This window comes from Manacus candei, unplaced genomic scaffold, assembly GCF_025592945.1.
Source record: "Manacus candei isolate 608988 ecotype Guabito, Panama unplaced genomic scaffold, ASM2559294v1 h1tg000124l, whole genome shotgun sequence".
NCBI classification, from domain to species: domain Eukaryota; kingdom Metazoa; phylum Chordata; class Aves; order Passeriformes; family Pipridae; genus Manacus; species Manacus candei.
The window spans coordinates 1217539-1289401 of NW_026138172.1; the positions used below are offsets into that span (position 1 = coordinate 1217539).

At 45.2% G+C, this 71863-nt stretch overlaps 1 protein-coding gene across 1 annotated transcript; it reads left to right on the forward strand.

Annotated features, from left to right (window-relative positions):
• Window positions 1-24901: 24901 nt before the first annotated feature.
• Window positions 24902-44551, forward strand: CD9 (CD9 molecule). The gene is made up of 8 exons (XM_051770752.1): window positions 24902-25110; window positions 35451-35553; window positions 38548-38645; window positions 39830-39904; window positions 40825-40917; window positions 41488-41577; window positions 43400-43483; window positions 44210-44551. The coding sequence occupies exons 1-8, from the start codon at window positions 25045-25047 to the stop codon at window positions 44273-44275; spliced, it is 675 nt and encodes a 224-aa protein (XP_051626712.1). The 5' UTR covers window positions 24902-25044; the 3' UTR covers window positions 44276-44551.
• The last annotated feature ends 27312 nt before the right edge of the window (window positions 44552-71863 follow it).

Below are 71863 nucleotides of genomic sequence, written 5' to 3' on the forward strand. Positions count from 1 at the left end.
AACCACGAAGATTTCAGCCTGATCCCTGCCCTGCTGTAAGTATGTTGAGTTGAGGTATTGTACTTAATTTCTGCAGGCAATGGCATTGATTGGTTTTTATGAGGTCTGAAAAAGTGTTCTTGGCATCTTGAGTAAAGTGAACTCCCCGATGCACCCAAAAATCAAATGAAGGATGGAAATGTAGGAAAGGACAGAAAAACAAAAGATAAAATCATGATTAGAGGTAGGAAGCAACTTCCCTGAAAGGGGAAGAAATTCCTAATCTTAGAAAAATCATTGAAAGAACAGACGAGGAGCACCTATCACATAAAAACAGCATAGAGAGGTTAAGTAGGAAATAAGTGCTCATCATTTCTCCCAGTGTAAAGGCTGTGAGCAAGCAACAAAATTTCCAGGGAGTTGCCTTTAAAGCACAGAACTAGAAGGTCTCAGCACAGGTTACTATGTCAAAAAAAAGAGTCAAATTAATGAAGGGCTACTCCATCACAGGGGTGGACCAAACCTCGGGGATCAAATGATGAATCAGAGAGAGCTTGTGGCTTAGAAAGTCTTTACCTTACTGAGTATTAGATACAGAAACATTCTTTCTTATAACCTTTCCCTAAGCAATGCTGCTAGCCACCAAAATCCCACCTTTTGGTAAAAAGAAAAAATAAATACCAAAAACCACAACACCAAAAAACAACCAAAAAAACAACAAACAAACAAAAACCCCACAACCAAGACAGATTTCTTTATCCTGTCCCAGGCTACAAGGTCTGTGTCAGTGGTTTTTCACAACTGAGATTCACATTGACTTTCCCATTAGTGACCCACCAGTGAAACTCAGCATAAGCAGCAAGGAATAAGCCAAAAGCAAGAATAATTGCAAACAGTTCTGAAAATAAGAGCATCTCATAATAGTTCCTGAAAGTTTAGAAAAGTTTCTTCTGCATTCCCTCTTACCTTTCCCGTGCCCAAGGAGGAAGGAAAGAGAAGGGGGGAAAGAGAGGGGAGAGACGGGGAGAGAAGGAGAAAAAACAGGGCGGGGAGAATAAATCAAAAATATCCACACAGGAGGATATCAGCTGGCAAAGTCCACATAACCACGTATTTGAACTTTTTTCTTTAGAATATTTAGGCTACTGTACTTGCTGGGGAAAAAGCCAAGGCAGATGCACAAAGCACACTAGTACCAAAATGGAGTATTGATCTTCCCCATGCAGAAAAATTCTTGGATGAGATTTATAACTCCATCATTTTTCATTGACACATTTTAAGGGCATAAGTAAGGGTAGGGGAAATAAATCAGATATTCAAGAGTAGGAAGACAGCCCTAGTGGCTGAAACAGCAAACTTAATATGTCCCAGCAGTGCAGATGGTACCAGGAGTAGGGGATGATCATGTGGGCTATGTCCCTGAGTAGTGCTGGAGCAATGGAAAGATGGATAATAGCCAAGCTGTGTAGCAATAAGAAAGCTGGAGCCACCATCCGTCCCTCTGTCAGCTGCACACGACAGTGTAAAATAAATTTCAGCATCAAGCAGCAAAATAAATGTCTTTGAAGGGCATTTCAAAGGGGTTCCAACCCCCCCGTTGGAACTACACCATCTTTAAGATCCCTCCCAACCCAGGTCGTTCTACGACACAGAAATGCCCAGAAATTCTATTTGAAAAACTGAACAGTGCCACTGGCTCTAGTTCCTTTTCCTGGTACAATAAATGATGGATAGTTTAAAGGTTGATACCCCTTCAGAGAGGATAGGAGGCACCAATCACCCATATTTTGCATTTGAAAACCCTCAGCCTCCGGACATCCTTCCACACCCTGGGAAGTTCACAAGGCAAACCAAACACTTGATCTGTCCTGACTGGGCAGCCCAGCAGGGAAGGGCATTATTCAAGATAATCCTTCTTACTATGGGTTTAACTACTTCCCTTGTGGCAAACAGCTGGGATTTCCAATTTTACAGCCTTTCCCAGGGTTGTATTTTGAGTCATCGGAGCCAAAAGGACCTCAGGCCCTTTGGTACTACTCTTCAGCACAGCTACCAAATCACCAGGCTACAGACCTGGCAGGTAGCAGTACAATGATTCTACAACACCTCCAGGGAGTAAGAATTATCCCATTGAGAGATCTTCAGCTGGTGCCAACTGGTGCTGCTCTGCTGAAGTCAGTGGCACTACTTTACTCTGTGCTTGCTAAAGAGCCATAAATTTGCATTACATTAGAAAGAGTTACCAGAAACTGAACAGAAGGGCAGGGGAGAGATTATTTTTCTCCTGGTTATGGATAATTTATCCCCTATGTAAGTTAGGCATTGCCTTGATATGCCTAACTGTACCTTCTAGACACCAACCAGTCTCAGCATTCCCAGGAAGGGTGTGCTCCCATGGCAGAACAGCACAGCCTGGGAGGGGATTGCCCATTTTCAGTCTCCTCCTCTAAGGGTTTGGAAGCAGTTGCTCACTGCTCTCTCCTTCCCTTGTTAATGTCTTAAATCTCCACCCCTGGGTTGAAAATTTTCTGCACAAAAAGAGTCAAACAAGGCAAATTCAACAATTTCCTCCTCAAGTGTGGTTTTTCTATTTTTCTGCCTCGACCTCCCAGCTAGTCAAAACTCTAGTCTTACTGGTTTACACGGTGTATTTACAGGTTTTTCCAAGCAGGGTACACAATACATACCTGATATTCACTTTACCAAGTCCACAATTAACTCTGTGGGATGTTTTCTATCCATGAAGCCCGTTCCAGACAGAGCAAACATTTCAGCATCCTTGTCATAACTTAACATCAGCACTGACATCAGACACTAATCAGCCAACCACCACAATATCACCATCAGGCTGCTGAATTAAAAAAATATATACAGTGTGAGGGAATTTTCCCAATAATATAATAGGAGAAAATGAGAGCCTGAATTGTGCAGCATGATGTCATGCCAATTTTCAACCCCCATGCTTTAAAAGCAGTTAATCCCTCTCTCCAGGATTAAATTTGTCCAAACGCATGGCTGCTAAAAGGTCTTTAGCTGAAACCATGAAAATAATTACCAACTAACACTTCTAGGCTGCAGATCTGTAAAACAGGTGCAGTAACAATTCACCTTGTGACACTATATATACAGTACAATAATTAATTACTACATTAGGCAAGCACTCTCAGATACACACCAATATCTCCAAATCTTATTTATATGAAAGATGTCCTCAGTTGGTCTTTTAACTGGAATATCTGAGGTTTGATCAAGCACCAGGAATGGTTGCATGTGCAAATATACACCAGTTTATACACACACTCACATAAATCCACCAATTACATTGGTGTTGACAGGAAAGTATTAATATACTGTGAAAGAAGGAGAAGTAAACAGGAACAGCCAAAAGACAGGAAATATCCTCTTAATGTGGGTAGATAGATGAAAAAAAATAGAGGAGAAAAGACTTCTTTCTCATATGTGTGTGTGTTCTTACAAATAATGTCTGGATTTGTAGGTTCTCATAGCTAAATGTCTTGATTTTGTACCACCTATCTTGTAAGTATCTGTGATTTTGCTCCTAAAACTCAACTGCCCTTCAGTATAAATCCACTTATTATTTCAGCAGTTATGGCAACTGAAACAAGAGCTACAGTTTTCCAGATGAGAACTAAACAGACTGAGTGGCTACTTTTGCAGAGTGGGGCCTTGCCATTACAGAAAAGAGCAAACACAGACTCAGTGCTGCTGCTTTGAGTAGCAATTTCATCCCTCTCCCCTTCTGTAATAAGACAGAAACAATACTTTGTGTATTTGCATCACAAGTGTGTCAGCAAGGATAAATTAATTAACATCTTCTTGCTCCACGCACAGGGCTGGTCTAAGGTCCCAGGAGAGTTACTAATTATGTAAAGTTTACTAATGATAGACTTCCTGAGATGCTGCTGCATGAGCACAGGTTTCCATCCAGGGTCACAACAAACATCTCTCCACTGCCCAACTCAGACAGCATCCAGAGCCAGCTGGAGCTTCTGTGTTCAAGGCTGACCCCTGTAGGTTTGTCCCAAATTAATTATTTTTCAAACTAGAGCAGCACAAGGGTTCATTCAACATCTCAACACAAATGTCAGCAGACTGTTATGACAATGCCAAACCACGTTAAAAATGCACACTGTAACTCGAGTTTCTGCTGGCTCAGTACATTAGTGACAACTTCAGAAACACCTCTTACCACGCTTCCTCCACATACCTGCCCCCACAGCGAGTTCAAGGCAATTCTCCACCATACACTTATTAAGTCAAATCAACTGAGCTCCCAGGTTGCACTCCCTGAAGTGCATTTTCCCCCATTTTTAATGGTTTTCATGACTCATCTCTAACTCTCTTCAGAAACCAGAACTAGAGCCAGGTTTAAATATCTTACAGTGCTGCTGTTCCTGGAATGCAACATTGCCCATATCCCTCCCTCCCTCACCAGCACCTTCTACCAGCTCACCACTGGTAGAAGCTCACTTTAAATAGCATAAGGCAGAGATAAATGTCATCATACTCTACCAGAAACAAACCACCTCAGAAGGATAATTATCATTCAGCAATATATAATTAATGTGATGAGTGCTCGGTTGTTGTTGAGTTTTCTCGTCACCCAAATGAGGTGCCTAAATATGTTGTATTAATACAATTTTCCAAAGTTGTGATCTCACTAAATATTTGTAAAAATAAAATATTTGTAAAACACAATGTGTTTTTCCTAAAGCCACCAAAATTCATAGAAAGTTCAAGTAGCATAATGTCTACCCAGATCCTTTCACATTAAGTATAAATTATTTGGCCTTGTCGGTTTAAAATATCCAACATGAATTTACAATGATGTTTAGCAAGACTGTAGATGTTTGCTGCCCTCATAAGTAATGAAAAAAATCGTCACATCACTTCCTGATGCAAAGTTATTTTTACATAAAAACAGGTTACATTAGTGCTGTCAAAGTACAGCTGGATAGAAATACCAGTGAGAAAAGGGGAATCTTATCCATTAAAATATTTCTTCCATTAATTCCAACTTTGCTGGGACTTCAACTGTCATATATCTACGTGAGTTTCAATCACTATCTCACATTGGCCTTCACTTAATTAAATACTTATACATGCCTTCAGCCTCGTTGATTTAAATATTTTTTTAATATGGGCTAAAAAAGGAAATTTCTCTGACTAAATATTACTATACCCTTTCTAGTGTCAGGAAACTTCTGCACAAAAAACAGTTGTAAAAGACTGAGTTTAGTGTTATGAATTAAACTGAATTGCAGAAAGATACCAGTTCCCATTGAAGAATAGGGGGGTTCTGAAAATCTTCACTAGGAAGAGTGACCTTGGTCCCCAGGATTGAAATTTTGTCCTAGGGAAGATATTACAATGCATCAAGTGGAGCCAAGATTTTACCTTAAATACTTATTCCATTTTCTTAATCACTTTTGAAAAAGAAAGGGTGTGATTTTAACTCACTTCTATAATGGTGAGCAAGAAACAACTCTAATAATAAGCAGATCATTAAGACAAAAATCCCGTGTTCCTCTTTCTGAAATGCTGATTTACCCCAGTACAAGACAGAGCATGTTACTCATTGTGGAGGACAATTAAGTCGCAGAAACATTCACTGCTCCTCGTGAACAATTGGCACCATTATGTGACCAACAACTCTGTGTCCCATGCACATTCCCCACCACCATCCCTCTTTTTCCTGCAGTCATCTAATATAAACACAAAGGATGAAAAAAAAAAAAAGGGCAAAACCCTCAGATTTTCCTCTAGTTCCTGGTTTCCTTCCTCACATACTGGGATAGAGTACATATCCTAAAATCACAAGACATCAATAACAATACAAGAACTATGAAATATTAATGGGTTCTCTCTCATATGCCTTTTGATTTTTTCTAACATTCAAGATTAGCATTTATAAGATTTTCTTCAGACACAAGAAGGGTATGTTTCTGAAACATACTTCAAGATAAAAAACAAAGCTAAGATATTCACAAGAACTCCCAATCCCCACATTTAGCATTCAAGTAAAAGATAAAACTGTCCAAAATACTATAAATTTCCAAAATATCATCAAGCAAGTTGACAATGCAGATAAAGGGATTAGAATCACAGAATCATAGAATATCCTGAGTTGGACAGGACCCACAAGGATGACCGAGTCCAACTCCTAGCCCTGCACAGGACAACCCCAAGAATCCACCACGTGCCTGAGAGCGTTGTCCAAATGCTCCTTGAGCTCTGGCAGCCTTGGTGCTGTGCCCACTGCCCTGGGGAGCCTGGTCAGCCTTCCCCACCCTCTGGGGAAGGACCTTTTCATAATATCCAACATAACCCTCCTTGACACAGCTCCAGCCATTCCCTCGGATCCTGTTATTGGTGACCAGAGAGATCAGTGCCTGCCCCTCCTCAGGAAGCTGCAGATGCTGTGAGGTCTCCCCTCGGTCTCTTCTCTCCAGCTGAACACACCAAGTGCCCTCAGCTGCTCCTCACACAGCTTCAAATCAAGGCCCTTCACCATCTTCACAGCTTCCTTTGGACACTCTCTAATGGTTTCATATCTTTCTGATATTGTGGTGCCCAAAACTGCCCCAATGTTGCAGGTGAGGCCGCCCCAGGTCAGAGCAGAGCAGGACAATCCCCTCCCTGGCCCGGGTGAAGATGCTGTCCCTGATGCCCCCAGGACAGGGTTGGCCCTCCTGGCTGCCAGGGCACTGTTGACTCATGTCCAACTGGCCACTAAGCAGGACCCCCAGGGCTCTTTCCCAGCACTGTTTTCTCATTCCCCAATCTGTCCATACATCAGGGTTGCCCCATCCCTGATGGGGCAGAATCTGGCACTTCCTCTTGTTGAACTTCACAAGGTTGGTGATTATCCAGCCCTCTGATTTGTTGAGGGCTCTCTGCAGGGCCTCCCTGCCTTCGAGGGAATCAACAGCTCCTCCTAATTTAGTGTCATCAGCAACCTTAGTTATTCCTTCAAGTCCTCTGTCTAAGTCGTTTATGAAGATGTTGAAGAGAACTGGTCCTAAGGTGGAGCCCTGTGGAACCCACTAGTGACCAGTCACCAGCCTGATGGAACCTCAGTCACTGTAACTCTTTGTGCTTGACCCATGAGCCAGTTGCTCACCCATCACATCACACTGGAGGTGATGGACAGAGAGAGTGTGTGTGTGTGTCTCTCCCACTGCACTGTTCCTAAAACTATGGAATTTTATAAAAATGGCATTAAAAATTAAAAATACCCTCTACGTTTGACTTGATCCAAATAAAACATGGATCGAGTAGTCCAATCTTTTTCTATTTGGAGTTGGGCAAGAACCATACAAAATTGCATCCTAATAAAAGTTTAGTTTTTCAAGAGCCTCCAAGCTGACAGTTACCTTGGGCTCAATATTTTATGAGCCCATTTCCAAAGGCTTTATCTTCAGAACAACAATAAAAAGACAGTATCTTCTGTGCTCGCTTAACAAAATCCTGGTCATAAACTGTTCAAAGCACAAAACAGGTAAAAATTAAGCTTACTTTCTGCATCAAACAAAAGTAATCAGAACCTATTCTTTTCTCCTTCTCTTGCTTAGTAGAAAAATGAATGGTATTTAGAAGGAAAGTACCTGAAGATATTTGCAAGCATGAATGAATAAAAGGTGTACATTAAAAGGTATAAAACACAATGCCTTAAAGCATATGCTTAACATAACATCCACAGAGCTCTAATATTCATTTGAAGGTGGTAAAAGTGGTGTCTTCAGGAGTTCCACAGATTTCATTTACTGTCACTTGTTCAAACTTCCACATTTCATAGCTGTCAGGATTTCAGTTCTCCACAGGAGACTAAACCCACCTTTCAGACCTGGTGTTCAGGTGCTTTATCATGGTAGTTGCAATGTCTTTCTTGCTCTTTCCCATTTCACCTTCCAACAGAGGGCATGAAATCATCTTCAATCACATTTCAACTGGAAAAGGAATGGCAAAGGTTTCCAAAAGCTAGCTCACATTTTGCTTTAATACAGACCTTTTAATTAACATGCCGTGACATACACTTCTTTTACACACATTTATCTTTCCATGTATTACTCTGTTTTTCTCTCCTTGTACCCCTGATTTAGGAAACACATTCCAGGTCACATCATCACTTTCAGACCCTCAGGGGACAGGAGGTAGAGATGCACAGGAGGTACTGCCACAGCAGGTGCCACACTAATTGCACAAAGACAATTCTACAGCAATTACAGTGATGGCAGAAGTGACAAAACTGATTCCAGGGAGATATTTTTCCCCCCTCACAAGTCACAAACATCCACTATTTTAATGAAAACTGCAAGCCATAAACTAAACCACAAGAAGTTCCACCTCAACATGAGGAAGAATTTCTTCACACTGAGAGTGGCAGAGCACTGGAACAGCTGCCCAGGGAGGTCGGTCATGGAGTCTCCCTCTCAGAAGACATCCCAAACCCACCTGGACACATTGCTGTGTCACCTGCTCCAGTTTTATATCTATTATAAAACATATTATAGCATAGGTATTCCTTTGGGAAAACAAAAAGAAAGAAAAATACCTTTCAATTATTTAAAACACTGCATTCTAAATCAGGAACAGAGTCACATCTCGTTCATTAAAAGACAACATGAAACATAATTCTCATAAACACATACTGCTTTTCTTCCAGACTCAAAAGCATCAAGCCAATTACATATATCTAAAACTGAAAATGCATCCCACAAGACGTGTTTTATTTATAAAGAGGAAAGAAAAATACTTCCATTTTAGACCCCTAGGAGTACCTACAAGACTAGTCACAGACCAGTGTCCCACTATAGTAAGTGCTGTCCAAACACAGAACAAAATACTCTGGCCAAACCAAAGCATCAGCAGGAAGACCACAGAAAGAACACTTGAGTGAGGAAGTTATGCTGAAAAAATTTTACATATCACTGAGTTGACCTTAGCATGGTTTGGGAATTTACTAGTTTTAGAAGTAAAGTAAGTTTTAAATATTTTAACACTACTTTCAGTTATTTGTAGCTTCAGTCTAAAACTTGTAACTCGAGTTAGAGCAAAAAGGTCTGTTTAGAGAAGACAAACCAAAGAAAGCATTCCCCAAAGAAAAGCTGTAAAGTACTGAAGCCTGAATTTCCAGTTACTAGAACTACAGTGTTACAAACATGGGCTAAACCACAGATTTAATCCTGCCAGAGACTGAAAAACATCCAGCTGCCATATTTAAGCACCAGAAACCAACTTGTATGACATGTTATTATGTCCAAATCTGTGTTCCATGAAACTGTGGAAGGGCTCTGTCCTGAACTGGTGGTTCTGGGGCACTGAACTCAAGTTTATGATGAGCTCCTGCCCGTGGGACCAGGCTCTTCCAAATTTCTGGCCTCCTGATTGATGGCTGGGGATTAACAGCACTGGAAAGTAAAATTCAAAATTTCCTGAGGAGATGTATTTTAAGCTTATTTTTCATCTTAGTTTAAACCTTACTTATATACATATTTTAATATATATTTAATTCTTAGGCCCCTTTTGACCAAATCATGTTTTTATGTGATTCATGAAGATAAGCAACCTTGGTGGAATGGGAAATACTGTCCTCAGCAAAAGAAAAACTGAAGCACCCACTCAAGCAATTACCAGCATTGCCTCAGCTACAAACCAGTCAATGGTTTTTCCCTGACGGTAGTTTGTAAAGAAAGGAGGGGTATTTAACTCCACTATCATTCCCAACATTATTTATATATGTACAGACATATTTTTTTAATGTGCCATCTGGAAAATCTGGCATGGGATTTGCAAAGTTCCTGTCCTGCCTCCTGGTGAAAAGGCAGAAGCTCAAAGTATGGGAATTCCCATTAGACCTGTAAAACTCCACAATCTGGTGGTAACTGAGCTAACTGGGAAAAACCATTTTTGCCATTTAGAAAATTTTTCATTTCCAAAAAGTTTTCATCCCAATTTGGGAGGCTTCCTACATATCCTACCTCCCCCACTACCTAGGAGTCTAATGAAGATGTGGGCTGAAAAAAAGGAAATTGGGCAAGGGAGCAGATTGATATCTGAACCAAAAGTACCACAGGCACATCACCTCTCCTGATGATCTAGAATCTTCCATCAATAATGTTAGAAAGCCTCTGACCAGCTGTATTGAAAACTCAGGAGCCACAGCTCCTGTCAAACAGTACCACAGTGCCCCTTCTCATCAATTAATTTGCTCAACAAGTAATGCACCAAGAGAACAAGGAGGCTGTTTGAAGGACTTTTGGTGGGGACAAAGGAAGGCTTACGAATTTACCCAGAAATGCCACTCAACCAGGCAGGAAGAGAAATCCTACACGGATGCTCTGGATAGAATAATGCTCAGAGCAGTTCTCAGTCTGGTTTTATCCAGTTGCTGCTGAACAGAACAGGAGTTGAGCAGTTCAGGGACATAAAAGAATGCAAATACTATTCACATCATTTATCCTGACAGAGATTAAAAAGTGTGATGGCAGATCTGCTCAGACCACCACCCTATGAGGGTGCCCATAAAGAGCAAAACAGGACCTTGATGGTGGCTTTGACTACAGAACTGCCAAGGACACGGCCAATATTGGTTCACTAATTATTATTCACTAATTATTGTGCCTCTCCTGTCTACAAGTAACTTTTGTCTCATCTTTTACATACACTGCAAACTATTTGGAGCTGGCACCTTCCTGCTATTCTCAGTTTGTGCAGCACATATAGTGAGGACTGGGTGCACAACTCTTGTTACAAATAGCATCAGCACCACATCACCAGGGGGAAAAACAAACCAAACCAACCAAAAAAAAAGGTCAAAACTGAGCTCTACCACATGCACTGAACTTGTTGAGTGTAATCCCATGGAATGGAGGGAAGGTAAAACCTCGGAAAGTGATGAAAGACACATTCATACCTAGGCTAGAGTTTACAGCCATCAAGGAGCTAATCTCACAACTGACATAAATCCTAGTCTAGACAAAGCTTTATACACTGAAAGGAGTAAAAATACTCCTTTGATGCAATGGCATCAAATACAGCTTCACACCCTTCTGTAGTGAAGGTTGAGACCATTTAGCTCAGGCTAGAGAAGATTTTAAGCACCAGAGGTTCATGCTGGCTTCCACTGCCTTTTCAACACACCATGTAAGTTCAGAGCCCCTCAGATACGGGCCTATGAAGCCCACACCAGCTATTTGCAAAGGTTATTTTGCATATTTGTGTCCCAACTGATGCCACAGTTGGTTAGCTACTGCCCCACAGTGAGAACACAATGGTCCTCAACGCTGTTTTGCAGAACCTCATGCACCAGGTCAGTCAGTCCCCCTGATTCTTGCTCTCTCAGTCCATTTCAAGCATTTTACATATCTTAGGATGCCTCATGCAGGAAATAACAGAAAGGGTGTTGCACTAGCCAAGAAGAGGGAGTGCAGTGGATTAAGAGATGGTAAGGAACAAGCACGCAGCCAAGGCACTCCAATTCCCAGTCACTGCCAGGAAGCCAGACTCCAAAATATTCAGCCAGGGCTAAAGGAGCATCCTGAAAAATTACTTTTAAAAAACTGCACACATCTCTACAAAATAGTCATTGTTAAAAATCCTTGTTCACTGAAGGTAAGCATGTGCAGCAATAACTTGTTGTCAGTGCTACAGAAATCTCCAGAACCCAGAGACTAACAAGGTAAGGCACTATAAATGCAAACTGCTGAGAAGTGAGAAATGCAGAGTTAAAGGCTGCTTTGTGAGAAGGTGGATACTTTAAGTCCATCCTGCTCGATGTAAAGCAGGAATAAATCTAAACTTCTCTTGCTGTTGTTACAGAGGCTGCCCAGCAATTACTCCTGGCCTTCAGAATAAAACATTTCTACCACAGTAAGGGCAGAGGACAGAGCAGGAGGCAGCGTGGTCAGTGCTGTGGTGAGTCCAGCTGTGTTCACTGGCACAGGGAGGAAGAACAAGGCCGGAGGGGGATGTGTGTATCTTCCAAAATGCAAACATGCAGTGTTTCAGGAGAAGTTATGTTCTGAAAGCTTTCACCTGGCAGATGCCAGGACTTCCCTCCCTGCTGCCCCAGCTACCCTGCTCTTCAGCACATGTATCATTACTCTTCTGCAACTTCTGTTGCCATAGAACCAGTCTTGCTGTGGTTTGTATCTTGGCAGATCTTCAGATAGGAGGAAAACATCCTTTCTGGCAGGCACAAGCCCCTGCAACATCATGAGACCAAGTACAGCAAGGGCCAGATTAAATCTGAGGTTTATTAATACTGACTCTGGGCAAAGGCTTTACTCAATATACAATACTAACTTTTCCAGCTCAGGATGTGTTAGGGTGAGGCTGCTCTCAAGCATGACTATATTTACTATAATCCCAGATCACATGCTGGTGTATTAAGATAAAAATGTCTTTGAACTTTTAAATTTATTTCCCTGGATTTTTTTTTTTGGTACTTATTCAGCACTGGTACTAGTATCACTCTGATAAGAGAAAGCAGGTTACATTATTCCAACTGTGCAAATACAATTCAAACTGTTTCTGGGGAATATTTTCTATGCACTTCAAAGTATGGAGTTCTAAAATGATAAGAACACACCTGGATTTGCATCCAGCAGAAAAAATACCTACTGGGCTGCTGCTGGCTGTGCTGAGGAGCCCTTGAAATGAAAACAAACCAACCACAAATCACACTAATGGGAAGGCTGTCACTTCTGGATTCAGTCCTAGAAATGAAATATAATAGGAGAAAAGAAATATTGGCTTTAGTCCCAGATACAAAAAGTAAATCATCAGAGAGCAGAGAATGACATTCCTCTCCTCCCCTTCATCCCAAACCAGACATCAGATTTATCGACACCAGTAATCAGAAACTTTCCCACCTCCTGACAATCCAACTTAAAAAAAATTGAGAAAAGGAAAAACAAATCCCAAAACACAACAAACAGAACAGCTGTATATGGAGACTACACGTATCTATCACATCTATTAAATACATGATACAATTACCTACAAAATCAGGAATCTCAGTTCAGCTGTAAATTTCCACAGTTTCCTTGGAGTGGGGAATGTTACACACAGAAGGTATTTTGTGAAATTATTTACATCTATATATTTACGTATATGTATACATGTATAGGTAGATATAGATAAATGTCTGAGGACTGAAGTATTCTCAGTTTCCTGACCTGGTATCTCAAGCTTCCCCCTCTCAGGTGCATGGCCACGGACTTCAAAAGGACTAGAACATATTAAATGGCAAAAATCCTAGTAATAATATCCAACACAAATATCATATCATTGCTGTGGGGCTTTTAGCTTTATTTTTGTATTATCTAACCTCAGGTTTAAGCCCACATTCCATGAAGCCTCCGTAGGATCAAGCACTTGGACAACACATGTTTAGACGCTAAAACTAATGGCCTTGAATTACAAGTGGAGACTTTTTGAAATATGCATTTCTAATCCAGGTACTCAAAGAGCATGTGGGTTTCCTAAAAGTTTTGCTACCAAGTGGCAGCTGAGCAGTGGAAAACCCAGCTTTCACACGGTTGTTAGTTCTGTGGTCAGAGAAGAATAGCTGTGTACTCAGCTCCCAGAGCCTTCTGAAGAATATATTCCAGTCCTCCAGAGCTCTGGTATCTGGCAAATCTTCAATATCACATACTTGATGACTATCCTAGTGTGCTCCAGGATAATGCTGAATTATGAACCCAGCCCTTTGCACAAAGTGTTCCCGTGTTTTCTTTTCAAAAGACTTCCCTCCTCCACCCAGAAAGTTAAAGAAGCGATTCAAGCCCCGCTGTGGTAACACCAAGTCTGTGTTTTTAGCTAAGAGGAGGGCAAAGCAGGGAGAACAGAAGTTTACAGGGGAAAAGAGGGACAAAGCAGCAGCCCTGATGAGAAGTTAGAGCTCAGGCCACATGGAAAAATCTGTGCCTCTCATCCTTTCCATGTAAAGGATTGAGAGTAAAATGTTCAGGAAATGACAGTGCTCACGTCAGAGATGATTCGAGAGAAGCATGAGTCCTGAGGAAGTAAAAGGATTCAAGGTTTAAGAAAAATAGATTTAGAAAAATAAAACAATCAAATGGATCAACAATCAGATGGACCTTGGTCCGAGTGCTGCCTCTTAGAGGCTGAGTGACACTTGTTATGCCCTAAACTGCAACCTCAAGCCATATCCACAGGGGGTATTTTTTTAATTTCAAAAGATACCTTTCAAACACCTTTTTCTGATAATTTTTCATTACTTGCTTTGGAATAATAAAGATACTTGGCAAAATCTTCAAGCTTAGCAATTTAAGTTAAGCACTTCGTATAGAGACTTAAAAATAGAGATATCCACACACCTAACTCACTGCTGAGTATTTTTAAAAGACCCTTACTTTTTAATGATGGCAAAGCCCTCTCAGGAGCTTTGGGCTCCTGCTCTGTATATAACTGACAGGTTAGCAATTCCAGCCAAACATTTCCTCAATTTTCCACGATGAGTCATACCAAACACTGGACAGCTTCATGGCAACAAGTTTGTATGCAAGTAATGGAAGGTGCAAATGAAATAATTCAAAAATTGCTAAACTACAAGATTGGTATCTACACTTAATATTAACTAGACATGTCAGATTGTATAGTACATTAGAGACCATACCTGGACAGGCAGAACTGAGGCTCATTTCGTGTACACTTGTGTTCAGGTTCAGATATACAATAGGTTATTTGAAATTTTTAGGAATAAGCGGGCATGCTATAAATCAAACTCAATGTCATTGTAGCTAGCAAGGAACCATACAATGCCCACAGACAAGCAAGATCATAATATTCTGTTAGAAAAGTGACTTATTGCTTGGCATTTCTTGAAGTTTTAGAGCCATCAGTGGACTAGACTCACATGCCAGTTTTGAGACACACCTCTGAGTCTGCCTCTGCCTACTGGCATTTGAAGACTGGTTGTTAAAGTTAAAAATTCTACTCCTTTTTTTCCCCAAGACACTCCAAAAGGTCTACTGCTTCTATTATTTTTTTCTAGGTCTAGGTTATCCAGGTTTGGGTCTACTTTACTTCAATCCCTTATCCTCCACATCATCTGGAGAGACTGCTCCTCCTTCCTCCAGGAGGAGTCTTCATAGGTTTATTGAGGAGCTATAATCCTTTAAGGAAATAAGAACACCCAGTCTAGCCCTGAGAAAACATGCCTTCAGGTATCTCAAAAGATTTCTGAAAAGAAAATAATTCCCTCCTACTTCAATTATGCTCACTATTAACATCTTTCCCCTTCCGTTTGGAGTTAGAATCAACTGCCTTCTAACAAGGCTTCTCCAGAGCCAAGTCTTCTTTATACATTTTGGCTTTGGAGCCCTCAACTTCAAACTCCTAAAAGAGGTTACAACTTTTTAGGAGATCCTCACTGCTTGCTGTAATCTAGAGAGAAACTCAATTGTTCCTTCACACTTCCCTGCCACAAGACACTTTCTAAAGAACTCAACAGTGCTTTAAAGCCTGAAAGCCACAAGCCTGCTGGATCAACTGAAGTCCCCTGTCACCCTGACCTGAGGTCATGAGCTGGAGAAAAACTGACCAACCAAAGCTATAGATCCAACCCAACTTTAGAGCAGTAATATCTGAAGTTATGGCTATGCACAGTACAAATATAATTTCAAATGTAATAGTGAGATAAATAAGATTACATCTTAAATCAAAACCAAGGGATTTTAATTGTGTCTGATAAAAAAAAAACAAAAACCAAAATAATATGGTGATGCTTATTTACAACCTCTTTAGCTTCTCAGGTGGAGACTCATTTCAGAAAACATTACATAAACAAGACTTACAATTTATTGATTCTAACGCTGCCTCTTTGCAAACATGAAGAATACCCAGAAATACACATACCAACCACCATTTCTAAGGAGGCTTTCAAGCCTTACTTTATGACTTGATAGGTATGGAAGAGATGATTTTCAATGATGCCCTATCTTGATTCTTGTTTCAATCCCCAAGTTTTATCTGAGGTTTTGGCACCAGGTCAGAGAAGCTGCAGTTGTCAGTGGCCAGCAAATTGAAGTTCACCTGGGGCTCACCAAGCAGTCCTAAGACCTATGGTTTTGCTCCACAACAAGAAAGTTTCACAGGTTATATTGACATAAGTAGCATAATAGCTGTGTTTTTAAAGAAATATTTTAAGTTTAACAAGCTGAGGTTGAGATGGGAAGAAATACAAAGCCATGGCTTTAAAAAACATACCTTATTCTCTGAAAACTCTCCTATGGAAACAAGCCTTCCTGACTGATACCACAGGGCACGTACTGGCCCAGATTTCTCCAGGAGGGTTTAATTAATCATTTAATTAATGGTGATTTGAGGAGTTGAAGAAGTATGTGTCCATCATTTCAAGGCAGCGTGAGCCACAGGAAGAAACACATGAGAATAGTTGTAAGATATAAAACATAGTGCTCCTTTACTTTACTCACCACATCTTGTCTTTGATGAAAGAACGTTACCTTGCCCCTAACAGTATCATGTGGAAAAGGGAAAGCACATTCAGCAGCCTGTTCATACTGAAAATCTTGCTTTGCTTCTGGATTTAATGTAAATACAGCCTTGCCTGGGCACTCACTAAAGAAGACTTGGCAATCAGCTCAAATTTGCTGTGGCCTACCTCATCTTAGCTTTTACATTTCTTTTACCTCTTCTAAAGAGCAGTCCCATATATGATGTATTTCTTTCCTGTGCTATTTCCTAAACTCTAATAATTTTTTCAAGAAAGAAGGGAGTTGTTTCCATTTTACAATGCCTGAAAGTCACAGATTGAAGGTAGAAACCTATTTTCTTGCTCTCACTCTTGAAGATACAGATTGGTTTGCCTCAAGCAGGTCTTGATGATCTATGCTTCTCTCATTCCATCACTGAAGTGATTAAATGTTCAGGTAAGCACAGAGAGCAAAAGAATCAAAGCAGATAAATTTCAACTCCCCAGACCACATCCATCACCTCTATAAAGCCTCTTGCAACAGCTTCCCAGCTGATTTACATTTGACAACAGCAAATGTGATTGGCCAAATGCTCTGAAGTACTTGAGAACAGGAAGGAGACCCATCCTATCATGCTTTTCAGTAGCAGCTGTAGCAAAATAAATTACATAATGTGTTGCATATACTAGCTGGATGCCTGCCCACAACACTTTGCCCTCCACTCCTATGATATTAGAACAACTAAAAATAAAAATGTCAACACTGCATGACACTGGCATTACTTTCCAAAGCCTGAGAAGATACTCAAGTCCCTCCTGGTAATTTCAGAGATAAATGCTCACCTGCACTTTAAAAGAAGGGTCCACAAGGAACACATTTTAAGTCCTTGTCAGCTGATTTTCCTAATGTAAAGGATGTGACATGATTAGAAGCCCTCCTTACATACAAAGATAAGCTGCAGCCCAACACCACTGGCAATTAAAGTCCTGTTAGGAGTTTTCCTATGAATAATAATCCTGTGACACCAGCTGGTGAGATCAAAAGCAGCAGTTGTCACCTGTGGGCATTGAACCTTGTTCCAGGTCTGCAGGAAAGATTTTGTGAAGTGAAAAAAGAGATGCTGAAGGAAAGGGGAAGTGAGTTTTTCACAGGCTTCTCAAGCTATGAAGCAATCTGTGGTGTGATCAGTAGGAAATGACTGGAGACCTCATGATGACACTAAGAGTCTGTAACCAGAAATAGTTGAGAAACCTTATTCTTGCTCACTTATCATCCCACAGAGGCCATTAAAGTCAATGACTTCACTAGAATTACAAAAATAAACAGTTCATTTTGAGATATAATTCCATAATACTTTTTTTTCTCAGAGACCTCAAATGACATCTGCAGAACTGACAGGTTCAAAGGAGCACTATTCAATACTGCAACTTCTCCTATTCAGCAATATTTCCTCCTCAGTTCTCAAGACAATTAAAAGAAACTGAAGGGAGAAAAGGAAAATAACCAAGAAAATGTGAAAAGAATTCAAGAGCTAATTGGAGTGGGCATGGGAGGTAAGGAGTAAGAAAGATAAATCAATGGAACAAAATATAAAGCTCAACCCTACAAACAGCTACCTTTTTATCCACGTACCCAAAGCTATACATAGCTGCTTTAATAACCAAAGAGTGGTTTGCTTAAAATTCATGTGTTTGTAAAATAAAGAATTTAAGAGCAAAACTGGAAAACAAAGTCAGCCTGATTTAGTTCACTGTGAATTAAACCTGTGCTGGTATATCTGTCTAGGTCAGCTTCCTCAGACACGTGCTTTTTCGGAATTAAAAATTAAAAACTTCACCTGCAAGTGCTGTGTGGTTACCCAGGAATAAAACCCTCTCCATCTCAAACAGGGAGGATGTTACTCTGCCACAGCTTATCTAGAATGCCCTCTAATTGATTGAGTCATGCTAAGTTTCAGTGAAGATAGAGCTTATGGAGCTTTTTTGTGTACCATAACACACCCTAATAAACCACTACTGCTAAAAACAAAAGGCATCTTCCATTTTTTTTTTATTTTCATGTATGATTTTGTTTGTTTGTTTATCATTGTTGTTTTGTATAATTCTTTCTTTGTTCTTGGCCTTTGCATAAAGAAAGGTAATTTTCTTTATGAGAGAACAATGGGAAGAATCTCCTGGAACACTTCAGCATAACTAAAAAACTGGGGGAAAAATATCCCCACTTTCTTTATTGCTAAACATTACTTTTCCTGCTTTCTTACACTGAATGAAAGTTAAACTCTCAGCATTCTAAAAGCTCAGTTGCATAACTCCAATGTTCCTAGGTAGCTGTGAAAAATATTTATACTTATACATTCGAAAGGATTTATAAGACTGAGATTCTGCTGGAGTGTAAGACTGAGATTCTGCTGGAGTGTTCAGACTGCTTTGCATCATAAATTTAAATTGTAAAATACCTAATGGAACCACGAATCTCAGATTAAATATAATATCTTGACCATTTCCCCACCTGGCAGCGCTGGGAAGAACAGCCTGAGAATGCACTGCACAGCTCTGAGTAAACCAAATTCCTGATGCCTTCTGCTAATGGTCTGTTTGAGCTACATGCTGGAACCTGATACAGAGAGAAGTGTTTACATTTTAACTGAAACACTATTCAACCTGTGCAGGTAGTTCCTCCCCCCTCCAGCAGTGTAAAAGTGCTCGAGAGTAGCCCTGGGGGAGCAGCACTTGAAAGGAATCACGGATGTTTTAAAAGCTTGATGTAATGAGTTATTCCTTCCACTGGAGATAAAGGTGAAAACCAGGGACACCTCAGTGCACGGTAGAGAATAAGAATGCAAGAGAGTGTCTGGGTATCTCCAGTTTATGCCAACAATTCACACCAGGGGAAGCTTTTCTGTTCAGAGCAACAATTTGGTTTATTCTAAATAGCACCGTGTCAGAGCCCCAGTCAAGGGGTACAAGTTAGAATCAGTGACCCTTGGTAGGCACTGGCACCTGCCCTTCACAATAATGAGAGAGCACACTGTGGCCTGTGTTTTCTCAGCTATCAGACACAGATCTCAAGCCATGCACTGTTTTCTAATGCTGCCTGTATTTCTCTCTCATGCACTAGAAAAGCCAGGATTACTTTTCCAGTGCCTTCTACAAAAGCCCTACCCGAGCCTCAGTGGCTTGATTTTTAATCTGACATCTAGAAAGGTCTGCCCTAGGTCACCACACACGCTACAGTGCTAAATTATAGCAAGGGAGGTGTGGCACATCGTGGGTCCCTGTGCTCAAGAACCTGATACAAGATCATGAACCTCGATAGCAGCCACAGCCTGTGGCCCTGCTTCTGTCCTCTGCTCCTAAAATAACCTCATCTTTACCAAGAGGTCTGACGCATGCAGAGAGCAAGATAGTTAGATGAATCACACTTGTTACAGCCACAGTTTCCAAACAGGCATTTTGCAACCTTTCAGAGTAACAGCACTTGTCACTACCAACAGCCTATTGTTTATTAAAACTTTGGGCTCCTGTCCTACAGACACGAAACTGCTCACATGCTGAAACCAGGGACAGGTACTGCTGTCTGAAGCAGGAGGGTCTCAAATGGTAGTTTAACTTGAAAAGGAGTTAAACCATATTCTACACGTTCAGTGGCATCAAACTGCTACCATGAAAAATTAAGGGACATGCAGGCCATTTTTTGCGTTCTGTGACAATAAAAAGGCAGGTGTGTTTTCTTTTCCCCAAGTAAAACTATAACATTTTCCACATCCCAGAATGGTTCAGGTTGGAAGGGACCACAGGGGGTCATCTGGTGCCACCTCCCTGCTCCAGCAGGGTCATGCCAGAACACATGGCACAGGATTGTGTCCAGGCAGTTCTGGAGTATCTCCAGCAAGGAAGACTCCACACCCTCTCTGGGCACATCTCTTCCAGTCATTGAACAGGAAAGAAGTTCTTCCTCATGTTCAGGGGAATTTCCTGGGCATCAGTGTCTGCCCGTTGCCTCTTGTCCTGTTGCTGGGTCCCACGGAGCAGAGCCTGTTCCTGACACCCTTCCTTCCTGAAATGACCCGCTTTCGTCACTGGTATTAGTAAGAAAGAGTGTGAATTATTTGGAATGGATGATTGTACTTTGACTAAAACTTTAAACAACTAAGAACAAAATATATTTTGCTTTTTATCCCATGCATTTTATCTGAGAGTTTGAAAATGATAAGTGATTACGAAACAATTTGAAGCAACTATGAAATAAGGGTTCCTAAGTTCATATTGAGATTTTCCAGTAAAATGATAACTCATTATGAAACAATTGTATACGGGTTCCTAAGTTCATATTGAGATTCTGCAGTTGCTTTCTTGACATTGTCACTCCTTACGTGTCATACACAAATGTTTTATGCCAAATATTTGCAAGGATGTGCCTAAATCTCTTCTAAACTTCTTCAAATCTCAGTTTAAAAAAAGAAAAAAGTATATTTAAAACATAGAAAATTAAAGAAGCCTGGCTTTGGGTTTTCACTACCAGCTACACCTCCAGTTACAGAGGAAGACTTAATTTCCAGTGAGATCTCACAGGACTTTGTGGTTTCTTCAAAGCCTTTCTCTCTGGCAGAAAGCAGACACACTTCCAGGATGCACAGCTTTACTCACAGCACGAGTGCTTCCAGAATGTATCTGTTATGGATACCAAACACCAAATACTTTTCTACCAGGAGTGGAAAAAGGCCTTTGACACGGAGTTATCGGCGTGACTGAATCTGTGAGGCATTTTTGCAATGACTCATTCCATTTTGCAATGGAATTACAATCTTGACTCTGTTGCTCCAGGACCAGCCTCTCCCTCGCAGCCCCAGATGTGAAAGCCAGCAGGAACCACTCACCCATCCTGGCTCTCTCCCATCCATCTCCACTCCAAATTATTGAAATGAACAAAGTAGGTGCCTGTAAAATATTGTTTGATAAGGTGAGAACAGAAAAAGTAAGGCACTTAACCTGAAGTGTCACAGATGAACTTGGGGATGGATTTTGAGGGAAAAGAGGAAATAGAAGTCACAAACTCTACGTCAGTGTCATTGGGTCATCCTAAACTCTCAACTCCCTGACAGTAGAGAAGTGGTGTGTTTCCTCACCAGATGGACGGATCCAGCCTAGCACACAGTGTACCACAATCACCCCTTGCACAGCAAAATATTATCACTGAAACTAAAAAAACAAGCAAAACAACCTTTTGGGTTTCTTTCTTTTGTGTCTGGCTGGTACAGTCAGAGATGTATTTCTCTACAAGGAACAAAATTGTTATTATTTTTCTCCTTTAATCCACGCTTCTCAAGAAACTCTGTTAATCCCTAACCTTCACTGGGAAAAGCTTTGTACTTTATCTCTCTGCAGTTCCAATAGTTTATGCCTGGCTGTTTAAGGGAGCTGAAAGAAAGATTTTAGAAGACCTGAAATTGTTTATGCAAAGAAGGCTAAAGGCCTCAAGGTCGTGGACACTCGTCTTTCCACATATTCACAAGGCAGAGATAAGGGGAAAACGGTCAAGGAGGCTGGGAACCACAGGAATTCTGCTGTTCTTAACAGTGGATCCCACTATCCTTTAATACAGTCAGGAGAGAAAGCCCCACTGTCCCTTGCCTTGCTATACGAATCAAAGGATCAGGGTCCTTTGGATCGTGCAGACAGAGGGGAAAACCCTTCCTGGTGAGAAACAAACTTCACAATTGGCCCAAGCAGGACAGTCAGTTTCACATTAAAGCAGAATAAAGTTACTCAGCTTATCTGTACATGAAAACTAAGTCAGTGTTGTGTCTAGATTATCAGAAGGGTAATTTTAAAAGGCTTCTGGTAAACTCAGATTGCTTCTTATCATCAATATCCTGAATCTGCTTTCTCTGTTGCAGTAGGACAAAGTAACACTTTAACCATCCAGTACAATTTTTAAGTGCAGATAATAAATAGTCATGCAGAATGCCTGTTATGCCACGTAAATACAAAGTTTTAAAACAATAAATCATTTTGAAGTACTTCTACAAGGGCCTTGAGTTTCCATTAGTGATTTCTATTATGCAGAAAATCAGTTGATTACTATCTCATTTCACTAGTTAGAGAAGTTCAGGTAGAGTCAGAAAGATGCATCTACCAAATGATCAGACCTTTGAAGAGTGAAAGACAAATGTTCTCTCCAAATCCTTCACACGGAATGACAAATAAAAGCCACATGAGCACAGATTCTAATTATTTTCATTCCATATTCTTGAGAATATTAAAGATGCACAAATGTATTTCACTTCCTTATAAATTAATTCACCAGATGAATGAGAAGAGCTTAATTTTTTACAAACTCACAGGAGGTTTTGATCCAACAGGTCCATTTCTGGCTTCTGATCAAAAGGCTACTGCCCATGAATTTTAATGGGAGTTCCTTTAACACAGCATAAGCATGAGAAGTTTAATAATACAAGGGCAGGAGAGGAGGTATACAACATTTTTCCTTGTTCCTTAATTTAAGAAAGGGGAAGCTATATTACTGATATTAACTAACAGCATAAATTCTTAGTGGCAAAGTGACAAAAGAAAACCAACCCAAAAGCCATACTGAAAATGAGTCTGAGCTCAAGAGTGAGACATAGGATTTGCTCTTGCTCCGTTTATACAAGAGTTTAGTCATTTGCTCTTACTAATTTCAGCCTTGCTGGATCTATTTTGTTGTGTCCAGCCTCTATCCCTCTGCTTACCCTTATTTTACAGAACAAACCAAAATGCTTGATGTAGAATTGGCTTCAAGTTAAGCACCATTCGCCCTCCTCTCTTAAGTTCATCTACTACCAGCCTGTGTAGGGACCCCAAACTAAAAGCAGCAGCAAACTTCTGATGGCATCCTTTAATATGCCACAGCTCCTCGTTCTGCTGCTTTGGGACTCTCAGAGAGTCAGGCTACTTGGATGCTTGGTGGAGGCAGCAATGACTCACAAAAAAGCCACACAGCAGCCAGCCACCCTTCCCAAACTCTCCTTTGCCATTTATGCCTGTCCTGCAGCAGCAACAGAAGCCTCTCGCTTTGGCTACTCACAACCATCCTTGCATTTTTCCAAGCTCTTTATTTTTTTGCCTTGCTTTCTAATGCAAAGGTATTAATGTTTTGTAACCTGCTCTGGGCAACAGCTGCCCAAGTCAATGTCTCTTCCCCCACCTCTGGAATGTGCTCTGTCTTATCATTTATTTTGGCAACAATAACTCCAACATGTTTTTACTTGCATTTCAGTGAGGCTTCTCTGTTCTTATTGTTCTGCTGGGGGGGAGGGGGTGTTGGCTCTCAGTACCTGTTGAATTTCTAGTCCCACTGTATTAAAGATAAATTAAGGTACAAGCCCTCAGCCTTCATTCCTGAGCTAACAGGATCAGAAGATGGGTGCTGAACTCCCAGTTAAAATGAAAGGAAAATTCTTAGCTGAAATTCAACATGTTTATTCTCACAACTGGGGTGACCTAAGGGCACGTGCACAACCAGTTAGCATGGATCTCTTGGCAGGCTGAAACTTATCCCACCTTATTTTCCTAAAGTGTATGTTTATAACTTTATACAGACATATTTGAAAGATTAAAGGAGTTAAACTATGCTGTAAGTTTATCTGGTATGAGAAAATACCCATTTCAGCCAGACTGATGCATTTAAGTTAAATTAAACGTCCAGAAGAGAGCCACAAAGATGATGAGGGGTCTGGAGCATCTCGCTTAGGAGGAGAGACTGTGGGAGCTGGGGCTGAGAAGACTGAGGGGAAGATCTCATTAATGCATATAAACATCTCAAAGGCAGGTGCCAGGAGGATGGTGCCAGGCTCTTTTCAGTGTGCCCAGCGACAGGATGATGAGCAACGACCATAAACTGAAAACACAGGAAGTTTCACCTCCCCACGAGGAAGAACTTATTTACACTGAGGGTGGCCGAGCACTGGAACAGCTGCCCGGGGCGAACGTGGAGTCTCCCTCCCTGGAGACATTCCAAACCCCCCCTGGACGCGTTCCCGCCTCACCTGCTCCAGGTGCCCCTGCCTTGGCAGGGAGTTGGGACTGGGTGATCCTCAGAGGTCCCTCCCAACCCTAACCAGTCTGTGACTCTGTGTTCTATGCAAGAGCAGGGGGGAGGTGGGTGGGGAAGGGGTGTTTGGTTGGATATTAGGACACAGTTCTTCCTCCAGAGGTGGTCGGGCACTGGAACGGCCCCAAGCCTGGCCGAGCTCAAGGAGCGCCCTCAGGCACACGGTGGGACTGCCGGTGCTGTGCTGCGCAGGGCCAGGAGCCGGGCTTTGATGATCCTTGCGGGTCCTGCCAGCTCAGGGCGTTCCACGACCCCCTGAGAGCGCCGGCCCGCGCTCAGCTCCCCGTCCCAGCGCCGCGTCCCCGATCCCGCCCGGCGGGCCCGGCGGGGCGGAGCGGGCCGGGCGGGCGGCAGGTGCGGGGCGGCGGCCGGGGCGGCCCCGGGGGCGGGCGGAGGGGAGTCCCCGGAGGATCCTGGGCACAGCCGGATTTAAGGAGCGGCGCCGGACCGAGGGAGCCTCGCCCCGACCGTGCCTGCAGGAGCCGCCACCATGCCCGTCAAAGGAGGCACCAAGTGCATCAAGTACCTGCTCTTCGGCTTCAACTTCATCTTCTGGGTGAGGCACCGGGGGCCGCGCCCGCCTCGCTGCCCGGCAGGGAGCCCGCGGGGCGGGGGGGGCGGTATTTTGCGTCGTTTTTCTTGCTTGTTTTTGCCGTCTTCCCTACTTTCAGCCGCCCGGCAGGAGAGGGGGGGGGTGCCCGGGTGCTCCCCCCTTTATTTATGGGGTTTTTTTCCCGTAGGACCGCGGTTATCACAGCGCGGTCTGTGTGTCCTGCCGGGCGGGGAGGGGGTGCTGGGGCTGCGGGCAGCTCCCCCCCAGCGGTGCCGGAGGGGGACATACGGCCTTCTCCCAGAAAATCCCTGCCAGTCCTGCTCCTCGGTGGCTTTCCCGGTGCCGGGGCTGTGCCCGGGGGGAGCTGTTTGTGGTTGTCCTGTGTGTGTGAACTCCTGGTGGGAGCCTCGGTCAAAACCGCGGCTTCCCTTCGCGAAGGGAGCCCTGAACTCGTCCTGATCTGTCGGAGCACAGGATGAGACCGTGTTCTGTAGTTTCTGCCTCTCTCTTGCCCTGCCTGTCTCTAGTTGGCCGAGGGGTCTCACAGAGCACGGCTGAGCTGAGGGTCGTGGCTGTTCCCAAGCTCTCGGGCAGTGGGCATCTCAGTTGTCTGCTCCATGGAGAAGTACGAAGGCAGCGCAGCACAGCTGCCTGTGTGTGCCCGATGGATAGGTGTGGAGGGTGAGGTTCAACGTACAGATTTTCCTAGGGTTTTTTTGCCATAGTGGAGAAGTGCGTGTGTGTGACCCTCCGATGTGGAGGAATTAAATCGGAGCTGCGGAAAGAAGCCCCTTCTGGAGCCAATTTTACAGCATTGCACGTGGGATGAGTGGAAGACGCAATGGTAAATGGATTAAATACTCGTGATGTTCCGAGTTAAAGCGTGGCTTTCAGCAAAGCTGAGAAAACGGAGAGGGAAGTTGTGCAAAAGCAGTTGACACAGGAAAGCACAGTATTGCCACCCGAGACTCGTCAGGAGAGTGAGCAAGGGTGTCCCCTCTGGAGGGGTGTAGCTGAGGAGAAGAAAAAGCCAAAAAAAACCCACTGGCTGAGACCTCTGGATCAGTGAGTTTCTAAACATCATGTTGAAACAGACTGGTTTGCTTTGTGGTTGGTCTTTTTGTTTGTTTGTTTGTTTTAAAAGCTACAGAGTTTCTACAAACTGTTTTATAGGACAAAAGCGCTTGTGGTTGCTGCAAAGAAGCTCTTGACATGAGCATCCTCACCTTGTTCTCTGGGGCCCAGGGCTGAGAATAAAGAGCATGGTTTTGTTTGGCTCAGGAGGTACCTGTTGCTTGGGAGTGTCGTGGTAATAAAGCTCTGAAGCTTTACTTGCACCTTTTGAGTGCTCAGTAAGCATGGATGCAGAATTGACCTGTTAACTTGGTGGAGGGAAGGAAGAGTAACTGGCAGAACCCAGGTAGGATGTGGGGGAAAGAGAAGAGTGAGAAAAAAAAAATTAAAGGGAGAGTAATGCATCTTGAATATCCCAGCAAGTGTCTGGAAGCTCCAAGAGGCAGTAAAATGCAAACAGCTTGGGTTAGCCCAGAGGTAGGTGTGTGTTTGACCAGCTGGAGTAGTCCTTGGCTTTTGGGAGTCACCATGTGTCATTGTGCCCTGCCGAAAGCGTTGAGGGGGAGTTTAGAGCACAGTGTCCTCTATGGAAGAATAAAGTAGCAGTATCAGGCCTGTTAGGCCTCAGTGAACAGCATACAGGGAGAGGTGTCCTGGGGCTGGCAGCAATAGAGGGAAACCACCCTAATAAGAAAGGCGGCTTTTAACGTTTCCTACAGCCTTGGAGATGGGAAAAGTCTGTGGAGTAAAGGAAGTAAATTGAACAGAAGTGTGGTACCAGAGTGCAATTCTCTACTCACTTTTAAAAAATAAGTTTAAAAAATAAGTTCACCCCCCTAAAAGGGCAGATGAGGGATTTAAAAAGCCTGCAGCAAACCTGCAGGTATCTGTGGCTCGCATGTTGGGTGGCATGTGTTTGCATCCATCAGAGGCTTGAGGGAGGGAGAGAGGAAGCATAAAGGCTGAAACAACTTGGTATAGGAGGTTATTAAAACAAAAATTGGGGAACTGCCAAAGTTGAAGCTGTATTGTAAAGAAGGAAGTAAAGGTTCATAAATGCTGGTGGGTCAAATACAAAAGATCAATAACGTTAGCCAGAGGAAAGGTTTAGGAATAATTACAAAAGTAAACCCAACTAATAATCCCTCTTCAGACACATTAGGACTAGGGAGCTTCCCAGGGAGTCCTTAAGAACAGGCAGTAATAGGTCTGAGTGTTAGAATCTCAGTAGTGTCATTTTGCAGGACTTCATTTTACTGGGGGAGATCTTACTGAAGTTCTGTGCCATAATGTGTCTCTGACTCTGCGTCCTGCACAGGCTTGAACTGACTTCTTGATGCAGAGGAGAAGAAACAGCAGCAAATGCTGGTTATCAACTCTCCCAGGTCGCACAATAGTTACTTCAGAACTATAAATGCATTGCAGTTGGGTAACCCTCCCTGCTCACCATCCATCTCAGTGCTGGAGGGCTGGAATGCGGTGAATTTGAGGCTGGGTTTTTGCTTTATGCTGTTCTGGGATACATGAAGAGTGGCACACATGGTGCATCTGGAATAGGCAGAGAAGATTCTTCAAAAAGAAGCAACCTAGAGTTCTCAACTAGGTGGTTCGGGGCAGATGCTGCCACAGAGCAATGAAGTCTTGGGAGAAAAGGATCTGTGATGGCTTCACAAAAGCACCAGGTGGGTGCTCAGCACCAACACAGCAAAACCAGCTTCAGAAGTGAAGGTCCCAGAGAAGAGGGAAGATTGGCCTAAAGCTGCGTGAATCCATGGCATGCTGGTGTCCTGTGAGCTGCTCTGGTCTTCTGCCTACCTTGGGAGGATCACAGTGGAGCTTGGTGATGTTTGGGAAAGGAAGAGAAGGGTTTCTACCATGAGAAACTGGAAGTCAATTGGGATTTTTCAGCCTGGAAACAGATGAGGGAAATGTGCTAGAGGTCTGTAGGATCCTGATTGCCCAGGTAATAGGTGGGACCTGACTATATTGGAAGAGCCAGTGAGCAAGAACTGTGGGATATTAAGCCTATAAAGGGGTCACTTTTGGAAGAAAAGTGTTTTGACTGTGGGAACAGCAGTGGTGTTTTCTCCACAACAGGTGCTGTGGCAGTAGATAGGTGAAGGGTACTTGGCTCACATGGGGTTCAGCCTTTCATTAATTTTTCTTCTTTCAAGGTACTGTCTTGTGTCTTTGCACAACCTTGAAGTGCTGAACATGTAAACCAGGAGGTTAGTCCTGGGAAATGCTGCTGTCTGCCCTGTTCTAATAACCTTTTCTGAGGAGCACCCTGTAGGATGTTGTGCTTGGATCTGGTGATAACTGATCTGATGGCCTTTCTCCAGCTAGGAAGGCTGGAAACTACCATGGTGTTCAGTGAAACTTTTGGGACTTCAGAGCTGGGGTTGAAGTCTTACTTGTGGCCTGAGTGGAAAGTGGGGAGAGACCAGTGGATGTTTGCTATGAGTGCTTCTGAAGTTGGGTTAAGCACTACACTTGTAGAGAATGGGTTTTACTTTTGTGTTTGAATAGCTCAGTAAGTTGGGTGATTCACACCCCTCTCGGGTGGGAATGAGGGCTGGCTGTGTTTTTTTCCCTTTGGATCAAGTGTTACTGCAAGCACCAGGCTCCTTGCTGGTGTTGTCACACCCGGGTTTGCAAACAGCTCTGCTGCCTTGGTGCTGGCCCTGGTATCCCTGGCATTCTGCTCTGTAATGAAACTTGTACCAGTTCAGGTCTTCAGAAGTTTGGCATTGATTTGGGGTGGGGGAGGGAGGTGACGAAGCTGATACTTAACTTTAAAGACTTTTTTTTTTTTTTCCCACCAGTCTGGTTTGAGCTTGGCAAGAAGTCAGTGGAAGCAACACATTATGTGCCTTAAACCCAAGCAGTGGAGTGGTCTTAGCAAAGCTGGCTTTGAACAGCCTTCAGTGCTTGATTAGCTGGAGTTGTGCAACAGTGACTGTTTCTAGCTGAACACCCTTAACTCCCGAGGTTTGCTCAGGCTTGTTGACCCGGGTGACAAAGCCTTTTCCGAGGAAAACTGTGGGTTCCTGGGCAACTCGGCGCACGCCGGGCAAGCGCCTGCGTGTTCTCCCACTGCTGCGGAGCAAAAAGCAAGGGCTTGCTTCTTTAAAATTAAGTGCTGGAGTTTCCCCTTGTGAGTTTTGTGGCACACGAAGACATCAGCTGCTAATATTTATAATGAAATGTGTTTTAGGCACAGAAGTGCTGTAGCATACAGTCAGGGTTCAGGTTGAGGTTTTGAGCAAGTCATTTACTTGCTTTACGCTATTAGGCAAATGCCTTGTCCTGGCTCCCTGCTCTCCAGAGTGCTTTATGAGCAAATGCATTTGTCTGTGGTAGTGCCTGCTAAAGAAAGATGAGCAAAATTAGGCCTGGAGAGCTCTTTTCTTTCTGTGACTTGAAGATAGGTGTGACTTCATCCTGAACCATAATCTCAGCTGGTCACAATTCAAAGGGTCTTTCCTGCTCCAGTGGAGCAGAGGACTTGCAGGATGGACAGGTAAATATGCATGTTTGTATGCATATATGGAGGCACATACAGGAGGGACAGAAGTTAGTTGCTTTAGCTTGCCCTAATCTGACTGATTTAGTATGAATCCAAATGCTGCTTGGGCTCAGTTCAATGTATTCTGACTCCAGTTAAGTGCTGTGAAGTTAGGACAGAGTTGGACTGTGTTGCCTTGAGAAACCTGATGTGAATCTACTTGTCCTTAGAGTTCTAGCAGACCTAGCTCCTATTTGCAATTCAAATTGCAAATATAGTAGGCTGGCTTCTGAATAGGAACTTGTATGAAATGGGCACTAGTCTTGGCAGTGGTTCAGGAATTCTGTAATGCTGCTCCTACTGTACTGGAGCACCATTTTATTGCAATAAATGCTGTGACATTAACACAGGCCACAACATTCTTGAAACTAGCTAAGCAGAAAGAAAATACTTCCTTTCCTATCTTTTTTTTTCCCAAAGAAGTTTGCAAATAGCTGCAGTTTCTTGTGTAACTGCAGCACTCATTGCACATCTGTTAGGGAAGCCTTTTTTTTTTTTTTTTCCTAAAGAAGTTTGAAAACCTGTGCTGTTGTGGGTAACATTAATCCTGTAATTGAGGAATGAGACTGATGATGAGCCTCATCTGTACTTACTGTTTATGGGGTTTTATTTATAGAGGACAGAAAAAGACAGTTCATTACTACTCAGTATCCTCAATTTCTTTGCCTGCTGCTTTGCAGTGTTACAGGTCTGGTCCTGGCTTTGTTAGTTGAGTCTTTACACAGTGAGAAAGAAATTGCTTGTCTGTCTTATGCAGAGTCAAATCTTTAACTAAAAGTTTAAGTGTCTATGAAGTGAAGATGGTGGCTTTTTCAGTGTCCTCTTGGCATACCTTGGGGAAAACCTACGTACGGAGCAGTCGTGTAGAGCCCGACATACCTTCCTGCTTCCAGAAAAAAAAAATCAGTAAGTGATTGCATCTGTTGGATGCAATGCTTAGCTGACAGCACTGAATGTAGTATTCATCTTTGACTGACTTCTGTATTTCCACAGTCACTTACTTTCTGCTGGAGGTAATGCCATGAGCTTGGTACAGGTTGTAGGTGAGCTTGGCCTGAATGTACTAAAATAGCAGAAACCCACAGTTTCATGTACAAAGGCTTTTTCTACAGACTTTGAGCCACGTATCAGGAGTTCTTGCAGTGTCTCATTTCTTCCCTGTCCCTGCCCTCCACCCTGTGGAAGTGGAGGAAGGGCTGTGGTAGTAAACTGCTGGATGCTGAGGGAGGGTGTCCCCCTCCCAAAGCTTTGTCTCCCAGCTCTAAGGATTTGATAACTGCTTGGATCTTGAGCTTGAGAGGTGGTTCCCCCTGTGGAAAGATAAGATGCTGTAAGGTGTCTGTAGTTAGTGGGGTACTTGTCTTGGGATTGTTCTTAGGATGGGTCAAGGTGACAAGGTGAGAAGGGACTAAACAAAATGGTCCTTGCAAAATAGTGGTTAAATCCAAAAGAAACTTTCCAGCTTCCCAAAGTAGTGTCACACATTGTGCTACTATGGGATATGTTAACGAAATTGGACTTTATGTTTTGGAAAGCTCAAGTTTTTAACCTGTGTTTACACCAGCACCATTAAATCTACTTATTCCCTGTGCAAGCCTTCTGCTGGGAAACCATATCTGTGAAACCTCAGGTGTTGGGAAGGGAGGAGTGGAATGCAGTGGGAATTGCTTGATGGTATTCTGTGCTGAGGAATAGTCAAGTTCATGTTCAAGTTAGCCAAGGATGGTGAGGGGAGGAAGGCAGAGTGTTCCGTGTGGCTCCTGCCTCCAGGATGGACAGGTTGTTTCTCATCTCAGGTGTATCCTGACTGTGGTCCTTTGTCAGTTGTGTCTTGGCACATGGAAGGCTGAAAGAAAGTATTATCAGAGATAAATACTGGGACACACCCTTAGATACATCAGAGGCAAAATCATGTCCTGGTCAAGGAGGAGGAGGGCACAGCAGTGGAAAGGGCTGACTTTGGAGAAAGCACTTGTTGGTGTGGGATGGGAGGAGGGAATTCTTTCACAGCAGGGCTGTGTAAGATAGGAAGGCAGACCAAAAAAAGCTGTTTTTCCTATTGCAACAGGCAGAAAGAATTGTACAGGAGTGAGCTTTTGAGACAAGAGGAGTATGTTAGCATGTGATGCAAAAAACCCAAGAAGCCTGCATAGAACTGAAGAGGAACGACCAGATAGTTCTGTCCTTTTTTAGCACATGTCCATTGCAGCCACAGAATGGGCAAGTGGAGCAGAAATGAGCTGGGAGCTGTGATTGGTGGCTGGGGAAAAGCAAGGAAGGCTCATCAGCTTGAGCAGGAAACTCAGTAGCATGGTGTTACTGGAAAATCACTGCCATAAACTTTCCAATGCCAGGATTGAGTAGTACCCCTTTAACTTCACATTTTGATCAGATTGGAGAAAAAAAAACAACCTCTCTTCTAAGCTGCTTTTTCTATAATTGTCACTACAGAAACATACTACCTTACACGTCTGATAAGCACACAAACCTGCTTTTAACTTTGTGTGTGCAAAACTAAGAGACCAACTTCAGGAATACAGAGTGCTATTCTTTTTCTGTTAAATTTCTTTTCCAGCACAGGATAGATCTACTTAGAAACACTCCCTGTTGCTCAACTCCTATGACAAAACAGGTCTGTTAGATGGCAAAACGCTTGGATTTCCAAAAAAGCCCCAACAGCTGGGTCTGCAGGGGATCTGCTTCCATGCAGCTAAGGGGAGGGGGCTTGCACCCCTTTCCCAGGGAGGAAGAACACAGCTGCCAAACCTGCTGGCACAGCACTGGGGAGCACAGAAGTGCCTGTGCATCAGCCTCTGCTGTGCCAGAGTGGTCAGAGGTTCTGCCAAGTGCCCACAGGGCTGTGCCTGCCTCTTCCTCAGAGGCTGGTGTTGGTGTGTCCTTGTTTCTCCTTGTTTTGATGGAAATTTGAAGCTTCGAGTTACTTGCCTTCTGCTTTAAAACTGCCTTTTTTAGTTCAGTGGTCAGTGTGGGTAGGAAGAGCACAAACTTGAGAACACAAGTCTGCTTTCCTTAAGAAACTGGGACAAAAAGTTGCTTATTATTGAAAGAAGGAGCTGCATTTTATTTCTAGTCCAACATGGAGAGAATTACCACTTTAATTCTACCAGTTTTGCAGTGCTGTGGAGTAGTTCACTGGCCTGGTGTTATCACTGTTCTGTGATCCCTTAAGTCTCTTGCCTTCTTGGCATCTTCTTAACCTTTCCACAGAGTGACTGCTCTTCCAAGGAGAAAACATGCCACCACTTAACTCTGGGTGGTGGTGAGGGAGGGTGAAGTTTTGTTTTTTGAGAGGAGCTGTATTGGGTACACCATCTCTCCCTAATCTGAACTGACCAGTTTGTTTCTGAGGAGGTCATAAACTAAGCTTTCTCCTTTGCTTGCAGTTTTAAGGTTATCTGTATGGTTGTGGTATGGCTTAAAGTTTCTTCACAATTTGAATACTCTGGCCTTAAAGGTCTGCTGGGGGATGAGCCCTGGGTTTTAGTCCTTTTCTGTGCCCTGCTCTGTTTGCAGTGCTCTCTACTCAAACACTGAGTCTTGTCAAGCCACAAATACTTGTAGGTGGGTGAGAACAGCTGGGTATGCTCAGGCTTATGTCTTTGCAGTTCATGAGTTCTAGCAAAACAAGCCAAAGCTGTAGGTTTCTTCTAATGATGCCTGGATCCCTATAAAAGCTGAAGACTGTTCAGTGACCCAGCAGTGAGTCTCAGTGTTGTTAAATACTGGATGCCTTAACTGTAGGCTAGAAGCTGTTCATGAATTTTTTTTTCCATCACTAAGCTCTTCTGGTTTTTGAGCTGAGATACTGAGGTGAGATGAGATTGCAAAGGCTTTTTGAAATGGTGCTGTAGCAAGGAGTGCAGGTAGAGCAGCAACCCTTCTCCCTGCCAGTCCCCATGTTGCACCTCTCCCTCCCCTCAGGGTGCTGCTGTGGCACAATAAATGGAAATAATAACCCTGCTGTGACATGGTGTGTCGTACCAAGGTTCTTCAGCATAACTTAATGTTGTCAGTGTAGCCCTCACAGGGCAGGCAGGCAGGAGGTATGTGCAGGTGTGCTTAGTGAGCAAGCACCTGGGACACCAACAAAGTGCCTTTTGCGTAGGTCTGGAAATCTCCACTTGGGTTTGGCTCTTCCTTTGTTGTGTATCACTTGATCTGTTTTCCCTGCAGCTCCTCTTTGAGGCAGGCTTGGGACTCGGGTGCCTGCCATACAAGAAATGCTGGTTTTCTTGGCACTGCTGCTTTCCTTTGCTGATACCTGAATCCTTTGCACTTCAGCTGGGATGTTTCCTGCTGGGAAGCTACAAGGGATATCCTTTCCCTTAAAAGCCCTCTTAGCTCCATTCTCTGCCCTGTGTGAATCTTCAGAGCTGTCCCTATTTTTGAAGGACACACCTCAGAGTTAGGGGAGACACCAATGGGCTTGGTGTGGAAGGGATGTATCCACTTGTGCTTTCTGTGGGAATGCTGTCCATAATCCCACTGAAAGTTGACATTAATAAATGCTTTCCAGTTTCTTGGAAGCAAAACAAGAATGTTGTTTCCTTCTAGAAGGGACTTCTTATCAGAGATAAGGCTTTGTTGGGGTTTTTTTTGCTTTTCATGCATTCTTTGCCTGACCAAAGCACCAGAATTTATGAACTTATTGCTCACTTTGAAGTTTAAATTTTTAATGTCTGCTGTGATGTTTGGGGTTTCTGTCCTCATCTCACTTTTGTAGAAGTTTTTTCGGTAGTTGAGTGGCCCTCAAAGGAAGAGCTGAGAAGCATGCTTTCCAGCTTTCTAGTTTGTCCTGGTTTCTTTCTTTCTTTTCTTTTTTTTTTTTTTTTTACATGCAAGACAACCCCATGTTTTTCTTTTCAAGGGAGGATTCAGTCTGTTCACAGTAAGCTGTTAGTGTTTGCCTTACCAGAGTGCAACACTCTCTTTCTTGCAACACCCTTCTGATGCCTTCTGCAAGATGTTTCATCCAAAAGCTAATTTAATTGCAAAATTACTTGCTGCAGACACAGGCACCAATGTTAAGAGGAACCTGGAGGCATGCAGCAAAGATAATAATGAAATAAAACTAAATATTACCTAAAATTAGGTTGTTTTGCTCTACATCAGCAATGTTGCTGCTTCAGCAACCAGTATTTTTTTCCTCTCAGTATGGTGACTTAATGGGTTGGTTTTATCCTGTTTTGCAAGGAAGAGCACTCTTTCTGAACTCCCTTCTATTCTACACTGAATTCTTTAACAGTCTTAATACACTAAAACTTCTGGCTGGCCTCACAAGGCACTTTTGCTTGTGATACACTTGTCCTTCAGTGTGAAGATTTTAAGATCACTAAGCCATGCAATGTCATTGCAGTCACACAGAATGAAACAATGGGTGGAGGGGTCAGTGGAAATACTGACACTTGGCTAAACCTTGGATATTTTCAGTAAGGAACAAAGATGGCATTGTTCTCCTGTGGCATTGGACTTTGTAGTATGTAAAGCATCTGTCAACAAGGTGCCTCGTGTCTGGAGTGAAGTTTGTTCATGTTTTGGTGTCCCCGTCCTTTTATGCTGGTCCTTTGTCATCAGCTCTTTAAATAAAAGCTGTGTCCTGTGTTTGCTTCTGATGTTGTTGCTAATATAAGGGTGAATGTATTAATTGGTATTATTTAACAAGGCTTCCTTGTTCCTACAGCTGGCAGGGACAGCAGTTCTTGCAGTTGGACTATGGCTTCACTTTGATTCACAGACCAAAAGCGTCTTTGAACTGGAATCCAACCAGACGACGTTTTACACAGGTGAGCTGGGACAGATCACACTGATGATGGCCAGACTGCTGAGAAACCTTTGTCTTCCTCAAGGGTGAAGACAAAACAGCCCTACACAGCCTCGGTGGGGCAGAGAGCATCTTCCCCTGGCTGGTGCTGAGGGCCAGCTGCTCTCAGGAGCTCTGATGCGAACAGCAGCGCTGTCACGCGAGTGGTTTCTTGGCTCTTTGTCCTTTCTCCCGTCTTAAATCCTGCAGTTCCTCTTTGGTTGCTGTTGCTGAATATTTTGTAATCCTGAGGCTCCTGGGAGACACAGAGTATGTCTCTTCATGATGCTCCTCACAACATGAGTCAGCAGTTTCACACCAAACTAGATGAGTAACCACACATGGCATCAATAACCAATTTTTTTTCCCAAAGTGACCAGCCTAAGGTACCCAAACCCACAACTCTGCCTCATCTCTCAGAAGGAGCATGTGTACTGTTGTCTAATTCTTACATGTCCACGTCTGCTAATTTATACTGAACGGAATGGGAAGGATGGATAAACATCTTGGTCTGTATGAGCAACTATTCCAGCCAACCTGGATCAATGTAGCTTCAGCCAGCCCAGGTGGAAGTTATTCTGTGACATTCTGTCTGCAGTATGACCAGTTAAGGGACACACACGTTTTCAGTTTGTTATGCTGGTGTCATAGGTGTTCCTAATTGAATTGGATTTTATATGAACTCTGATTCTGTCATCTATGGTCACTTCTAGGCTTGGATGGGAAACACATAGACTTTGGTAGTTTTCCACTGGAGGTGCTTTGAAAGCACCTCTCCTATGAGGGAAAGCTGAGAGAATTGGGATTGTTCAGCTGGAAAACAAAATGCTTTGGGGTGACCTAATTGTGGCCTTCCAGGACCTGAAGGGAGTCCACAAGAAAGATGGAGAGAGACTATTTCCAAGGGCCTGGAGTGACAGAACAAGGGGCAATGGTTTCAGACTGGAAGGGTAGATTTAGATCAGGTATTGGGAAGAAATTCTTCCCTGTGAGGGTGGTGAGGCCCTGGCACAGGTTGCCCAGAGAAGCTGTGGCTGCCCCATCCCTGGGAGTGTTCCAGGCCATGTTGGACGGGGCTTGGAACAACACACTCTAGTGGAAGGTGTCCCTGTTCATGGCAGGGGTTTGGAATGGGCTGATCTTTAAGGTCCCTTCCAACCCAGGCCATCCCATGATTCTGTGAAACAAAGCAGCTGTGTTTGAAGACTTCTAACAGATGGGAAGCAAATTCAAATATGTACCTTTCTTAATGTCTGTCATCTTCAATTTGGACAATGCTTATGCATATATATTTCGCATCCCTGTAGCCCTTGGATTTGCCAGGTCCTCTGTGGTGTCACTCACTGGCCATTCACAGGGTGGATGGCTTGGTCTTTCTCTTACCAAAAAAACTGGCCCCCATGCTGGGCTACTCAGACTGTCACAACACCCAAACTGGTGCCTGAAGGGTCAGTGAAGACCTGCATGTAGGTGCAACTTGGGTTGCAGCCTCATAGTACCAGGGTAGCCTGTGCCTACAGGGAGCACTGGTAGGAATGGTGAGTTAGGCTTGTGCAGCCTCTTAAGCTTCTCTGTAAGAAAACTTATATTTTTGCCCTTGATACGATGGCATCATAGCAAACTGGGTGGTTCTTGCAGCTGCCAGGAAGATTTCCAGATGCTTTTAGGTGGGCCTTGGAAAGGGAACAGAAATTTAAACTTGGCTGTTGAGCTAAATATTTAACAAGTCTTATTTTGGGTAGTCTAAAACAACTCTTTCACCTCCTGAAACATAAAAGTTTTATGATGTGATACTTAAGCTACTGGTTGAATGCAGCCAGTGAAACCTGCTTGAAATCTCTGTAGGTTAAACAGAGTTTTTAAAAGAAGCTTAATAGGAATTCCTCTTTTAACATACTTTTCTGGGAGTGGCTGCAGTTTCCAATAGGAAATGAACAGAATCTGTCATTTTGCACCCAGTACCGAAGCAAGTTACTTCAAAGGCTTTCTGTAGAACTGAAAATAAAGTGATGGACTCCTATTTTAATTTTTCAATTAGAAAGTTTAAGATGGGATAAAAAAAATCAGTACAGGAATTTCCTGCTGATAAGAAGTGTCAGGCTTAATCCCTTACGTGTGCTTAACCAAATAGATACTTATTTTGGCAGCTGATCTTATTGGTTTGCATCCACAATATATCACTTGCAAATGCTTGCATCTGGCTTTCTTTAATTAGTATTGACTGGGCCTCTGAACTGTATTTTTGTCCACATTGATAGAAATGTCATACATTCTCCATGTTGTGCTGATTCTTTGATGTTTTACCACCACAGTAGTACTTTCTTGCCATCCTTTGGGAGTTGTTTTCCTCACTGCATCTTGCTGCTCTCACCAACTCTCAGCTCTGATGCTTAGGCTGGCAGTTCCCAAGTTCAGGAGCCAGAGGATTGGGCATAAATGGAGTCTTTTAGCCCAGAAATGTTTGCTTTCTCTGCTCCAACACGCTCACTACCTAAATTCTGGGCAGAATATTTTACAAGCTCTAACACTTGTTACAGTTGGAGGAGGTATCTGCATCAAGAACTCTCAGTTGTTGATAAATCGCTATTCCAGCTCTAACTGCAACACACCCTTCACCTGAAGATAAGTTGGTAACTCTGGCTCTGAGCCAGTTTTTAAAAGTGTCTTGTAGTTTGTTTTACATGGCTTTATTTTGCACATTTTCTGAAACTTGTGAAACTGCAGCAATGGTACACATCAGTTGTTACAGGTTGAAGGTTTTATTTATCAGTATATTTCCCTGCAAGTTATGAGATGTTTGCTTTGAAAATTAAGCACAGGGTTTGTTAGGTTTTTTTTCTTTTCTTGGAACACCTCAGTAAAGAAATTTAAACCTCGGTGAAAACTGCAAATGCTGTTTGTGGAGCAACTGATTTCATACCTTGCTGCTGAGGTCTCGACTAGTCTGTATATATGTTTATGTTCTTCTCCTCCCTAGGTGTTTACATCCTTATTGGAGCTGGGGCACTTATGATGCTGGTTGGTTTCTTGGGATGCTGTGGTGCATCACAGGAATCTCAGTGTATGCTTGGCCTGGTAAGTACTCAGAGTAGTGCCTAAATTTTTAGCAGCATGATGGGAGAGGAAGGAGAATATTCTGGTGCAGTTAAAAGGCAGCAGATTGTGATTGTTTTGGGCTCTGCAGTGTTTAAACTTGTGGTCACCTACATAAAATGTTAAATATAGTTTTTAATTTCTGGCCCTAAACCCAAATGTTCATGCTATATTTGAATCAAGAGGCTGAGTGTGTGACATACTCAGACACTGAAGTGTCAAGACTGGGAGTATTGTAAACGCAGAACAAAAGTGTTGATAAGAGTAATGCTATTTACTAGACAGTTTATCCTGGACCCTGAAGGTTGTGCAGTCTTCAGTCTTTGAGACCAGAACTGTGGTATTTGATCCTTGAAACAACAAGCCTCTACTGTTCCTAATCACAGGATGAGCTCTTCTGGTTGACAACTGCTCTGCAAGCCAAGTATTGGAGAGCAACCTCATTGTTTTCAGACTGGAGGGGCCAGTTGAGCTTAGTGGGCTCGTGCACATCTGTACACTTGCAGAACTACTCATCCAAATAACCAGAAGACTTGGTTAATAAAAGACTTCTACTATAGCCAGTGAAAGAACAATTCCCCTTCTGTGTTACGGAAGAACTTAAATTCAAGTATTTCTTGCAAAATGACGCCTCTAGCCCTTTGTAATTCTGAGTATCTCTCTTTAAAGTGCTTTTAAATGATAGTGGTGTTTTGGACCTGGTAGTCAATTAAAGACAGAGAACACATTTATTTCTATTTTATGGGATACACAACAAAGTGACCATAAGCTCTGTGGGAGTTGGTGGCAAGCTAGGGATTAAGTAATGACTCCTAAAGCAATAGGAATGACAAACCAGGGAAAAGAAGTGGTGTCAGCTGTTGTGATGTGTCTGAGTGACTTGGGCAACTTCAAAGTCTGAGTTAACAGATGATGGGCTTTAATTAACACTGATCAAAAAGCAGGATTTCTGCTTGGAGAGCACTGCCAGGCTTTCCAACGCTCCTGGGAAGAAGTGCTGACCCAGTGCAGTGTGTCCTCTTTGCTAGTTTTACCAATGTTCCAGACCTCCAGCTGGGAACACTGAGTGATAGTTCCCCCAAGTCTGGACAAACTTGCAGTAAATGTGTGTGATGCTGTTTTGTGGTGCTGTGGTCTTCATTAATAATGTGGTCTTTCTTTTCTAGTTCTTCTTCTTCCTTTTTGTGATTTTTGCCCTTGAAATTGGTGCTGGAATCTGGGGATTTTCAAACAAAGAAAAGGTAGGTTGCTCTTTGAAGGTGGAGTGGTGGGATGCTGGAGTGGGTTTCCCAGAGCAGCTGTGGTTGCCCCATCCCTGAAGTGTTCAAAGCCAGGTTGGATGAGGGCTCTGAGCAACCTGGTCTAGTGAGGTGTGTCCCTGCCCATGGCAGGGGGGCTGGACTAGGTGATCTTTAAAGCTCCCTTCTGACCAAAAATATTCCATGATTCTGTGAATGTGCCCACAATTAACAGTCTACTGAGATCTATACCAGTATGAGTCAAATCCTCATTACCCAGGGAGTTTGGGTGAGACAAAGAAGAGTGATTCAAGCAAAACAACATAAGAAATCTAATACCTAAATGAGACTGTAGCAGGAAAGCCAGAATCCAAGAGGCTGTTGCCTGCTAGAGTTGCCCTCTAGGCAGTACCTGGCAGAGCTGGGAAATGAAATAGGCTATCAGGGAAGCTTTACCAGATAGGAGCCAGGTCAGCTAAGGGCTCAGTGTTTCTGCACCTGGTGACCTGTCCCTCACCAACAGTCAAGATTGTCTTGTTTCAAAATAAGATGCTTGGTGATCAGGGTTGCTTTTCTGCTTGTGTTATACAACAGGGAAATTATAAAACCTTCTGGAGTGCAATAGTGAATATTTTTGGCCAACTGGTGGGCAAAGACTTGGTTCTCTCATTCCTTTTGTGAGGCTCAGAGCTTTGGAAAGGAAAACAGTCTTAGCTGCTCAGGTGTGGCTTTTAAGAGTTAGGCTCACTTGTTTCAGGTGAGAAATACTGCCCACCCTCTCTTTTCACCATCTATTTGTACATGTCAAAAGAATGGGTACTGTAGGCTGCAGAATTTTTGTTGACTGACTTGCTCAGTGTAAGCTTTTCACAATAATACTAAGGTAAGACAATCATACACCACAACTCTTTGCTGTCCTGTAGATTATTGACGAGTTGAAGGAGTTCTACATGGACACCTATAAGAAGAGAACTCAACCAGGTGCCAAAGAGACCCTGACAGCATTTCAGCTCGCTGTAAGTACATGGTTATACTTAAACTAGACAGTAATGCAGCTTCTTCACTCTGTTGTCCATGTCATCCACTCACCTGTACAAGTCAAGTATCTTACTAACTAGAAGAAACCAAAACATTATTAGTAACAAATTGCAGAGAAGATGGCTTTGTGTAGTATCAGTGAATTAAGTATGTCCCTCTGAAGTGCCTAGAACTAGTTATTGTTTTTCTAAAGCTCAGAAGCAGGCTAGGAAACCCTAGATCTGTGGTATTGAGCTAGAGACACCCTAGAATGCATACCTGTGTATCTGTGAGGAGTCCATCTCTGTGTCTGTAAGGAGCACAAGCTGTCACCAAAATAATTGTGTGTGTACTTAGTGAGATCTAGCTCTCTTCCTTTCAGAACCTTGTCCTTTAACATAATAAAGACTTCTTAAAATTAAGTTTTATAGCAGTCACATTGACTGAACTTCAGATTTGCTAAGGTCTGTAATAAAAACTAATCTAATTTATTTCTCTCTTTTTTACCAGATGCTGAGCAAAAACAAGGATTATTTAACCTGACTCTCTCTTCCTGTTTTGTCTTGTAGCTGAACTGCTGTGGCCTTACTGGAAGTATTGAGCAGATGTTCATGGAAACCTGTCCGAAAAAGACGTTGGCTGAGGCAATCACTGTAAAGGTAAAGCATGACTTAATTCACCATCAGCTCTGCCCAATGAGTAGAATGAGAAACACACTTCTGAGTAAACCCTTCCAGTCCAGGGAAAGTTCACGTGTCACACTTGGTTACCAATCTGTGTCTGTAATCAGTCTGTTCATTGCTGTTACTGTGGAAAGAACACCCAGGATCAGCAGGAAATCTGGCCTTGCACAGGAAATGTGCAGTGTGTCACAGACTGATGGGGTGGGCAGGGAAAGATCAAAACTTTGTCTAAAATAAACCCATAATGCAAGAGAGCTCTGTTCTCCTCACTGCTCCTATTGCCACAGCACCTTCCTGGTGCTTCCCTGGGAGTGTCACCTCCCCTTTTGGGTAGGGAGACAAAGCTTGGAGGCAGGAGCAAGCCTGGAGTTTTAGCAAGGAAAAGGAGAGGGGGTTAATGTGTTGGTAGCCTGTTAAGGTGAGTTTGTCACTGTCAAGGCAGTTCTCTGTGTCAGGTTTTCCTGTTGGAATATTGCTGCAGAGGTGCCTGTGTGCCACAGATAACAGGAGACACAACTTGTATAGCTCTTAATTAACCCTCTTCCTCTTTTTCTTACAACTGCCTTGCTTCATGCTCCAAGACAGTCTGTATGAGTTTTCAAATAGAAAATAAGGCTCTTAATGGAATTCCATCAATTCCATTAATGACTTAATTTTTTTTTTTTTTTTACTTTACTTGTGACAACTTGAAATATCTGACCACATGAGACCTTCAATCTGTAGTCACACCTGAATGTTTAGTCCTGCCCATGCAGTCTGTTATGAGTTAGAGTGTATGGGAGCAGCTGAGGCAGCATGCAGCTCTTACTGTTTGCTTTTATTCTGCTACGTGTTTTATTCATCAGTTGACTCCATCTTGTGATGTGTTTATGGCCCAGTCCCAACTGTAGAAAAGCAGTGGATAGACTGAGATCAAAGGGATGCAATGGAGTGGCTGATTTGTGTTGCCTCTAAGAAGCAGTGCTGTATTGGTATTCTGATTGAACTGATTCATCCTTGCCAGTATATCCCTTTAATCCTTGATTCAGTCTTTTTTTTTTTTTTTTTGGACTGGATAAGGAACAACAATGGAAAAAAAGTAGCTTTCAGCAGCTCACTGTAGTTTGCTGCTGGAACAAATAGGACAGGACAGGAGCTGGGATGAGACTTTGACCAGCTACCAGGCTCTTAAAGATTTATACCTCTGTAGAAGTGCCACCTTTTTCTTGGCTGCCACATGCCTTTTCTGGGGAAGGGACTGTACTTACATTTTTATTTTTTTCAGTTGCAATGGTAATTCATTGTCCTGGCATCATCAGACTGGCCCCTCTGGGAGTCTGCCCATTCCAGGGATGCACACAGCCCAGGATATCCTGCCATTCCCATGCAGTGTGGGTCCATAAGGTGTCTGCAAAATTCCAGTAGCAACTGGAAATATCAAGAGTGGCTTCAAATCTATTTTGAGAAGGGATGAGCAGTGTAGCAGCAGTTTAAGTGCTGACATCCATTAGTAACAAGCCAGGCATGGTACAACTGCTGTTGGTCCTGCTCTACCTGATAAACTGCAGGTGTTGAGAAGGGAATCCTGCTGTAGCCAAGGTGCTGTTAAGAGATTTAGAGACTTGAAGAGTAGATTTAAACTTCCACACCAACTCTTGTGTTGGAACATCCCTGGCTTTGTTTAAGGATGTGAAAGTAAGGCCAGATGACAGCAGCTTTCCAAAGAAAGCTTTCTCTAGTGCAAGCAGACTTGAGCTCAGACAAGCAGAAACCAACCTTTGTGTGTGTGAAACACTAATGAACTGTCTGTTCTTTCCAGTCCTGCCCTGCTGCCATCGATGACGTCTTCAAATCAAAATTCAATGTCATTGGAGCAGTTGGCCTTTGCATTGCTGTGATGATGGTGAGTTCCCAGATTATTTAGAGGGATACTGTGTGTTAAGATGATACTTAGAGCAGGAGTCTGTAGAACAGTGCCTGGCATAGCAGCCCACGTGGCTATTCCACTAAGGACAAGCCCCAGCAGGATCAGGGTGTGTGCTGCAGGGCCCTGAGGCAGTGCAGAGGCTGGGATGTCTCAGAGATCCCTGCTTCTACTTTGGATTAGATCTGTCTCCTTGTACCTTTAGCAGTGGTGAAATCGTATCGGGGGGGAGGGGGGTGTATATATAGAGTGAAGATGTATTGGTCATGTCACTGGCCCACTTTTTCATCTCAGTATCCTTTGGGTTCTTTATCTGCATATCTCTTAGGGATTCTTGCCTTTCTTTCCTTTATAACAGCTAAAGGCTCTGTTAGAGAACTGAAATAACAGTACCACTAAGAAAACTTGCGCTTTTGTGTTTGACTTCTCTGGAGAAGATGGATGCAAATATGCTGGGATGGTCAAAGATTTCTTAGGAGATATGGCAGTGGTTTACAGCTGATCTATTCTCAGATATTGAGGTGAAGGGGATTCATGAGAACAGAATGAACTTTGGGGGTGGAGGGGCAGGTACTGCAGAATAGAGTATATAAATACAGAATGAATTTGGCCTTTGGGCTGGGAAGAGCAGCTGTGCTTGTCCTCATGCTGATAAAAGAACATGCTTTGGTTTCCTGATTTGCAGTGTGTTTGCTTTCTTTACAGGTTATTGGCATGATATTCAGTATGATTCTCTGCTGTGCCATCCGCAGGGAAAGAGAGATGGTCTAAGAGCTACAAACCCAAGACTCCTGCACTATAAAATCTTTGTCATTAACTTTAGTGTTCTGAGAGCATTTCTAAAAAGTTATATATTTGTTACCTTTTTAATGCTTTATTTGGTACTGATGTAGGTTTTGCTTTTTATGTTATAGGTTAAAATGATAAAGGTTTATCTGACTCAACACAAATATTGTACATAAAATATCTGACTTTCTTGAAACTTACATAATTTGGATATAATTTATGTTGGAGACAATTTGATAATAAAGAGTAAGATGTATTGTATTGTTTGTGGGGGAGGAGAGATGTTGCTGTATTGATTAATCCTACTGTTTGATGCATAGCATGGAGTGGAACTTGCATAACATGATAAGTGTTAAATCACTAGGGCTTTAGTACAAAGCAGGAAATAACTCCTATATCAATGCCATGTTTGAAGGGAATTCCAAGGAGTGGGAGATGCTGTCAGAGCACGTTAGAGAAGGCATGGCCATTCCTCCTTTCCTTGGCGTGTGTGAACAAAAGCAGGTCTTAATAACATTCCTAAAATGTCACTGCAGTAACACTTTACTGTCGCCTTCCTGGAGGGTGGCAAAGGCTGAGTGTCACCAGGGTGATGTGCAGGCACTGGTGCCTTGATGCAGCCAGGCTGGGCTCTGCTCTGGAGCCAGCTGGGCCTCCTTACATCAGCCTGTCTGCTGGCAGAGCTGTCCCCTGACGTGGCCTAGGTCCCTCGGCAAGGCAGATTCCCTAGTGTTTGCTCAGGATTTTTGCACTGGCTGGCTTTGTGCATTGTTTCTCCAAAGCCACAGGGGTACAATCTCAAGGGCTTACAACACGTGTGCCAAATCTCAGGTTTCCAGGTGGAATAAACACAAGTTGCATGAGAAGTTACTGTCCAGCTCTGCAGTTGCAGAGTTGTGGCTTATCCTGTTTGAGTTAAAAAATGGATGTGGGAGAGAGTGGAGACATCAGTGTGGGACCCTTAGCTTGAAGAATTACCAGTTTGTCCTATACTTCTGCTCTAAATGGCTTTTTAAGTGGGTTTTGTCTCAAATACCTTCTGGTGGGGGCTGCCCATGGGGTCCTTACCAGCAAGTCGATGTGCTGTACCTCGTATTCCCTCACTGTAGTATCTCATCTGTGTTCTCAGAAGCTTCTGGTCTTTGTCCTCTGGGTGCTACAAATATCTCTTGGTATTCTTTGCTTGTTCCCACTTTCCTCTTGCAAGGAGGTTGGTATTTACTATGAGAAATACTGGATTTTGTGAGGGTTGGGCTCTTTTTGAAGCTCTGAATGATGCATGAATGTATTGCCACCGTTGTGTTACCCACTGTCACTTGTCTAAGGCAACCATGCAACTCTCCTCTGTAATATGTTGCACTGTTCTGTGTTCGTGGGCTTTCTGAAAAAAGAATTTAAAAAAATTCAAATGGTAATCATGCTTCTGTGTGTCTTGCAGAGAGTGGAATAACTCCTGAAAGGAGCTGATCTGATTTTCTTCTGTGGGTATATGTGAGAACCTGGAGGGGAAAAAAATGTCTTATGGGAATTTGAGACCCACCCTGTCCCTGAGCTTTGGCAGAACTGAAGTAGTGTTTTTGCCAGCTGTGTAATTCTGTGTGTGAGACTGAATGTGGCACCTGAAAGAGCTGTGGTGAATCTGTCAGCCATCATCAAATTCACTGCTGACTTCAGCTGCCCTTGGGTGTGTGTTTTTTTTTTTGTTCCCTCTTCCTGGAATCATTTAGGTTGAAAAATACCCTTAGGATTATCAAATCAGTCCTTTGACCAATCACCACCTTGTCAACTGGACCAGAGCACTGAGTGCCACATCCAGTAATTTCTTGAACACCTCAAGGGATGGTGAGTCCACCCCCTCCCTGGGCTGCCCTGTTCCATGGGCAGAGTCCAAGGAAAGGGTTGTAAGTGGGGAGAGGAGAACTGAGCTGTAGGCTCAGCACCTCAGAGCGTGACCGGCTTTGGGCAGGGGCTGCAGAGGAAGCTCTCAAACTGACATCCAGCTCAGCTGAAGATCCAGAAGACTTAAGTGAATAACTGCCACTGTTCCTGTGTTCCACAAAAGCTGTAGGGGGTTTCCCTGGGAGTTAATCTTTAGCTTGCAAAGCTGCTGCCTTAACCTCAGTGTTCATGCAACACTCTCTGCTCTGCCCCTACCCCCCTGTATTTCTTTAAACCCTATAGCCCAATCTTTTGCCCTTCTTTTTAAACATCCTGTGAATGTAAGTTGGTATTTTCTGAGGAATCAGCAGGAAGGGCAAGTCTTGTTTTACCAGAGAAGATAGAGCTGATCTTTATTACTGGAGTATTAGTTCCTTTTAGCAAAAACATGGGCTACAGATGCAAACCTTGTTGCCCTCATCCTAAGATGAGCAAGCTAGCCTGGAATGAGTGCTTCAGCAATGAATATTATTGACCTGTATGCTACATTTCACTTTACAGGTAGCAATTGTGATCAAATTTCCTGAAGAATTGGGTTCTAAACCCTAAAAGTCTGTAGCGCTGACTGTCCGAGCAGGGAGCAAGTTCCCATCATCAAGGTAGGGCAGGATCAGAATGTGACTTGTGAGGAAATGTAGGGAGGCTCAGATGTGCAAAAGGGGTAATAGATTTATTTTTTTTTTCTGGAAAGCAGGAATGGGTGAAATGCTTGTGGAGGGAGAGAGAGTGAGGGATCCCTCTTCAGAAAGCATCTGCCCAGGTTTTTTGGGATAGCAGAGAAGCATGTACTGGTGCTGGGAAAAAGTCAGGAGTAGGAAAACATTATCCTAGAGCTTCAATGTGATCTCTAGTGGGAGGAATAGATAGGAAAACATACAAAAAGAAAATATATCTTTGTCTCTTCTATGCCATCCTAGTTCCCCATCAGTGAACAAAAGGTGCAGCTATGTTAAAGCCTCCCTGGAATGTAAGAAATCACTCCAGAAAGGAAAAGGGCTTAAGCAGCTCTGTTTCCAAACACAAGCAAATTTCTTCTTTAAACACAGGTGCTGCTAATTTGTTGTTGTAAATTTGCTTAAAATAGCTATGTTTTATGGCCAAATGCGACAATATGCATTCTGTATATCTATGGGAATTGCTTGTGGATAGCAAAAAGTTGTGGGATCTAAGTACTTTCTTGGGTTTGGATAATACAGAAGACAACTGGTAATGTAAGCCCCGTTAAGCACTTTTAACAGTGCTGGCAGCAGTGTTTGATGTTAAATCATGGAGTCACAGGGGAGGGACCTTAAAGGTCATCTCATTCCAACCCCCTGCCATGGGCAGGGACACCTTCCACTAGCCCAGGTTGCTCAGAGCCACATCCAACCTGGCCTTGGACACTTCCAGGGATGGGAAGTGCTCCGAGGCTGTTCTCAGCTGTGTCCCTTTGCTGCTGTGAGGAAAACAAGGGCAGATAAAGCCAAACTGCTGAAAGATGTGGCTATTTACGTGTTGTAACCCAGCATATGGAGAGTATGGGAATTTGCACCAGGAAACAGCCTATTGCAAGATTGGAAAAAAAAAAATGTTTGACCAAGGGGCAAGGATTTAGCAGTGAAGTCCTAAGGAAAGCTGGATGTGGTGATCTGCAAGGTAATTGTGCCAGGAGAAAGATTTCTAGACTTACTTTGGAAAATTGGAACTAGCCTGCCTCGGGAATAGAGAGAGTCTCAAGCCAGCTGCGTGGTCAGCTCTGTTGGAAGAAGGTGCACCAAGGCAGGGGGAGCCTGGTTTTCCAGGGGGATGGGGCTTATTGCTGGAAAATAGCTTCATTCTTTATAGTGGAGCTGGGAAAGCTGTCTGTGGTAGGACATGTTGCCATTTTACAGCAGTCCTAGGACATAAGCACCATCATCGAGTCCAGGAGAAACATCACAGGAGGTTCATGAAATCGGGAAAGGGTGTGGGAAGAAGCTGGCTACAGTGGAAAGAAAAGGGTGAGCCCCACACATTGGGAGGGTTGGAGTAAATCCTATCCTCTCACACACTGCAGAAACTTAAATCCACCCTATGTTTCAGCATTACTCACAGAGAAGATGTGTTTGCAGAAGGGGAGGATGTTGTTACCTGCAGGGTGGCTTCCAAAAGAGCTCCCAAAGGAATTGCTCCAGTAGACAGAAAAGCCTGGATTTATTTTGACAGGCTCTCCCAGTCAGGACTATACTTCTTGCTCTCCACCCATCAGGAGAAAAGTGTTTGCAGACAGTTTTTAGGAACTGCCTGTACATCTCCACTATTTTTGCTCTTTGGATAAATCCCCAAGTCCAAGCAAGCCTTGCAGAAGATGGGCTCAGAGCAATTGTCCTGAAGGAGGGGGGGGATAAAAGGTAGTGGGGCCTAAAATCCCAGTGATAACTGTGAGTCAGATGCTGCTTCCATGGGGGATGTGCTGAGAAGTTCAGGCTCAGCCCTGCCCTGTTTCCTTGCAGGCATTTACAAGCCCTGGCAGAGCTGCCCAGCCAGCCTCCAGCTGCAGGCAATGATACAAACAGTGCCAAGGCTGCCTCCAACTACTCCAGCATCTTTTTTCATCCTATTTTCTTTATTTTTCACTGCTGGCAGCAGGCTGATAAGGTGGGGGCAGGTGAGGCTCTGTCTGCAGCTGCCACCCATGAGGGTGTCCCTGGGTGAGAGTTGCTGCTCCAACTACAGAGCCCAAGCTGGGTTTTGTTGGGTTTCTAAATTTAGGGGGTGGTTTATGCCTTGGCCACTGTATAATTATGATTATAAAATAGCCACCCCTTCAGTTTCTGTCTTTTGGCAGCTCTCAGGAGATGACCTAATTTGAACTGCCAGCAGTGAGGACCTTGAACCCTATCAAAAGTCACTTCTAAATGAACCTAGAACATGTAGACATTTGCCAGACTCTGCTGGCAGCGATAAAAATAGGTTAGTGAGATTTTTCCACTGCTGGACACAGGCTTCCACATGTGTGGCTCCCACAAAATGAATCCACAAGGCAGCCATTCATGGCATGTTGAATGCTTCTCTTCTCTCCCTGCTGATTTCAGGATCAATAGATATTCAGGCTGTGGCTGAGAACTGACCTTTTATGCCTTGTTCTAACGCTGGCCTTTAGTCCTCGGCTGGCCACGCAATGGGCTGCTCCCTGTCTGCTCTGTCCCACCAGCACCACTGCTCCCTTTGCAGCATGAACAGGGCAGGTCCTGCTGGATGAAGGGAGCTGCCACCTCCAGCTGTTGCTCCTTGGCTGTGTGTGAGGAAAGAGGAGGGTGGAGGAGAGCTGGGGGAGCTGCACCGCAGGACAGGTTTTTCGGCTTCGTGCTGGCTGCACCTCCAGCATCGCCTCTGCTCCTGGAAGGGTGGGGGAGTCCTGAACAGCCCTTTCCAGACCCACAGTCTCGCCTCAGCTGGAGGTTTGTAATGAAAAGAAATAGCTTTAAACATCCTTGGGGCTGCTCTGTTGCTGGGGTTTCCCCGCCATACCCCAGTGCCTGGTTATCCTGGCGGCACAGAGTGAGTTCCCAGCAGGGAGTTGGACATCTCCATAGCTCAGCTGATGTCCCACCATCAGCAGCACAAGAGGCAGAGGAGAGCTGGGGCCAGTGTTCAGCAAGCTCATGATTCATAGCTTGAATCCATTTGCAGGATTCAAACAGTGTAGATGCAAATAAACATGAAGAGTGGCAGTGGGTGTTCAATGAAGTTACTGTTTTGCCTCTCCCTGTGTGGGACCAGCCACTCCTTTGCAGCTCCCTGTGACTCTATGGGTGTGAAAACAGAAAAATCTGTATTGTTGAGGGGGTGCCAGTGGGGTCTGTCCCTCTTTGCAGATAGAAGCCACACAGCTGTGCTGTGCCATGGGGCAGATTGGCTGCTCCACAGGTGAGAAATGGCTTTATTCACAGTGTGAGTTCTAGGGGCAGCTGCTTATCCTGACTTAGTACCAAGATACTGTCCTCCAGGAACCTCTGCCCTCACAGGATGGCTGCTTTGTAGTATGGGAGCACTGTGATCTGTAGACCCTCAACCATTAATATCACCAGACCACTGAGTACAGAAAATGATTTGCACTGTGGTTTTACTTCTATTTTCCTTCTATTTAAAATTTTCCTGGAAGACTCATAAGCATTCAGCTACTAAGTGTGACACAGAAAGGGACTTTTTCCACTCGTGCACAGCCTGTGGCTGCAGCCTTTGTCCTCTGTGCCAAGCTGAAAGTTTGTTTTTGGTGTGCACATCAAAAGTGCTCTTGAAAAGAAACCAGGGTGGCAAATGTGATGTAAAGAGGTGGATGAGGGAAGACTGAGTCAAGTCGCCCTCTCCTGATCATGCAAATCATGTTTTAATGGCAAGTGTGTGAAGTGAACGAGTGAGGCCTTTCTCTGTAGAGGCAGAAAGAATATTACACTGCATGCATTAATTTTTACATCAGAGGCTGTAAAAATCCCCAGGGTCTGTGGACAGTAAAGTTTGTGGATAACTAGAATCAAAGGATCACAGAATAGTTCAATTTTGGAGGGACCTCCGGAGGTCCAACCTCCTGTTCAAAGCAGGGTCAGCCATGAGGTCAGACAAAGTTACTCAGGGCTTCACCTAATCCGACTCTGAAAACCTCCAAGGATGGAAATTTCAGAATCTCCTGATCCTCTGCTGGGCTGGTGTCCTGATGAGAAAGTTTTTCCTTATGAGTTTGAACTTCTCTTGTTTCAACCCATGCCTGTTGTCTGACACGGTGAGGAGCCTGGCTCTGCCTTTTTGGTCATCTCCTCACAGATACTGGAAGGTTACCATTAGCCCCCTCCCAGCAAAATGTTCTCCAGGTTGGAGAAGCCCTGTAGCCCCAGTATTAATGCTCCATCCTGGCTGTCTTCCACCAACAGTTTGCCAGTGCTTTTCTGATTACTGGGGAGTACAAAATGTTTTGGGGACGCAGTGTTTCAGATGCAGTTTAATGACTGCTGAGAAGCTGGAGGTAATAACTTCTCTCAGTCCTCTGATTCTGCTCCTGCTGATGCAGCCCAGGATGCTGTTGGCCTTCCTCACTGCACAGTGGGCCATTAGTGGCCAAGGTCAGAACAACTCTGCCAGTGAAAAACAATACACAGTTCCTTTGGAACTGTGTGGGTTGGTGAAGGTTAGTATGCCCATGCTCAAGGACTTTATAGTGGAAAAAGAAACAAAACTGAAGGTAGAAATGGGACAGAAAGATGAGCAACCAGCAACCACCACTTGGCAGGTCATTCCTGTCAAGGATTGCTAATCCCATGTGCCAAGGTCCAGCAGTCAGGGTAAATTCCTCCTCTGTGTGACTGCCAGCTTGACTCCACCCTTGCCTTGGCACTGCAATTAGGAAAAGCTGATTTTTGCTGCCATCAGTTCCCCTTCCTGAGCCTGTCAGTGTATATCATGAGCTGCCTCCTCTATTTTTCCCAGCACTGGGGACACAAGTGACCACATCCCTTCCTGGAATGGGAGCCTCTTGCTTACTGTGATGGCATCTTGTCACACCATGAGAGGACCCCTCCTCCCTCGGGCTGGCAAAGCTCCCATCTCACTCTTGGGGGAGATTTCTATTAAAAAACTTAGGCTTTCCATCTATAAGCATTTTGTTTTGCAATATATGTCCTATTTATCTGTAAAATTAGCCCTGCAGCTGGTCCCAGCAGTTCCTCCATGCTTTTTGTGATTTCTGTTATCAGCACCTCGTCGTTGCCAGAGTTAAAGTGTCTGGGCTAAAACTTTCTACCTCAAGTTAAATGGGTTTTTTGTACCTACTGAAGTATCTTTGGTTATTGCCAACAATGATTCTAGTGCAAAAAATGTTGGTTTGCCTGGGTTTAAAAAAAAAAAATCAGCCATTTAATTGAAGCACAGCCTCTGTTATGGAGGCAGTGCCTGACAGTTGTGGATGGTTTCTGTCTTTTATTAGCAAGGTACCCATAGCTTTTTAGAAAGGAAAAGCCACACAACTGAGAGATTCTGGGAGACACCTGAATCTGTACAGTTCTGATAGACCAGGTGGGGAAGTCACCAAAATACTTGGGCATTCAAGCATGTCCCTGGGACTACACTCAGCCCCACATGCACCTGAAATCTGCAGATACTCATCAGGCTTTGCCCAGGAACAAGAGCTGTGCCACGTAATGCAAAGCAAATTTTCTCAGCCTGGCCAGAGCTGAGTTGGGTGGCTCTTGCCTCTGGCTTGCCCCTAGGAGGAGGTGACCTCACCTGACTCCCTGGGAAGGTCTCCCTGTGTGGGAAGCTCTTTCCCAGATGCATATGGACATCTATGGATGTGCCTGGAGGTAAATACTCCAGAGGCAAATTTTCTCAAGGTCAAGGCAGGAGGAAGGGCCTTTTTATACAGCAGATTCCACCAGGAACCCCTTCTCTGCCCAGGGAATGGCAGGGAGGAACTTCCTCCTGGCTGGGAGTCACCCAGTGCCCAGGCATTGTCCCAGCCCAGGGTGCCTCATTCTGGGGTCTTTTGGAGTTAAGGCCATCAAGGGAGACAGGCTTTTTGGATCCTTATTGGTATCCTGAGTGCCCAGCTGTTCTCTCAGGAGGTGTATCTGCTGTGCCAAGCTTACTGATCTCATTTTGGGAGCCCTGGCAAGGCAGCCTGGAAGTTTTCTCTCTAGTCATCCCTCCTGGTTAACAGGTTCATGTCAGTTCTCTCAGCCTGATGCCCAGTAATCCATGGCAGCTTCACAGGGCCATGTGGTAAAACTCAGTCTTGGGTGTGTTTCCAAGCTGCTGTAGGAGCTGCGTGGGACACAGCAGTGAAAGGTGCTGGATGCTGCAGAACCACCTCCTGGGCCACAGCCAGGAGAGAAGGTTTTCCCACCCCCACACCTTCACTGCTGCCCTGGTGTTGCAACCTCCAGGACAGCCTGATGCCTGGTGAGACACTTAACTTTGCAGCTGGGTGGTTGTGGTACTTCTTGGAGCTGGGAGATAAGAGCAGTTCCAAGAGCATTCATGTATTTTACACAATGACCTCTTTTATAAGGAAATCCTTGGCACATCCAGGCCTCTGCGTACCCCAGTGTCCTAGTTAGGACAGCTGAGATCAGTTCATCATGGTGGGTGTAACCCAAAACTGTATTCTATAGCCTTCCATGTCATTTCCCAGAAACTAGACTATTGTTGTCAATAGACTATTCGCACCCTCTGCCCATAGAGCATGGTGGGTGTAACCCAAAACTGTATTCTATAGCCTTCCATGTCATTTCCCAGAAACTAGACTATTGTTGTCAATAGACTATTCGCACCCTCTGCCCATAGAGCATGGTGGGTGTAACCCAAAACTGTATTCTATAGCCTTCCATGTCATTTCCCAGAAACTAGACTATTGTTGTCAATAGACTATTCGCACCCTCTGCCCATAGAGCCTGACTCCTCAGGCTATAAACTAGGTGTTAAGAGGCCTGTGAGATAGGAGGATGTTTCTGTCCTCACACCCTTTGTGAACTCCCCGCCCTGAGGAGAGTACCAAGCATTCCTGCCTGAACTGGAGGATATATAATCTTGGAGTTTTGGAACATTTTTCAACCCACTCGTGGGATCCAGAGGACGGCTGCATCTCATCGCTCTCAACCAGACTTAGACCACCACTGGACTGCGATCACCAGTTCTGGCCAGACTGCAGCAGCTCTCCCACCAGCAGGTTCTTCCCCTCTCCCTTTACTTTGGACTCAAACAGGGCCCAAGGAACACCACTTTGTTCAGGCCCCAGGGTACTGGGTTACACATTTGGGTTTTTGTGGGTTGAGACCAATTGTTTGTTTGTATTATTGTACTTACTGTATTATTTTAATAAATTGTTATTCTGACTTATAATCTCTCCTTTGAGTTGGGTTCATTCCCCCTGCTGGTTAACTTTTAAACCAGCACATTTTGGCGCCCAACGTGGGGCAGAGAGAGAGAAGTCAGAATCACAATTTCATTTGAAGCATTTGTCTATTTGAATATAGAAACTCCCTGATCACCATGTTGTTTGATGCACTCACATGGATGTTGTATTTGAGCCTGTTCATATTTCCACAGATGGCGTATTATTTGCCTGTTTTGATGCTCTCTTTAAGACCAGGGAGAGGGATCCAAATTGCTTTATTAGTATATTATGTTTATGTCATTCTAACATCAGAAGCAATGAGTTTCATTGTAAATGTGTATTCAGTCCTGTTTGCCTGTCCTGGTTTGGGTTGCTACCTCTGGGGCCTCATTAAAAATCGTACCCAGCTTTTTGGGGGAACAGGGGTGGATGGTTTCCAGCCTCCCACCTCCTTCTTCCCCTTCAGACCTGCTAAAACAGTTTTTGAAAATATTGAGTTCCCTTTTGATGTTAAGGACAGCATAATGTTATTGTTAGTGTTGCTCTGTCTGCTCTGTACTGTGTACACCATGTTTAGGGTCAGAAAAGTGCCTTTTAGGGAGGTTGGTTGGACACCTGCCCTGGGAGCAGATAATGCTGAGTGGCACGGGAAGTGGGAGGACATCAGCCAGTATTTGGAAAAGTTTTCTCCTCCAATGATCTGGAAATTCACCCCTGAACAACTGCAGGATCCTGTTAGCATGATAAGACTGGTGAAGGAAAAATGCTCTGGCAGCTCCAGAGATGGCCAGCTCACAGCAACCTGCTGGGCCCTGGCCACTGCCTACCGGGCACTGCTTGACATGATACAGCACTGTCAGGGCGAGGAGAGAAGGACCAAATCCGCAGACACCACGTCCACCCAAACCACAGCTGAGTCAGAGGGAGAAAGAAATGAACCAACCAGCACCGTGTCCACACAAACCATCGAGGAGCCAGAAGAACAAGCAAAACCAATAGCAGTCGCCCCTGTCCAGAAAAGGAAATCAAAGACTAAATCAGTTCGCATAGCAAATGATGACGAAGAGGCGGGACCTTCACATCCACCGGAGGAGACAGAGCCAGAAATAATCACTCGGTCCCTATCCCTGGGTGAGCTACGTGAGCTCCGGAGAGAGTTCACACGACAGGCGAACGAGTCCATTCTGACCTGGCTGCTCCGAATCTGGGATGCCGCAGCTAACGATACGATCCTAGATGGGAGTGAAGCCAGACAGCTGGGATCCCTGTCTCGAGATGTAGTCATTGATCAGGGGATTGGAAGGAGGCAGGAAACTCTCAGCCTCTGGCGGCGACTGTTGTCCAGTGTGAGGGAGAGATACCTTTGCAAGGAGGACCTCCACGTACAGCAAGGACAGTGGAACACGATGGAACAAGGTATCCGGTGCTTAAGGGAGTTAGCTGTACTGGAGATAATCTTTTCAGAGGATGAAAGATTCCCTAAGAGTCCAGATGGCGTACAGTGCACCTCCCAAATGTGGTTAAAGTTTGCACGACTCGGGCCAGAAATGTATTCCCGCTACTTAGCAACGCTGCAATGGAGGGAGGGAGAGGACAAGGTGGGAGCATTGGTTAGCAAACTCAGGATTTATGAAGACACTGTCACCGCCCCATTACGAGCCCACGTCTCATCTGTGGAAACCAAACTGGCTGAACACGTCCGAAGCCTAGAAGAGAAAATTGAAGAGGGACACCAGAAGCTAAGAGAAGAAATTAAGGAAGGGATTTTCCATATCTCGCCAGGACGAACAAGAGTCTCTGCTATCAGGAGCCAGCGTCCCCCAGCTAAGGAGAGAAGGTACACTCCACGTAGCGATCTATGGTTTTACCTCCGTGAGCATGGAGAAGATATGAGGAAGTGGGATGGGAAACCCACCTCTTCCTTAGCAGCCCGGGTACGTGAACTGAAAAGAGGAACAAATACCATAAAGAACTCTTCAAGGGTAAACGTTGCTCCAGTCTCTCGTGGGCAAGACTCCAGACGGTACAGGAATGATGATACGTCTGATCCTCTTGAAGGGACCTCCAGGTCATACCCACAAGAAGAGCACAGTGAGTACCATGACCAGGACTAGGGGTGCCCTGCCTCTAGCCAGGTAGAGGAGAGGGACAATCGAGTCTATTGGACTGTGTGGATTCGGTGGCCTGGCACATCAGAGCCACAAAGATATAAGGCTTTAGTGGACACTGGCGCACAATGTACATTAATGCCATCAAGATACGTAGGGGCAGAATCCATCTCCATTTCTGGGGTGACAGGGGGATCCCAACAGCTGACTGTACTGGAAGCTGAAGTGAGCCTGACTGGGAAGGAATGGCACAGACACCCCATCGTGACTGGTCCAGAGGCCCCGTGTATCCTTGGCATAGATTACCTGAGGAGTGGGTATTTCAAAGACCCAAAAAGACTTCGTTGGGCTTTTGGCATAGCTGCTGTGGAGACGGAGGAAATTAGACAGTTGAACACCTTGCCTGGTCTCTCAGAGGACCCCTCTGCTGTGGGACTGCTGAAGGTTGAAGAACAATTGGTACCGATAGCCACAGCAACAGTGCACCGTCGGCAATACCGCACCGACCGAGACTCTGTGACCCCTATACATAAGATGATCCGCGAACTGGAGACCCAGGGGGTGGTCAGCAAGACTCGCTCACCCTTTAATAGCCCTATATGGCCAGTGCGTAAGTCCAGCGGAGAGTGGAGGCTGACGGTGGATTACCGTGGACTCAATGAAGTCACACCACCCCTGAGTGCTGCTGTGCCGGACATGCTGGAGCTCCAGTATGAGCTGGAGTCCAAGGAAGCCAAGTGGTATGCCACCATTGACATAGCCAATGCCTTTTTCTCCATTCCTTTGGCAGCGGAGTGCAGACCACAATTTGCTTTCACTTGGAGAGGTGTGCAGTACACCTGGAATCGACTGCCTCAGGGGTGGAAACACAGTCCCAGCATTTGCCATGGACTGATCCAGACTGCACTGGAAAAGGGTGAGGCTCCAGAGCACCTACAGTACATTGATGACATCATTGTATGGGGGAACACAGCGGGCGAAGTCTTCGAGAAAGGAGAGAAGATAATCCAGATTCTCCTAAGAGCCGGTTTTGCCATTAAACGGAGTAAGGTCAAGGGACCTGCTCAGGAAATTCAGTTCCTAGGAGTGAAGTGGCAAGATGGACGCCGCCTAATTCCAATGGAGGTGATTAACAAAATAGCAGCCATGTCCCCACCAACCAGCAAGAAGGAAACACAGGCTTTCCTAGGCGCTGTGGGCTTTTGGAGGATGCATATCCCCGAGTATAGTCAGATTGTAAGCCCTCTCTACCTTGTGACACGGAAGAAAAATGATTTCCAGTGGGGCCCCGAACAACAACAAGCCTTTGAACAAATTAAACAGGAGATTGCCCATGCGGTAGCCCTTGGGCCAGTAAGGACAGGACAGGACGTGAAGAACGTGCTCTACACCGCAGCCGGGGAGAATGGCCCTTCTTGGAGCCTCTGGCAGAAAGTGCCTGGGGAGACCCGAGGACGACCGCTAGGATTTTGGAGTCGGGGATACAAAGGATCTGAAGCCAGCTATACACCAACTGAGAAAGAGATCCTGGCTGCCTATGAAGGAGTTCGAGCTGCCTCAGAAGTAATCGGCACCGAAGCGCAGCTCCTCCTGGCACCCCGACTACCAGTGCTGGGCTGGATGTTCAAGGGAAGAGTTCCTTCCACACATCATGCCACCGATGCCACATGGAGTAAGTGGATGGCTCTGATCACGCAGCGAACCCGGATAGGGAATCCTAATCGCCCTGGGATTCTGGAAATTATCACCAATTGGCCCGAAGGTGAGAGTTTCGGACTATCCTCTGAAGAAGAGGAGGAGAAGGTGACACGGGCTGAGGAGGCCCCACCATATGACAAGCTACCCGCAGATGAAAGGCGATATGTGCTCTTCACGGATGGCTCCTGCCGCATTGTAGGGACAAACCGAAAATGGAAGGCAGCTGTATGGAGTCCCACACGGCGAGTTGCAGAAGCGACTGAAGGACAAGGTGGGTCAAGTCAGTTTGCAGAGCTTAGAGCCGTTCAGTTGGCTTTGGATATAGCTGAACGAGAGAAGTGGCCAAGACTCTATCTCTACACTGACTCATGGATGGTGGCCAATGCTCTGTGGGGATGGCTGGAAAGATGGAAAAAGGCCAACTGGCAGCGCCAAGGGAAACCCATCTGGGCGGCGGAGATGTGGCAGGACATCGCTGGCCGGGTAGAGAAGCTGAGTGTGAAGGTCCGTCACGTAGACGCTCATGTAGGCAAGAAACGGGCTAATGAGGAGCATTGTAACAACGAGCAGGCGGACCGAGCTGCCAGGATTAAAGTCTCTCAGGTAGATCTGGATTGGCAGCACAAAGGAGAATTATTTCTGGCTCGATGGGCCCATGACGCCTCCGGTCACCAGGGGAGAGATGCAACATACAGATGGGCTCGTGACCGAGGGGTGGACTTAACCAAGGACATTGTCTCACAGGTCATCCATGACTGTGAGACATGTGCTGCCATCAAGCAGGCCAAGCGGGTGAAGCCTCTATGGTATGGTGGACGGTGGTCAAAGTACAGGTATGGGGAAGCCTGGCAAGTTGACTACATCACGCTCCCCAAAACCCGCCAGGGTAAGCACTACGTACTGACCATGGTAGAAGGAAGCACTGGATGGTTGGAGACATACCCCGTGCCTCATGCCACTGCCCGGAATACCATCCTGGGCCTTGAAAAACAAGTCCTGTGGCGACACGGCACCCCGGAGAGAATTGAGTCTGATAATGGGACCCATTTCAAGAATGGCCTCGTAGACACCTGGGCCAAAGAGCACGGCATTGAGTGGGTGTATCATATCCCCTACCATGCACCAGCTGCTGGAAAAGTTGAGCGGTGCAACGGACTGCTGAAAACCACTCTGAAGGCACTGTGTGGGGAGACTCTCAAACACTGGGAGCTGCATTTAGCAAAGGCCACCTGGTTGGTCAACACCAGAGGTTCCATCAATCGAGCTGGCCCTGCCCAATCAGAACTTTTGCATACTGTAGATGGAGATAAAGTCCCCGTGGTACATATGAGAGGAATGTTAGGGAAGACTGTTTGGATTAGTCCCACCTCAAGCAAAGGCAAACCCATCCGAGGGATTGTTTTTGCTCAGGGACCTGGTTCCACGTGGTGGGTAATGCAAAAAGATGGGGAGACACGTTGTGTACCACAAGGGGACCTAATTTTGAGTGAGAATGGTCTGTAATGTTTCATTGTATATATATAGATAGATAGATAGATAGATAGATGTATATAGTTTTAAAGGGATATAGTTTTTAAAGGGGGTTAATTTGGGCATGACATGGATGGCATAGAATAAGGGGTGGATAATGTCCTAGTTAGGACAGCTGAGATCAGTTCATCATGGTGGGTGTAACCCAAAACTGTATTCTATAGCCTTCCATGTCATTTCCCAGAAACTAGACTATTGTTGTCAATAGACTATTCGCACCCTCTGCCCATAGAGCATGGTGGGTGTAACCCAAAACTGTATTCTATAGCCTTCCATGTCATTTCCCAGAAACTAGACTATTGTTGTCAATAGACTATTCGCACCCTCTGCCCATAGAGCCTGACTCCTCAGGCTATAAACTAGGTGTTAAGAGGCCTGTGAGATAGGAGGATGTTTCTGTCCTCACACCCTTTGTGAACTCCCCGCCCTGAGGAGAGTACCAAGCATTCCTGCCTGAACTGGAGGATATATAATCTTGGAGTTTTGGAACATTTTTCAACCCACTCGTGGGATCCAGAGGACGGCTGCATCTCATCGCTCTCAACCAGACTTAGACCACCACTGGACTGCGATCACCAGTTCTGGCCAGACTGCAGCAGCTCTCCCACCAGCAGGTTCTTCCCCTCTCCCTTTACTTTGGACTCAAACAGGGCCCAAGGAACACCACTTTGTTCAGGCCCCAGGGTACTGGGTTACACATTTGGGTTTTTGTGGGTTGAGACCAATTGTTTGTTTGTATTATTGTACTTACTGTATTATTTTAATAAATTGTTATTCTGACTTATAATCTCTCCTTTGAGTTGGGTTCATTCCCCCTGCTGGTTAACTTTTAAACCAGCACATTTTGGCGCCCAACGTGGGGCAGAGAGAGAGAAGTCAGAATCACAATTTCATTTGAAGCATTTGTCTATTTGAATATAGAAACTCCCTGATCACCATGTTGTTTGATGCACTCACATGGATGTTGTATTTGAGCCTGTTCATATTTCCACAGATGGCGTATTATTTGCCTGTTTTGATGCTCTCTTTAAGACCAGGGAGAGGGATCCAAATTGCTTTATTAGTATATTATGTTTATGTCATTCTAACATCAGAAGCAATGAGTTTCATTGTAAATGTGTATTCAGTCCTGTTTGCCTGTCCTGGTTTGGGTTGCTACCTCTGGGGCCTCATTAAAAATCGTACCCAGCTTTTTGGGGGAACAGGGGTGGATGGTTTCCAGCCTCCCACCTCCTTCTTCCCCTTCAGACCTGCTAAAACAGTTTTTGAAAATATTGAGTTCCCTTTTGATGTTAAGGACAGCATAATGTTATTGTTAGTGTTGCTCTGTCTGCTCTGTACTGTGTACACCATGTTTAGGGTCAGAAAAGTGCCTTTTAGGGAGGTTGGTTGGACACCTGCCCTGGGAGCAGATAATGCTGAGTGGCACGGGAAGTGGGAGGACATCAGCCAGTATTTGGAAAAGTTTTCTCCTCCAATGATCTGGAAATTCACCCCTGAACAACTGCAGGATCCTGTTAGCATGATAAGACTGGTGAAGGAAAAATGCTCTGGCAGCTCCAGAGATGGCCAGCTCACAGCAACCTGCTGGGCCCTGGCCACTGCCTACCGGGCACTGCTTGACATGATACAGCACTGTCAGGGCGAGGAGAGAAGGACCAAATCCGCAGACACCACGTCCACCCAAACCACAGCTGAGTCAGAGGGAGAAAGAAATGAACCAACCAGCACCGTGTCCACACAAACCATCGAGGAGCCAGAAGAACAAGCAAAACCAATAGCAGTCGCCCCTGTCCAGAAAAGGAAATCAAAGACTAAATCAGTTCGCATAGCAAATGATGACGAAGAGGCGGGACCTTCACATCCACCGGAGGAGACAGAGCCAGAAATAATCACTCGGTCCCTATCCCTGGGTGAGCTACGTGAGCTCCGGAGAGAGTTCACACGACAGGCGAACGAGTCCATTCTGACCTGGCTGCTCCGAATCTGGGATGCCGCAGCTAACGATACGATCCTAGATGGGAGTGAAGCCAGACAGCTGGGATCCCTGTCTCGAGATGTAGTCATTGATCAGGGGATTGGAAGGAGGCAGGAAACTCTCAGCCTCTGGCGGCGACTGTTGTCCAGTGTGAGGGAGAGATACCTTTGCAAGGAGGACCTCCACGTACAGCAACGACAGTGGAACACGATGGAACAAGGTATCCGGTGCTTAAGGGAGTTAGCTGTACTGGAGATAATCTTTTCAGAGGATGAAAGATTCCCTAAGAGTCCAGATGGCGTACAGTGCACCTCCCAAATATGGTTAAAGTTTGCACGACTCGGGCCAGAAATGTATTCCCGCTACTTAGCAACGCTGCAATGGAGGGAGGGAGAGGACAAGGTGGGAGCATTGGTTAGCAAACTCAGGATTTATGAAGACACTGTCACCGCCCCATTACGAGCCCACGTCTCATCTGTGGAAACCAAACTGGCTGAACACGTCCGAAGCCTAGAAGAGAAAATTGAAGAGGGACACCAGAAGCTAAGAGAAGAAATTAAGGAAGGGATTTTCCATATCTCGCCAGGACGAACAAGAGTCTCTGCTATCAGGAGCCAGCGTCCCCCAGCTAAGGAGAGAAGGTACACTCCACGTAGCGATCTATGGTTTTACCTCCGTGAGCATGGAGAAGATATGAGGAAGTGGGATGGGAAACCCACCTCTTCCTTAGCAGCCCGGGTACGTGAACTGAAAAGAGGAACAAATACCATAAAGAACTCTTCAAGGGTAAACGTTGCTCCAGTCTCTCGTGGGCAAGACTCCAGACGGTACAGGAATGATGATACGTCTGATCCTCTTGAAGGGACCTCCAGGTCATACCCACAAGAAGAGCACAGTGAGTACCATGACCAGGACTAGGGGTGCCCTGCCTCTAGCCAGGTAGAGGAGAGGGACAATCGAGTCTATTGGACTGTGTGGATTCGGTGGCCTGGCACATCAGAGCCACAAAGATATAAGGCTTTAGTGGACACTGGCGCACAATGTACATTAATGCCATCAAGATACGTAGGGGCAGAATCCATCTCCATTTCTGGGGTGACAGGGGGATCCCAACAGCTGACTGTACTGGAAGCTGAAGTGAGCCTGACTGGGAAGGAATGGCACAGACACCCCATCGTGACTGGTCCAGAGGCCCCGTGTATCCTTGGCATAGATTACCTGAGGAGTGGGTATTTCAAAGACCCAAAAAGACTTCGTTGGGCTTTTGGCATAGCTGCTGTGGAGACGGAGGAAATTAGACAGTTGAACACCTTGCCTGGTCTCTCAGAGGACCCCTCTGCTGTGGGACTGCTGAAGGTTGAAGAACAATTGGTACCGATAGCCACAGCAACAGTGCACCGTCGGCAATACCGCACCGACCGAGACTCTGTGACCCCTATACATAAGATGATCCGCGAACTGGAGACCCAGGGGGTGGTCAGCAAGACTCGCTCACCCTTTAATAGCCCTATATGGCCAGTGCGTAAGTCCAGCGGAGAGTGGAGGCTGACGGTGGATTACCGTGGACTCAATGAAGTCACACCACCCCTGAGTGCTGCTGTGCCGGACATGCTGGAGCTCCAGTATGAGCTGGAGTCCAAGGAAGCCAAGTGGTATGCCACCATTGACATAGCCAATGCCTTTTTCTCCATTCCTTTGGCAGCGGAGTGCAGACCACAATTTGCTTTCACTTGGAGAGGTGTGCAGTACACCTGGAATCGACTGCCTCAGGGGTGGAAACACAGTCCCAGCATTTGCCATGGACTGATCCAGACTGCACTGGAAAAGGGTGAGGCTCCAGAGCACCTACAGTACATTGATGACATCATTGTATGGGGGAACACAGCGGGCGAAGTCTTCGAGAAAGGAGAGAAGATAATCCAGATTCTCCTAAGAGCCGGTTTTGCCATTAAACGGAGTAAGGTCAAGGGACCTGCTCAGGAAATTCAGTTCCTAGGAGTGAAGTGGCAAGATGGACGCCGCCTAATTCCAATGGAGGTGATTAACAAAATAGCAGCCATGTCCCCACCAACCAGCAAGAAGGAAACACAGGCTTTCCTAGGCGCTGTGGGCTTTTGGAGGATGCATATCCCCGAGTATAGTCAGATTGTAAGCCCTCTCTACCTTGTGACACGGAAGAAAAATGATTTCCAGTGGGGCCCCGAACAACAACAAGCCTTTGAACAAATTAAACAGGAGATTGCCCATGCGGTAGCCCTTGGGCCAGTAAGGACAGGACAGGACGTGAAGAACGTGCTCTACACCGCAGCCGGGGAGAATGGCCCTTCTTGGAGCCTCTGGCAGAAAGTGCCTGGGGAGACCCGAGGACGACCGCTAGGATTCTGGAGTCGGGGATACAAAGGATCTGAAGCCAGCTATACACCAACTGAGAAAGAGATCCTGGCTGCCTATGAAGGAGTTCGAGCTGCCTCAGAAGTAATCGGCACCGAAGCGCAGCTCCTCCTGGCACCCCGACTACCAGTGCTGGGCTGGATGTTCAAGGGAAGAGTTCCTTCCACACATCATGCCACCGATGCCACATGGAGTAAGTGGATGGCTCTGATCACGCAGCGAACCCGGATAGGGAATCCTAATCGCCCTGGGATTCTGGAAATTATCACCAATTGGCCCGAAGGTGAGAGTTTCGGACTATCCTCTGAAGAAGAGGAGGAGAAGGTGACACGGGCTGAGGAGGCCCCACCATATGACAAGCTACCCGCAGATGAAAGGCGATATGTGCTCTTCACGGATGGCTCCTGCCGCATTGTAGGGACAAACCGAAAATGGAAGGCAGCTGTATGGAGTCCCACACGGCGAGTTGCAGAAGCGACTGAAGGACAAGGTGGGTCAAGTCAGTTTGCAGAGCTTAGAGCCGTTCAGTTGGCTTTGGATATAGCTGAACGAGAGAAGTGGCCAAGACTCTATCTCTACACTGACTCATGGATGGTGGCCAATGCTCTGTGGGGATGGCTGGAAAGATGGAAAAAGGCCAACTGGCAGCGCCAAGGGAAACCCATCTGGGCGGCGGAGATGTGGCAGGACATCGCTGGCCGGGTAGAGAAGCTGAGTGTGAAGGTCCGTCACGTAGACGCTCATGTAGGCAAGAAACGGGCTAATGAGGAGCATTGTAACAACGAGCAGGCGGACCGAGCTGCCAGGATTAAAGTCTCTCAGGTAGATCTGGATTGGCAGCACAAAGGAGAATTATTTCTGGCTCGATGGGCCCATGACGCCTCCGGTCACCAGGGGAGAGATGCAACATACAGATGGGCTCGTGACCGAGGGGTGGACTTAACCAAGGACATTGTCTCACAGGTCATCCATGACTGTGAGACATGTGCTGCCATCAAGCAGGCCAAGCGGGTGAAGCCTCTATGGTATGGTGGACGGTGGTCAAAGTACAGGTATGGGGAAGCCTGGCAAGTTGACTACATCACGCTCCCCAAAACCCGCCAGGGTAAGCACTACGTACTGACCATGGTAGAAGGAAGCACTGGATGGTTGGAGACATACCCCGTGCCTCATGCCACTGCCCGGAATACCATCCTGGGCCTTGAAAAACAAGTCCTGTGGCGACACGGCACCCCGGAGAGAATTGAGTCTGATAATGGGACCCATTTCAAGAATGGCCTCGTAGACACCTGGGCCAAAGAGCACGGCATTGAGTGGGTGTATCATATCCCCTACCATGCACCAGCTGCTGGAAAAGTTGAGCGGTGCAACGGACTGCTGAAAACCACTCTGAAGGCACTGTGTGGGGAGACTCTCAAACACTGGGAGCTGCATTTAGCAAAGGCCACCTGGTTGGTCAACACCAGAGGTTCCATCAATCGAGCTGGCCCTGCCCAATCAGAACTTTTGCATACTGTAGATGGAGATAAAGTCCCCGTGGTACATATGAGAGGAATGTTAGGGAAGACTGTTTGGATTAGTCCCACCTCAAGCAAAGGCAAACCCATCCGAGGGATTGTTTTTGCTCAGCGACCTGGTTCCACGTGGTGGGTAATGCAAAAAGATGGGGAGACACGTTGTGTACCACAAGGGGACCTAATTTTGAGTGAGAATGGTCTGTAATGTTTCATTGTATATATATAGATAGATAGATAGATAGATAGATGTATATAGTTTTAAAGGGATATAGTTTTTAAAGGGGGTTAATTTGGGCATGACATGGATGGCATAGAATAAGGGGTGGATAATGTCCTAGTTAGGACAGCTGAGATCAGTTCATCATGGTGGGTGTAACCCAAAACTGTATTCTATAGCCTTCCATGTCATTTCCCAGAAACTAGACTATTGTTGTCAATAGACTATTCGCACCCTCTGCCCATAGAGCATGGTGGGTGTAACCCAAAACTGTATTCTATAGCCTTCCATGTCATTTCCCAGAAACTAGACTATTGTTGTCAATAGACTATTCGCACCCTCTGCCCATAGAGCCTGACTCCTCAGGCTATAAACTAGGTGTTAAGAGGCCTGTGAGATAGGAGGATGTTTCTGTCCTCACACCCTTTGTGAACTCCCCGCCCTGAGGAGAGTACCAAGCATTCCTGCCTGAACTGGAGGATATATAATCTTGGAGTTTTGGAACATTTTTCAACCCACTCGTGGGATCCAGAGGACGGCTGCATCTCATCGCTCTCAACCAGACTTAGACCACCACTGGACTGCGATCACCAGTTCTGGCCAGACTGCAGCAGCTCTCCCACCAGCAGGTTCTTCCCCTCTCCCTTTACTTTGGACTCAAACAGGGCCCAAGGAACACCACTTTGTTCAGGCCCCAGGGTACTGGGTTACACATTTGGGTTTTTGTGGGTTGAGACCAATTGTTTGTTTGTATTATTGTACTTACTGTATTATTTTAATAAATTGTTATTCTGACTTATAATCTCTCCTTTGAGTTGGGTTCATTCCCCCTGCTGGTTAACTTTTAAACCAGCACACCCAGGATGGCACTGAGAGAGAGGGTTATGCTCCTCCCTTTGGGACCTTTTGATTTTCCTTGTTGTTTTTTGAGAGAAAAATGCAAAATCCCACAGTAACCAGTGACCTCTTTCTTTGTGCCAGTCCTCAGAGCTACCAGGCAGCAACGGAGCTGGAGGCACTTCCTGAAAATCCTGGGGGAGATCCCTAGCCCCTGTAACCTGAAGGGGATGGGTAGGGGCTGAGGGCACCACATTCCCCTTCCACCTCTGCTCCCCTCTCTGGCATCAGTTTAAAATAAAGCAGTACATCATTCCCTGTGTTTGCCAGGAGCAGCATGGAAAGCTTTCCCTGGGTGTCCTGAAGCAGGATGGCAGCAGTGCTGGGAACAAGGTGAGACTTGCTTCAGGGGAAATGAAGCTGAAGAGAGCGGCTGAGAAAGTAAAGGAAGGGAGAAAAACAAGGGAGGGAGAAAAGGGTCAGTGCTAGAAATAGAGCAGGGAAGGCAAAGGCAGAGCATAAGGATAAAGGTGAGCAAGAATGGGGAATGACAGGAACAAGTAGTATCTGGGAGAAAAGGTAATGGTCTGGGCATACAGGAGGTCAGACAAGATATAAAATAAATAAAGGGCTTCTCCAGCTTGAAATGCTGGCACTACAATAGGGTCTAGCAGCTGTCTCTTTAGTTTAGATGATGAAATCAAAGCCTCCAGCCTTCTCATGGTCAGTATGTGGCAATATGACCCCACAGCATGAACTGTAGCTTTTTCCATTTATTAAAGAAAAAAAAGAAACCAAAACAAAAACCAACCAACAAAAAAAAAAACAAAACAAAAAAAAAAAAAAAAAACCAAAAAAAAATACCACCAAATACCCCAACCAGAAGCAGAGGATAAATGAAATTAGGACTGTAATCTCAATCTCAGGTGACACCAGTATGGAGAGGAATGAACACATGCATTATGACATAAATCTGCAAGATCTGTGCTTCCCTTTTGGTAGGAACTTGGAGGCTCTACTGAACAAACCTAGGAGCTCAAGGAAAAGACAGAACAGCCTTGTAATGAAGATACATTGATTTTGTCCTGCTTCAGGCCCAAAGTGATGTGAGGCAAGTCACACAGTGGAGGTCTTTCCATATTCCTCATTTTCTGAGTTTACTTGGCAAAGTACTGGGCACACACAGCAACAGCTGAAGTGTGTAAGAGCCTTGCACTACAAAAGCCTTCACCTCCTGAAGAAAGATGCTGCTGTTACCTCAGCCCATTGCCAGTACCTGTTTCTGAACTTAAAAACGTTTGTGTGCCTGAGCTCCCAAGCTGTAAAGTGAAGATGTAGAAGACAATTGTGATGCTGCCTCCTACTCCTGCAGGGTGCCATGTGAATACTTTCATGTTTGTGGGGCACTGACAAACAATACTGTTGAGCATCATCAAAATGCCACATGGAAATTATTAACTACTCAGTAAGGAATTAAGACTATATGAAGTAAATATGGTCTCAGCCACACACTGGCTGAAAAGGCTAAAAAGCTCCCAGTTGCTACCTACTCACTGTCTGAGACAGAGGTTCTGAGCTAAAAACGATCTTTACATACCACTTCACATATGCATAGGCACAAAAGAGCTGAATAAAAGGTGTATCTTCACAGCAGCACTTCCTAATTTTTGAATTATTAACTGAAATAATTTTCTGCATTTTTTGAAGTGAAACATCTACAGTCTTTAAAGTGCCCTGATACCCTCTAAAATGTGACTGTCACTGCTTTCACATCAGCTGTGCTCTGTGGAAAGTCTCTCAGTTGGGCTTTGTTTGCTGCCTACCAGCTCTGTTCCAAGCAGGATATTTTCCATTTTGCACGCAGTTGCCAGTAAAAAAAGTCCTAGAGAATTCCACACATGCCTCTGCATCTCTCCAGATAACAGCTCCTTTTTATGTTAGTGAAACTATGTTGTAGCTAATTTTGTGCAAATACTTTTGAGGGCAAAAGGTGTTCCTGAATCATGAGCTTAATTTAGTCGATGCTGGGTGGGCTTAGGGTTCCTCACCCATTTTCCCCTGTCTAGGTTGGGTTTTGCTGATTCAATAAGTTAAACAGAAACAATTCTTATTCTAGTATTTTATTCAGCAGCATCACATTTATACAGTCACTTTTCAGAGCACAACAGGGAATTCCCTTTCCTCCTCCTTTTAATTTTTTTTGCTGTGTTTCCAGGACCTGAGCCAGGGCAGGATGAAGGGAGGTTGTTGGGTGCCCAGTATATTATTCACCAAGAGCTTTGCCCGTGGGAGGAGTCCTGCCCACCAGACTGGAACCTGCTCAGGCTCCAGAGCAAACTTTCCTAAAAACAGCTTTCACTAAAGCTCAGCCTGCTGGAGGCACCATTGCCTAAATCAGCAGAAGGATTCTTTAAATTCCTGTAGGACCTGGTGACCTTCCTCTGGGCTGGAGGGCAGCACCTCTCTCCTCTGGGTTCTCACAGATGCAATCACCTTCTCGACCAGCCAGTGGTGCTGCTGGAGACCCTCTGCTTCAAAACAGCCAAGCAGCCTCCAGCAGAGGAATGATGTTGCTGTGTCTCCCCTGGAGATACACCCACACCTCCACAATCACAGCTCGGGTCAGGTTGGGAGGGACCACACTGGGTCATCCAGTCCCACCTCCCTGCTCCAGCAGGGTCATCCCAGAGCACATGGCACAGGATTGTGTCCAGACAGCTCTGGAATATCCCCAGGGAGGGAGACTCCACACCCTCTCTGGGCAATCTGTTCAGTGCTCGGTCACTGCACAGCAAAGAAGTTCTTCCTCATGTCCAGCTGGAACTTCCTGGGCATCAGTTCCTGCCCGTGGCCTCTTGTTGGGCACCCCCGAGCAGAGCCTGGTCCATCCTCTGCCCCCTCCCTGCACACACTGACACACATGGATGAGGTCCCCTCTCAGTGTCTCCTCTGGAGGCTGAACAGCCCCAGCTCCCTCAGCCTTTCCTCCCCAGGGAGATGCTCCAGTCCCTGAATCATCTCTGCAGCCTCTGCTGGACCCACTCCAGGAGCTCCATGTCCCTCCTGTCCTGAGGAGCCCAGGACTGGACACAGCACTCCAGGGCTGAGCAGAGGAGCAGGATCACCTCCCTTGACCTGCTGGCAATGCTCTTCCCAATGCACCCCAGGCTGCATTTGCCCTGTCCACCCACCCAGGTCTGGCACAGCTGGGCTGCAGGTCAGCCCCCTGCCCACGCTGCACCCCGGTTTGTGTTGGACCAGGCAGCGCTGGCTCCCCTCCTGCTGCCCTGTTCCTCCGTGTCTCTTCACACCTCAGGCTTACTATTCCACCTTTATTCAGCTGCTTCTTAGGCAGGATAGAGAGAGAGGTGCATATTCCTGCAAGTATTACTCACCTCTCCCCCATGCAGAGGCTCTCCTGTGGGACCAGCCCAGCACCACAGGGCAAGCCTCGCCTATAGGGAGGCAGGGAGACAGGGATTCCCTTTCCGTTTCCTCCCTTTGTGCAGGCAGAGTTTAAAACAGTGTTTAGAATCAGTGGAATGACTCAGTAAAGCAGCTCTGGCAGAGTTGGGAGCCTAATTTGGAAAAAAAAAAAAAAAGGCAATGACTTTTGCATTATGATACATTGGCTGCTACTCAGTCATCAGTACACAAAGGGCTTTTCTTCCTGAGCCATTAGCTAAATGAATCACCAGAGATTTCCAGTGGAGTGTTTCTCCAGAATCCCATCTCCCCTTTCTCCCCAGGCTGGACTGGCACATATCCCTCTGCCACTGCAAGGACATGACACAAACAGGAAGATGCTTCTTCAGAACGGGAGGTTTGCTGTAAAAATAAATCATGACTCTTCTGCTGAGAACAGCAATCAGAAATTATGGGAAATATTTTCAGCCTTTGTTGTTGCAAACGGAGGGAGTGTAAACAACCCAGCTGGCAGAGCAGGCTGACTCTGTGTGTGGGATGGCTCTCAGCCGTGCAGCCCCAAAGCTGCCACAGCATTCCCAGTGTCTGTGCTGTGGTGAGGAGAGGGCATCAGCCCTGGCAGCTCCTCCTGACAGCCCCCTGTGCTCCCCAGGGATGTGCTCCAGCCCACGGCTCCCACACTGGACAACAGCACCCGGACTCGGGGTGGGGACCCCTCTCAGTGAGGGTCTCTGAGTAACCTTTATGTCTGTTCCTTCATCCCCAACAGAGGCTCAGATGAAGCAGATGCCCAGAAGCTGCTGGAGCACCTTCCCTATGAAGACAGGTTGAGAAAGTTGGAATTGATCAGCCTGGAGAAGAGAAGGTTGTGTGGAGACCTCACAGCACCTTCCAGTATCTGAAAGGGCCAACAGAGAAGGTGGAGAGGGACTTGTCATCAAGAACTGTAGTGACAGAACAAGGGGGAATGGCTTCAAACTGACAGAGAGCAGGTTTAGACTGGATATTAGGAAGAAATTCTTCCCTGTGAGGGTGGTGAGGCCCTGGCACAGGTTGCCCAGAGAAGCTGTGGCTGCTCCATCCCTGGAAGTGTCCAAGGCCAGGTTGGATGGGGCTCTGAGCAACCTGGGATGGTGGAAGGTGTCCTGCTCATGGCAGGGGGTTGGAACTGGATGATCTTTAGGGTCCCTTCCAACACAAAGCCTTCCATGATTCTAAGGGCTCCTCAGACATAAGCAAGGTTTCAGGCAGACTGGAGTGCTCCTCAAGCAAAATGCAAAGATGACCTCAATAGGGTGGGGGGTGACAGCTCAGCATTTTGATCCCAGTGTGAAAATCCAAAGGAGACACTAAAAAAGGTGGTTGACCACTTTCTGGCCCCCACTTGCCCTTCTGGAAGCACAGGACCACCAAGTACCCTGAAGCCCACAAGTCACTCAGGGAATGAAAGCTGCAGGGGCACGGCTGGAGGAGCTGCCAGGCAGCAGCAGCACAGACAGAAGGGATGTTGCACAAGCACATTTACAATGAAACAGTTATTTGGGGGCCTAGGATTCCCATCATCACCTGGACACAGTCACATAAGGTGCCTCTTCCCCTTTGTTTCTCCTCCTCCTATTGTTATTATTCTCTCCCTTTTCTGCCCTCTTATTTTCTCTGACCTTCTCCCACCGACGTTTCTTTGCTCCTCAGGGATTACAGGAGCTCAAAACAACAGGTTCTGCTCACCTCCAATCAAGATGTTTGGATTTTGCAGCACCTTCTGGAGCCCTGTGTGATGCAAAGAAGAGGCTTGGCACAAACACAGGGTGTCAGACCTGTTCCCCTCCCCAAAAACTACGGACAGCCTTGTGCCTGTCATGGGAGAGTGGAAGGCTTAGACAAAGTTTTAAAAAGCAAAGCCTTGCTGGTGAGTCTGGAGGTGCAGAAGGGACTCCCTTGCTTCTGAAACTCCTCCTCAGGGAAGGCTTTAGGTGCAGCTGAATCCCATCTTAGCCTCGGACTGTGTTAGCGGTTTAAATTTAAAGGAATTACAGAGGTGTGATAAAACCACTTTGTCCCGCAGGTTTTAATGATGGCAAAACATACAC

Coding starts and splice junctions, on each gene's coding strand:
- CD9 (XM_051770752.1), top strand. CDS start 25,045: ATGCCCGTCAAAGGAGGCACCAAGTGCATCAAGTACCTGCTCTTCGGC. Junction 35,554..38,547: donor CCAGACGACGTTTTACACAG/GTGAGCTGGGAC, acceptor TCTCCTCCCTAG/GTGTTTACATCCTTATTGGA. Junction 38,646..39,829: donor CTCAGTGTATGCTTGGCCTG/GTAAGTACTCAG, acceptor TTTCTTTTCTAG/TTCTTCTTCTTCCTTTTTGT.